A 72,089-nucleotide genomic window follows, 5' to 3' on the forward strand; every position below is an offset into this window, starting at 1 on the left:
CTGGTATTCACACACCCCTGCCTTGCCTCTGCCATCCCTCTGCTTGGATGCCCTTCCCTGTGGGGAGCCCAGGGTGGAGGGGGTATGTGGGGATTTAAAGTCAACTTCTGCCTCTCAATGGGCTCATTCCTCGGCCACTGCAGACACAGGAACGTCAGGTCAGGAACCTTGCTCAGGAAGCTAAATGCTGGCACGGGCTTACACCTTCAGGTCTTGGAACAGACGAAGCCTCTGGAGCAGGAGGCCACCATTTCTGCTGGAAAGACGGCTGCATTCGTGGAAGAAAACTACATATCTGCAGAATCTCTAAATATTGCATATAGGATAGTCCAGCAGGGCACTACCGATATTGTTAATTAAATTGACCACGAAGATGTTTGGTTTTTTCCCCCCAGTTCTTTTTGTCCTCAGAGTAGGTTCCACAAGGGATTTTCAGTCGAACCCTGCCTCCTTTGACATGCTCCTGTTCCGTGTGGTCATGGTACCAGCTGGGTTCACTGTTAGGCTCATTTGTTTCATTTTGCTTTTGATTTTCAGGGATCTGATTTACTCTGGCCAAGTATCAAAAAAAAAAAAATGCTGGACACAGCGTGGGCTTCTCCTGCTTGTCTCTGGTCTTTCCCGCTTTGGGGCCTCGGACCAGTTATTTCCTCCCCCTCCCTCATCACACCGACTGGGCCAAGGGGAAGGGGACTGGACTACAGAAACAATGCGGAAATGTGGTTGTGTACTGGGGACAACATGCTAGTTTCTCTTCCCTTTGAAAGAGCCCCCAGCAAAAATGAGGGCTGTTGAGCACAACCAGAACCAGGTTGGCATCCCTCACAGAACGTGGCGAGGTGCCTGGCCAGGCATGGGGTGCCACGGGTGGTTCTTGCTGGCCCTCTGTACCTTCCATTCCTCTAGGGAGCCCAGCATACTCCCCCGTGATCCTGCTTGCCCTTGGGCATCGTAGGGTGAATGTCCCCATGTTTTTCTCCAATTCTTCAGGGGTAGAATTGATTCCTCCTCTGGGGCTCTGCTCTGGGACCTGGAGCTCATGACTTACTCTCATTAAGCTGCACGTCTTGATGAATAAAATGGGGATGAAGCTACCATTTCTCTAGCGTGGACACAGCAGGGTACAATAACCAATTCTCTGGGTTCAAGTCCTAGCCTTGTCATTTGCAGCTGGGCAAATTGGGGCAGGTACACGAACCTCTCTGAGTTTCTCTTCCTGATCGGTGAAATGCAGATTAGAATAATACCCACCTTGCAGAGATGTGGTGAGGATTGCATCAGTCGATATATGCCATGCCCGGTGAGAGGAATAGAGCGAATGCCCCGTAAGAGTTAGCTATTGTCGTCATTGAGTTACTTTTATATCATGGGATTCTTGTTTCCACTGTGGTTGTCTCTTCTTTATCTTTTTGCCATTGATGCCTCAGGTATGCATTTCACATCCCCTCTACCCACTTTGGATTCCAGCCACAGCCACTGAAATTTATCCCCACTGAGCTATTTATCCTGACCTTGGCTGCCCTCCACCGAGGGGGCTGGAGCCATGGATAAGTCCCTCCTCCCTTCTGCCATGTGGCTGATGCGAGAAGACATTCTCTATACTTTTCAGGGTGTCATGGAGGAATCGAGCCTCTTTGCTCCCACCCTGACGGTGCTCCCTTGCATGGGCTCCCCTCCTGCCCCATCTTACCTTCCCACCCCGTCATTCCTGCTTTTCAGGACCACGTTCCAAACCCAGCTCTGTCCCCTGTGTGAGCTGAGGGAAGCCCAAACCAAGACACACCAAATTCAGAAAATAATATTTAAAAATCAACCAAATTTCACCTCTCTGGGACAAGAACCGGTTTCCTTTTGGCTTATTATCTCCTCTGAACAGGTATGCAGTTACCAGGCACAGTAAAAATAAATGGACCACCTTGCATACTGCAACTTTCATATTGTATTAGAGCAAACACAGTCCATTTCTTGTTACAGAACCCAGCCCAACCCACAACACCCTAGATCCTGACAGCGCTCCCTCCAGTCCCCTGTGCCTAGAGAAGAGTGTGCTGGGGCCTGCTGCTTGGACCTTCCTAGCTCTTCATGAGGCTCACACAGACTGGCACCTGTTGGGTTGGCAAGTAGCTGGCTGAGGGGAGAGGGAAAGCAGTCCAGAGGATCAGCCTCTTCCCCCTTGAAGATAAAGCCCTGCTCTCACTGACGCTAAGAAATCAGCTTCCAGGATGCCAAAACAAGGACTCCTGCCTGAGTGGCACTTTCAAGGGGGATCCAAGAAGCAGCTTCAGCCTGTGGGTGGGATGACTCCAGTCATGGTCCCACAGATCCCTTGCATGAGTCGTGATCCGATCCTGCTGCTTCTTTGTGCAAAACCCTCTCAAAGTCCCATGTCCTCCTGGGATAAGAGACTAATCTCTGCCTTTCAAAGCCTCCCCAGTCACCCTTCCTCATCCTCACTGCTCTGGGCTGAGCTACATCATCCTGGGCACATGCTCCAGTGTTGCAAATGCTGGCAGCACTTTGCTCTTCATTTTCCTCCATCTCTCCCTATTATCTGCTGTTCTCTCTGGAGCCCCAAATTTTCTAGGCACTCACTCTACCAAGCACTATCCTAGGAGCTTTATGTATGTGTCCCCATTGAATTCTCACCACAGCTCCAGGAGGTGAGCGGCTAGGCCTTACAGGTGAGGCAGACAAGGCTCAGAAAGCGCCTACAGCTTGACCACACAACTGTCCTCCTGCCTGCTGGGGCAAAGCACAGTGGACATCTGTTCCCCCACACCAACCCTGGTCTCATGCCTAAGCCAGGGTGACATACTCTGTCCCGGCTCTCCATGCACATGCCCAAGCCCCTTCTAAAGCTTACTTTTGAGTGGACAGTGGCTTCTCTGGGTATGTTTTAGCTCCCCTATGAGGGCAGATGGACAGATTCCAATGCAGCCCTGTTCATCTTAGCAAAAGACCCTCCCTTCTGTCTTTTCAAAAGATGTATGTGGGGAGGCCGGGGGTTGTAATGTCCCTCAGATGTCCTTCTGGAAATTTCTCTGTATCCACTCCCCCTCTGCTGGGCATAGGCTTTGGAGTTGACAAAAGTCAGGTCACATCCAGGCTTATCACCTGCCAGCTGTGCAGAGAGGTGCCAGGTGCTCAACTTGGACTCACGCCTCAGCCCCCTGTAAAAATACAGGTAACACATTGGGGGATTTTTTTGGGTGCATTTCTTTTTACTTCTGTTCCTTTTTAGTTGTAGAATGGAGAGCACAATGCTCAGAGCCAGGGCTGCTGGGAAGATTGAGCAGGAGTCAGCAGCGTGCTCACAACAGGGCTGGACATGTCAGAAGCCCCCTGCCCAGCTGAAAGATCTACCACAGAGGAAAAGAATGGCTATTGGGGGACACGTGACCATCTCTGCTCAGTCCTGCCAGGAGGCCACAGGAGCCCAAGCACCTGCCCTGGGAAGGCCCTGAACTGGGGAGAGCTTGGTGGGTTGGATGAACTGAAAGGAGGTTGTGTGGGGAGGGCAGTGGGGGATTCTTGCGGGATTCTTACTTTAGTTCAACTCTTGTTGAGTTTTAAGGACCTCCAAGGTACCAGGCACTGTGTGAGGAGCTTTCTCTATTTCATTGGATCCTTACAACTAGTTCGAGAGTTAAAGATGATTGCATCCTTTTTCTAGCAATCTTCGGAAAGTTGTGAACACCGCCCAGAAAGCTCCTTCATGTGGCAGGAGCATTTCTCAGACTCCCTGAAGTGTCCCGTGAGGCACGTTTTGAGGACTCTGGGGTGTATGGGCTCCCTGAGTACCATCTAGCTCTGACAGGGAAGGGGTGCAGGTAGAGAGCCCATGACCAGCTGCAAGTGTCTCCTCCCTGCTGTTTGTCTTTCCCCTTCCCCTGTCCTCATTTCCTGTGGCTGCCGTGACAAAGTGCCCCAGACAGGGTGACTTACAGCAATAGGAGTTTCCCATCTTCCGGTTCTGGAGGCCGGAAGTCTGAAGACAGGGTGTCGGCAGGCCAGGCTCCCGCTGAAGTCTCCAGGGAGGAGTCTGCTCTAAGGCGCTCTCCAGGCCTCTGTCATGTCTTGCCGGCAATCCATGGCTCCCTCCCTCGGTCAGTCTGTCTGTGTGCACATTTCCTCTTCCTAACAGGACAGCAGTCATACTGGATTAAGGGCCCCCTGGCTCCAGTATGACCCCATTTCAACGTCCCTAATTCCATCTGTAACGACCTGATTTCCAGTAAGGCCGCATGCTGAGGGACTGAGGGTTAGGACTTTAGCATATCTTTTGGGGGACACGATTTAATCTGCAATGCTACCCTTCTCCATTTTCCCCACTTCTTATGCCCTCTGCTGCAACTATGGAGTGAGGGGATGAGGTAAAAGCCAAAATTCCAGGGCAGAGGGTGGCCCAGCCTGGACTTTCCACCCACACACTTGCCCCTTTTCTGTTTGAGCTTTTCTCGGTTCCTTCCACCCCTCAGAGAAAGGCCTCCCTAGTGGTGGGGGTGCGGGGCACTTTGATGAGAAAAACAGTATAATCCTCATCACAGAAAGAGGGAACACAAGACACCCAGGGTGGGGGGGACGGCTCCCCCCTCCTCTGCTGCACCGGTGGCCAGCTGCCCGTGCCCCAGACCACCTCCCTCAGCCCATGGTGATGAGCAGGAGAGTCCAAGCCTACCCCACTGAGAGCAGGCGGGACTCGCCAAGGCGGGCCTGCACCTCAACGTGTGGCCCCACTGCCTCCGGCGGCCTGCAAGGTGGCCCGGCAAGCAAGCAAGGCTGTGCGTCGGGGCAGGCGGGAGGGGGGCGGCCGGCCCTCTGGGTGTGTTTTGTGCCCTCTCACGTCTGTCCCATAAATGGTCCCGCCGCTTGGCCGTCTGCTCTCGCCGTTTTTATTCGAGGTCATTCCCAAAGGCCGCGTGGCGAGCAGAGTGGGCCCTGGACACAATGGTGGCACAGTGACCTGGGGCTGGGCCCCTGGCTAATCACTGGAAACACCTGGAGGAACTCCTCGAAGGAAACAAGAAACAAAATCCCTGCGATTAGGGTTGCAGGCTTCTGGTGGTCCCGGCTAATCTCTTTCAGGTGGAGGGCCCAGTCGGGGGGCGGGGGGTGGGAGAGAGCCGGGCTGCCCCTTGGTCCCAGAGCTGGGGGACAGGGGTCAGAGGCAGGAGCGTGTCCACCTCTGAGGTCTGCAAGCCTGGCCTGACGTCTGTGGCAACAGGTGCCCAGCAAATGCCAGCGGACCGTTGACACAAGCCGAGGGGTGCACAGGAATCCTGTGAAAGAGCTCAAACTATTTAACAACCTCTCCCTGCCCGTGGAGAGCTGCTTCCAGCCGACCCCTCTCAAAGCAGCCCTGGACAGAGCACGGCCGAGGCCTAAACTGAGGTGAACAAATCCCCAACTTCTCAAAATAAGCAAACCCTTTGATCATTTGCGTTCATTGCAAAAGCAATATGTGTTTACGGTGGAAAATGAAGATGATGTGTAGATAAGGATAAAAAGGGGGGGTGCACGGGTGGTTCAGTGGTAGAATGCTCACCTTCCATGTGGGAGCACCTTCCCGGGTTCGATTCCCAGACTATGCACCCCTTAAAAAGAGGGGGAGACCCATCTCCCTCCTACACCCACTCATATTCCCTCACCCAGAAATAATCACCTTTAACACTGGGGGTTTATCTTTAATGCTATGCACAGTGAAAATGCATAAATGTTATATAAATGTTTTCTTCCTCCAAAGAGAATCATGTTATACGCACCATTTCAAAACTATTTCATCCACTCATCCGTCTCTCCTGGGCACCGTTCTGTGGTGTTAATTGCTCTGCTTCCTTTGCTGCTGATCCATGCTTTGGCATTGTGGGAAACCCTTCATTCATTTGCCTAATCCTGGGCTGAGGGCTTCTCCAGGTTTTCTACACTTGCATTTGTGATTCCTTTGACCCATTTTTTTTTCCCCAAAAAATATTTAGGAGGAAGTTTATTTTCTCTCAAGGACCCACAGTTACTTGGATGCAAAGCCTCTTCTACATTACTCGTCAAGGAAGTTTGGGTTCTCCAACCCACAGTTCTCAACTGTTTCTTTTTCCAATTGTGATCCTGGCTTTCCATTTGCAAACTGAAATTACTTCTTTGAGTGTTTTTTCCCAGTCTTTCCCAAAAGCGTAGAAAGTCTCCATTTACTACAAAATAGAAAACTCCTCACAGTTTTGAAATGACAGCTTCGTTTTTATTTCTACCACCTCATCCAGGTTTCAGACAACAATGCAAGCTACAGGTACCCAGTGATTCTTTCTGATCCACAACAATTTCTAGATGAAGAAAACTTCTCCCCATCTTAGATCTAAAGAATGGAAACTCTATTTTCAGGTGGTGCTGGCTTTTTTCTCAGTTTCAAGAATCATTCTCTTTCCTCTGAGGTGATTTTTTCATCGATTTAGATATTATATATTCACATACCATATAATCATCTGAAGTGTGCAATCAGTGGTTCACAGTATCATCACACAGTTGTGCATTCATCACAATCGATTTTTGAACACTTTCACTACGCTCTTCCAAAAAAAAAAAAAGTAAAAAAGAGCACCCAACACATCCCACGCCTCCCCCCCCATATTATTTATTTATTTTTTGTCTTTATTTTCTTATTCATCTGTCCATTCACTGGGTAAAATGAGTGTCAGTCACAAGGTTTTCACAAACACATGGTCATACCTTAAAAGCTCTTTGTTATATAATCATCTTCAAGAATCAAGGCTATTAGGTTGCAGCCCTTTGATCCATTTTTAATTTTGAAAATGTCACAAACTTCCACCTGGGTCACCAGTTGGGGGGAAAAGAGAGAGACAATGAAATGCATTAGAAAAACTTTAATTTGATAAGAATTTCATATGAATTTGAATATTCATAACTATATCATCATACTTTGCAGAAAGGGGGATACTGTGGGGAGGAAATTAGCATCTGGTGCACTCCTGGGATCTCCGCCACTGATTTTACACACGAGAACACTGAGCCTTAGAGAAGGAAGTAGTTTGTCCGAGATCACAGAGCAAAGAAAGTGCCTGAGTCAGGACTTGAACCCGGGGCACTGGCCAACAGAGAAGCAGCCTTCCTCCTGTAGAGATGCGTCTCAGGCTCATTCAGAAGGACTGGGGGAACATTTGGCCTCAGCAGGTTGCATCTTCACCTTTATTTTTTCTTTACCTAGTAAACAGTTTTGTTTTCCAAACAATTGAGGTCTAAAACCTCTGTCTTTTTTTTTGAATTTTGGTGTCAGAATAACTCAGCCTATCCCAGAAGGAGAAGAGGCGAAAAGGAAGGCTGACCTGCTGACAGTCGAGTCACACTGCCACTAAAAGGGCAGATCCAGGGGCCTTTCTGAGGACACACTGTCCTCGGGCAGAGCAGGCATCATGGCAGGATGAGCTGGGCAGTCACATGGGGCCTTGTGCTCTGAAGGCCCTGTGCTTGCTTGACACTCTGTTGTCACCTTCTTGAATTTCTGAATACGTTTTGAACAAGGGGCTCCACATTTTCGCTTTTCGTTTTTCTTGGGCCCTGCAAATTATGAAGTTGGCCTGGGTTTGTCTCCCAAACTTCTTCCCAGTTAGTTTCATCTCAGGTGTCACTCAGGGAGGTCTTTAGATACAAGCCTCCATGATACCAGGAAGTTAGCCGAGGTCCTCGGTGGAAAAATGACTCTTTTAGGGTCTCTGGACTGTCTTAACAAAGTAGGAACCCAAGCCCTGGATTTCCATGTCTCCACAAACAGCCTGATCCCAGTCCTCCTTTGGTGGACAATACTGTTGCACAAATGGGGCGGTGATCCTTTCACATCAGCAGACTGGGTCACTGAAGGGGCCTGGTTTTGAAGGCTCTGGTAAGGTTTTCTGCCTGCAGATACTGCCCTGGGGACATACCATGTGCCTGAAGCCCAGCAGTGGAGAGAACTTGGGCTTAAGGCACTGCATCTCCAAGCTACATCATTGGAAATTTCCATGGACCTTTATGCAGCCACGTGTGGATTCTCTAGCAACTAGGGGTAAGCCACAACCCTAACCATCATGGCTGCCATTGGCAAGGCAGAGCATTGGGCCGGGTTCTGTGTTCAGTGGGGGGGAGTTAGTGGTGAGCCAGGCAGACCTAGGTTCTCCCTTTGGGAAGCCCACGTTTTCTCAGGTGCACAACTCCTCAGATGTCCTTGGTGATTTGGCTTACTTGACCAATGCTTACGGTTCTGGGTCAACTTGGATAAATTAATTGCACTACTCTGAACCTCAATATCTTCTTCAGTGGTGTGGGATTAATTCCCAACTTGCAAAAATCGTTATGAAGTGGCTAGTACAGTGCCTGATAGGATAAATGATGCTTGTGGCAATATAGGCATCTAAAGATAAACACATTCCTTCGTGCCATTAAGTACACCACTTCAATACAGGACTTCCCTGATTACATAGTCTAAAGATATCCTCCCTCCCACACTATCATTTTCTCTTGGTCACCTGGTCAGATCTGCTCATAGCTCCTTTCCCTAGCTAATATTTCCTGTTGTGTCTAGTTATTTACTTTGCTCAGATGCCATCACTGGGTTTCACACTCCCTGAAGGTGGCACTCCTGCTTTCCCCACGTGCTGCTGTTTCCAGAGCCTAGACACGTGCCTGGCCTATGGTAGGCAGACATTGGCCCATCACGTCTTAAGCAGCCCCCTTGGCCCCCAGAGAAAAGCTGAGCCCCTTCACCTTATGTTCAGGGCCTTGGCATGACCCGGCTTCATCTGGCCCAGCTTCACAGGATATTTTGAGGTCCTGGCCAGAGCCCAGATTCTCCCTGAGTTCCCCTTTGCTTCTGCTGTTCCTCCCCACCACGTCCCATCTCCTTCTTTTTTGCCTGGCCAGGCGCCACTGGGAGCTTGTTCTCAGCTGAGCAAAGAGCAGGGCAAGTACCTGAGCCTGGACAAGCATTGAGATGGATGCAAGCGAAATGTAGGCAGGAAAGAGACACATCTAGAGGCCATGGGAGGTGAGAAGGAGGACTGGACGCCATGCCCTTTGTTGGCTGCAGTGACCTGGGTGGGTGTGGTGGTATTACCCTCACCCAAGAAAGAATGCAGGTGGGGACATCTAACTTGGAGTATGACCCCAATACCCATGAAATCCAGTCAGAATGGAGCCCTGGGCTTCTCCAGTCTCACTCCCATGAGCACGGATGCTTTTATTCAACTCACTCATCAGCATCCTGGAATTAACCCAGAACAAATAAAACTGGCCCTAGTGTGTCCCTGCTGACAGGGAGGAATGGGACACCCAGACCCCAAGCATGTAGGAAGAGGGCCCCCTGAGAAATGTTTTCCACTTCCCCAGACACTGATTCTGTGTTAGAATCCCCCACCTTGGTGCTTGAGGGACTGGGAATGGCCCCATCCATATCCCCCAGGTTTTTATCTGTGGCTCAGATTGCTGGACTGGCCTACCTGAGGTCACAGAGAAAGTATGTGGCCGGACCGGACTCAGAGCCATGTTTTCAGGTCAAAAGCTGGGACTCCATGCCACTGGCCATCCACATGGGTGTGGCTGTGTCATCTGGCTACAGAAAGACTCCCAAGCTCTCCCCCCAGCACCTCAATCCAGTACCACCATTAGCACCACCAATTTTCCCTTACATACAAATGTATGTAATGGACACGCTTATGTCACATGTACATGTACACACTGGCCCATAGGCACACACACACACACACACACTTACAAGTACACACATATACTTAGCCCCAGGCATGCACGCATACACACACATGGGCACACACACATTCATATATAACCACACATCAACCCACGCATCTAGTGACACATGTACGGGCACAACTATGCACGTACTCATCTACCTGCACATACTGACACATACACATATGTGCACATACAGCTACCCACTAGTGCACAGAATCACACATCTACCCATGGATGTGCACAGACTTACCCATGGGCACTCACAAACACACTTACCCATGGATGTACATACCCATTCACACATACAAAAAACTACCCATGTGCACACATGCACCTATGCATGCATACACATTTCATATGCACACACACCTACCTGCATGAACACATACCTACCCAGACACACACACATTCACATACACTGACACACAAATGTAAACCAATATAAAAAAGATAGATAGTGTGTACATTGAATTTCTTGAGAGAATTGGAATGTAATGGTGAGATGTACAGGCTCTGGGTTTGGATCTCAGCCCTTCACTTACTGGCTGGGTTGTCTTGAGCAAGTCACTTCTGCTCTCTGGGTCTCAGTTTCCTCCTCTAGTAACGGAGCTAATGAATGCACCCTCTGGAAAAGTGTTGTGAGGGTTTCTTGGTTCTAGAGTGTGGTACCTAAAAGATACCCTATAAGGTACAGCTATGGTGCTGTTTGGCAGCTCCACACTCTCAGCTGGGAAGATGTGCAGCTTCTTTTACAATTTGCAATCATTATGCTTCCTCAAAAATTCGTGCAGTTTGTTGTCCATGTTTATGGTGCATTTACAGGAGCCTGGCACTTCCAGGGAGCAGGAAACTCCCGTGGCCGCCTAGACCGAGTTCATCTGACTTCCAGGCAGAAGAAGACATCACCGCGTGTTTCTCCCAGTCCTCTGTGCTCGCTTGGTGATTTCACCGTTGGTCGACCCAAGAACAGTCATGGCATTGTTTCATCCTCAGCCCAATTCGACTCCCTTTACATTTTTACCGCTAAATTGAATCTACTGCCAGTAATCTAATTTACATTTGAAGGCACACACAATGCCAACATGAATAAATGCCAATAAAATTTCTAGTAAAACCCATAAATGGCTCAGTGCTCGTGTTTATGGAAATCTTAGCCTGCTCCTGCCCCAAGAACCCCGCAGCCCAGAGTCGCAAATCATTCCCATATGACAGTGCGAGATACTCTGCATGCCCCTAGCAATGGGTGACAAGGCCCTTCTCTGAGACCTGGGGCAGAGACCCCAGAGGTCTGTCCCATCCAGTGGAACAGGGTTGGGGGAGGCTGGCCAGGGTGGGGGGAAGGGGAGCTGGCCCTGTGTCAGGTGCATCTACCTGCAGAATTCAGGGAAGCACCTCCTGCTCTACCTTTCTGGCCCCATCTTTCTGCATCTGGCTTCTTGTAGAAGCCCTAACCATCTCTCAGGGATCTGGAATGGCAGATAAGAGAAAATGTACTCTCTCCTGTGGGGTCACACTGTTCCATGTACTGGACACATTACACACATTTCAAAGACCCATGAAAGCATAGGTTCTCAGGATGGAGGGAAATTTGAGGAGGGCTTGGTCATTTGAGAATGGGTTGAGTACTAATGAAAATTCAAACAAACACCTATTAAGCATTTAGTATGTGGTGGGCACTGTTCTAAGCATTTTTCATATATTTTCTCAGCTAATCATCACAACAAACCTCTCAGCGGGGGCTTTTGTTATACCCATATAGCTGATGATGAAATTGAGGCACAGAGGGGTCAATTCATGTGCCAAGATCACACAGCCCTTAAGAAGCAGAGTCAGGATTTGAACTCTGGCTGTTTGACTCCAGAATCCACAGCTTCACCACATGACATTCTGCCTGTTGCTTCTGCTGAAGAAGCATCTACTCTATGTTGCGTCATGGAACAAGTCATTTACAAATATATTTGATTGTGGCAAGATTCCCATATTGTAGTACAGAGAAGTGAATGGACTTTCCCTTGAAAATTTGCAGAGCCTGTTCTTGAAAGTTGCTGGACCTTAGGTTCAGAGGCTGCAAGTACTACCTTCCTTAGTTCATGGCTGACAGTCACCCAACATCCATGCCAAGTTCTTATCTCGATTGATTGGTCACTGTAGACCCTTTGCTTCCCCTTACCCACTTCCATCTCCATCATATGCAACCCTCAGTTTGTGTTGATGTGTATTCTTTCATTTTCATCTACTACTATTGATCAGTAATATAGAATTATCATTTTGTGCAGTTGTTGACTTTTACCATCACTAAATATTACTTTGCTTTTTGACACACAATCCTGTGCTGACAAACGTGTTCTGGATCCATTGGCCTTTCTTGAGTCAAGGTATCTTTCTCTGGATGCCTCAGTTTGGATATTTTTATAGCCTTAGAACTGTAAACTTGCGACTTAATAAATTCCCTTTTAAAAAGCCATTCCATTTCTAGTATATTGCATTCCAGCAGCTTTAGCTAAACAAATCCCAAGAGAAAAATGGGCAAAGGCATTTGTAATTTGTAATGCTCAGCTAAAGAAACCCTAAAGACTAACAAGCATTTAAAGAGATGCTCTTATTGATAGCTAAAGAGTTGCAAATTAAATCAGTGATGTATACATACATCACATACATCAGCAACTTGCTCACAATTTTCTGTGGTATATACATACCAAATGTTACTTATACATTCTCTCAGTGATGGACACCTAAGTTATCTCCAATGACCCTAAAATTTACCAGTGATGTGGTGACTCGCTATAAATGTTCCCAGATGGATTTGTGTGTGCTTTCTCTGGACCAAACACTCAGGAGTGGAATTGCTGGGTCATTAGAAGGAATATACAATTAATTTGATTGAGGATTGCCAGATAACCTTTGAGAGTGACACTCCCGCCCCACTGGCCAAGGCAGATGGTCCCTACCTCCCCAGGTTCATGCCAATGCTTTGCTCTTTCCCACTTTCTAATCCTTGCTAATCTGATGGATGCCAAGTGAGACCACATCACTGATTTAATTTGCAACTCTTTAGCTATCAATAAGAGCATCTCTTTAAATGCTTGTTAGTCTTTAGGGTTTCTTTAGCTGGGGATTACAAAATTACAAATGTCTTTGCCCATTTTTCTCCTGGGATTTGTTTAGCTAAAGCTGCTGGAATGCAATATACTAGAAATGGAATGGCTTTTTAAAAGGGAATTTATTAAGTTGCAAGTTTACAGTTCTAAGGCTATAAAAATACCCAAACTAAGGCACCCAGAGAAAGGTACCTTGACCCAAGAATGCCTAATGGATCTGAAATGCCTCTGTCAGCTGAGAAGGCACATGGCTGTCATCTGTTGGTCCTTTGGCTTTTCATTTCAAACAACTTCCCTGGGGATATTTTCTTTTTGCAACTCCAAATATCTGGGTCTTATGTTGGCTCTCTCACTTTTAAAGCTTTTTCCAAAACAGTTCCCTCATAAAGGACTGTGGCAAGTGACCCACCTTGAATATATGGAGACACATCTCCATGGAAACTACCTAATCAAAAGGTCCCACCCAACAATATTGAACATGGCTTTTCTGGAGTACACAAGTTTCAAACCAGCACAGGATTCCTTTATTTTTCTTGCAGATCTACATGTTTATTATATATTTTAGGATATGTGTCCCTTATTAATTTTGAATATTGTAAATATGTTCTCCCTTTCGTTCACTTCTCTATTAGCTTTTCTATGTGACCCTTCAGTGAACAGAGATCCTTAATTTTTATGCACTTAAATCTATCAGTTCTTTTTCCCATATGGGGGTACTGTTTAAGAAGCCCTTCCTTCTCCCTAGAGAGTCCCCTATAATTTCTTTAATTATATTTATGGTTTGTCTTTCACATGTAGATCTTTAATCTATCAGCAATTCAATTTTGTTTATACCACTATACCAATTTTGTTTGGTATTAGTTTTATTTTTCTCATATAGTGAAACAGCTTTCCCAGCACCATCTCTGAAGTAGCTCTTCCCCTCATTTGTACCCTTAGTCCCCATACATACATGCCTCTTTCTCTGAGCTCTTGCTGTTCATTAGCATATCACCCCAGCACCCACACTGTTGTGATAAAATGGCTTTGCAGTATGTACCCTCCTACCTGATAGGGTGAGGTGCCTCTGTTTACTCCTCTTGTTCTCAGTTAAGTTTGCTATTCACAGATCTTAATTCTTCAGAACATATTTTACAATAACATCATTGAGTTCCTCAAAAATCCAACTGGTATCTAGATTGGGATTGAATTGGATTTATGGATTAATTTGGAGAAATTTAACATCTTTTTAATAAGAAGTCACACCCACACAAAAGCACAGAATAGCTAAATTTTTCAGGTCTTATTTTAAATCTTGTAATAGAGTTAATTTTTTTTCCCCATTGAGGTCATGACTGTCTTCTTCAATTATTTCCTAGATACTTTATGGCTTTATTGGGCTTGTGAACAATATATCTGTTTTTATCATTATTATTATTATATTTTCTGCTTCTTTATTATTTATGTTGAGAAATCTGTTGGTGTTTTTGAAGCTGGCTTTTTATTCATCAACTTTACTAAACTTTCTTACTAGTTCCAAAGATTTGTTGATTCAATTGGTTTTTCTATAAGTTTATAATATTCTTTTCTTGTAAGTTTATAATATTCTTTTTTGGTTTTGCCCTTAACTGGTTTGGACATGAACATTACATTAGTCTGATAAAATGGTTTCTTTTGTTCTTTTTTGAATAACTTGCATAGGATATGAATTTTCTACATCTTGAGAGTTTTCTAGAACTCAACTGTATAATCATCTGGGCCTGAAACTCTTTGTGCTAAGAGCACTTAGGTTTCTATTTTGACTTTCTAAAAAACATTTACCTCTCTATTAAAGATTATTGGTACTCTTGAGGCAATTTTTACTCTTTCAATTTTTCCAAAAGTTTATTCACTTTTTCTTGCTTTAAAAATGCATTAGCATATAGTTTTGCATAATATTCTTTTATTATGTTTTAATTTCTTCTATATTGATAGACATTTCCCCAATTTCATTTTGTATTTTGTTGCTTGCATTTTTTCAAAATCTATCTTGATTAATCTTTTTGGAGAACCAGCTTTTGGTTTCCTTAATCTTTTCTTTCTCTTATTGTTGATGTTTTTGTTTCCTCTATTTCACTGATTTGTGTCACTGTCTTTATTATCGTCTAACCAAAGCCAGCTTGCTAACCTAGGCCTTTCTGAGCTTTAAGTTGATGCTCTTTTTGTTCTGCCCAATGACCTCTGCAGCAGTTCTTACAATGGACATCTCACCTCTATCTGTTCTCTTATGACCCCAACTCATGCATTAGGAAAATAGATTCTCCCGTTTTCAGACAACTTTGCTGAAAGGACGTTCTTCCTCGCATTTCCTCTAAAAACGACTCCCTGTAGCTTTCCTATAACCTTTTAGCCACAAAGAGTATGCCCAGTCCAACCTCCTCAGCTCTACTCTTTAAATACTTCAAACACAGCTTTTGAGTGCCCTGAATTTTCTCAGAGTTAATCACCCCCAAGAGATTCCTTCAGCTGTCATCATGTGGATCCCGTGTCTCCTCTCCTCCAGACTTTTCCAGGTTGCCAGTGTTTCTCTTAAAATAGCAGGGTACAGGATGGCAGAAATTTCTTCAAGTTATTAGAACCAAGTTGAGAATGAGAAAATCACCTCCTATATTTTGAATGTCATACATCTCTTAATGCAACCTGGGTAGACATCAATTCAATTAGCAAACGCTCACAGTGGGGCTCACCTTAAACTCACTCCTTTCTCTACACACAAGTTATGCTAAATTCTGACTCCCCATCCTCTCCTAGAATAGTTGAAATGACTTGCTCCTTCATATCAGCTGGGAGACAATCTTTCCCCCATTTCTAGATTCAACACATAGTTATTAAGCTCCTACTAGGCACCAGATCTTAAAGATATATTAGAGGACAAAGTCCCTCATATCAATTCCCAGGACAGTCTCCACAGCAAGGATTCATGGATTTAGCTTTCAGAAGATCGAACAAACCCAAATCCATTCATTAATTCACCCATTTTAAAAAACATGTTCTTAACCCCTATTATATACCAGATACTCTCCCTATTCCCCTTTTGCCCGCCCCGTATTCCTTACTCTACCCTATGTGTGGGAAGCAGTATAGGAGAGAGGAGAGGTAGCCAGGACCCGGGACTTTGGTGAAAACCAAATTCTCTCACCAGAAGCAGAGCCACTATACCAGCTTTAGTGTCTCCCTGCAAGACCTCTCCTCCTCCTCCTTCTTTTTTTTTCCCTTTGAATTGAAAATTGCTTATTTTTCAGTACCTCTCTGCCAAATATTGAAATTTTCCATTGAGATATTAGCAACATATAGTTTGTAAAGAGGACTATAAAACCTTAGGAATAAAGGGCAGGCTATTAGTAAGTCTTCATAAAGTTAATGAAACACTGTAAAGATAATAAACGATTCAAGTAACCTCATACTTACCCAGAGTAAATGTCATAAAAAGTCACAAGTCTTATTTTCCATATTTAATGCCAGAGACCCAGCCCCCGCGCACACACCCGAGAATGAAATCGGTCTGCTTGCCTCCTTGCAGTAGTTGAAATCAAGACCCCTCCTTCTTCGGTCCCAAGAGTAAGACACGTGAGATCTGCTCTAGCCCTACAGCCACATCAAAGGGAATTGTTAGCTCCTCGGGAAGCAGGGAAAGTCTTGTCAGTGAGAGACAGTGAACGTAGAACCTGAGCCTTCTACCTCGTCCCTCTGCCACATAGCAAAGAAGGTGAGAGCAAGAAGGGCCACCCTCCTGTTTTATCAGTGTGGAAACCAAGGCCTAGGAAAACCATGCAGTGACGCTGGGCAGAGCTTAGCTTATGTCACACTCAGCTCCCCGCCCCCTTTACCCAAGCCATGGAGCCCTTGGTCAGGGTCAGGGGTTGGGTGGGGCTGATGGCCTACTTTCTTGGACTGAGGAAACCTTGAAGAGCCAGAGCTGTCCAGGAAGTGGGGGGTGACTGCAGGGTGCAGTGGGCATGGCAGGGGAGAGCATCAAGCAGAAGAAAGAGAACAGGTAGCTGAAGAGGCCAGGAGAGAGAGGCGAGCGTCAGGTCAGGGGCCCTGGGAGAGCACAGGGAGGGAAAGGGTGTGAGGCGCGTGCCAGGCAGGATCAGGTAGTCAGGCGCACTCCACACTTGGGTTGGCAATTAAACACCTCAGCACTCTAGCAGAGCCTGGATGCTTCCTGTCCAGCAGGGGCTCAGCTCGGACTCAACGCCTTTCTGCTCAGCTCTATGACCCCTTTCTGGCCCAGGTCTCCCATATCTGGCTTTCTAAGAAGCCCCTTTTCTTAGGACGTAAGTATAGCATCTTACTTCTGAAGGTACAGTCCATGGGCCAGCAGCACTGGCTTGGGGCTTGTTAGAAATGCAGGATCTCAGGGCTCACATCAAATTTACTGAACCAGAATTTGCATTTTAATAGGATCCCGGGTGTGTGTTAAAGGCTGAAAAGCTCTTCCCTAAATCTCAAGTTCTGTGAGTGTTGGAAGTGTGTCTTCTTTCCAGTTTGCACATTCACATTTGAGAAGCGTTGTTCTATAGCCTCTCTACCCGTGTGACTTTAGGCATAGCACTTAATCTCTCTGTGCCTCCGTGGCCTCATCTGTAAATTGGGGGAGATGATAATAGTTCATGCCTCAGTGGCATTGTCGGGAGGGCTAAATGAGTTGATACATAAAGAGAGCCTGGTCAGCGGGCATTATCTTAGAAAGACTATTATCTTTAGCTCTAGCCTGCCTTGGACCATTTTTCCCTCCTACCGAGAGTAATAGACCCATGGTCTCACTTTATATTTAGGTGCCTGTTCTGTTTGTGGCATGCATTGTTTCTCTTTATTTGTTATTTGTTATTCATATCTATAGCTGTGATATGAAGTCCATCTAGTAAAATGTAGGCTGTGGATGCAGAAGACTTAGCATTTTCCCACCATTACAAAAGCACCATCCCTTTCCATGGATGCCCACATGAATTTTCAGTTACCACAGCCACCAAATATTTATTGAGCAGCTACTTCATGTCAAGCATCTGAGGTGGCAGACTTACAGCAATGAGCAAAACAGACAGAATCCCTGTTCTCCTGAACCTTACAGCTAATAAAGTGAGACAGAATCTAAGGGAAATAGCCAAGATAATTGAGTGCAGGTTCACAGTTGTAAGCTACCATTTTTACTCATTGTCTATCATAAGCATTTTGCGTCTTTACTTCACCACCTTTGAAAATACCTTCAGGGTACTAGGCTGATAAGTGCGATAGGAATGTACAGAGCCCCGTGAGTGGCCATGGGAGCTGCATATCAGTCACCTGCTGACATGTCTGTTGGCCTCCCAGACATTTGGGGCCCTCCATCCCTCCCACAGCACATGGGCCCCTCCTGAAGGGACATACAAGATTAAAGTCTGGTCAGTGGGAGCATCACCTTCACTGGCCACAACCATGGTGGAGGGGGGTGGACGTGTGACTCACTCCAGGTGGATCAGGCCCAGCCAGAGTCTCCCCAACCATTGCCTGAGGGACCAGGAAGGTGCGTTCTCTCTTGCTCGCTGAACTTTAACCTGGAGGATGGCTGGCTAGATTTGGGGCTGCCATCTTGCCACCAGGAGGGGAGAGCCCTCTAAGAACATGTCAAGAAGAGAGGAAAGAGCTTGGAGACAGGAAAGAGAAACTAAATCAAAGAGACAGCATGGAAGTCCCCAGAAGCTACCCCTTGATTGCCCACCTTTCCATTTAAGATACCTGGGGCTCGTTGCCTCATTCTTCCCAAGAAGACACGGAGGTATCTTTGTTCTCACTGAAAAAAATAATGAAGATCCTATTTTGGAATATGGAAGCCAGACCTAATGACCTAATTCTCTTCCGAGTAGCACTCAACCAATGACAGTGATTGATGTTTCAATACCAATCAATCAACCAGTGATGGGTGTATGAGCACCCCAGCCCCCTCGCCCCCTGGGTGGGATAGTCCTGAGGGCAAGTGCCACACTGTCACCCAGAGTTCACCAGCAGGACCGCGTTCCAGTCACCACCGTGCTAATTGACTGACATCACACATGCAGAGGTTGCCTTCCCTTCCCTGGTTTCCTCCCCTGCTCCCCTAAGGTGAGCCCAGAAAACAGGAGCGGGGGGTCGGGGGTGGGGGGTGGGGGAGGACCACCTCCAGATGAAAAGTGCTCACCTGATTTCTCGTCTCAGGGTCTGCTTCCAAGGGAACCCCAGTCCCACCTCATGGGTCACTGGGCGGATTCAGTGACTGGCACAGATCTGCCCAGAGGAACCTCGCCAAGGCAGAGCCTACAATGACTCCTCGGATGGGCTTTGAAGCTCTTACCCTGCTGCCTTCACCTTATGTCTTGAGGGAGAAAGAGGGATGCCCAACAGCCTTTCCCAAGGAGCCAAGCAGGCAGTGGTGTGCAGAGAAGTATTTAACAACCAGCTCTGGAGAAAAAAAGGTACGCCTATATCGACAGGTATGAGTTTATTATAAGTTTTACTGATAGAAAGGATGCATAATACATAATTTACAAACAATAAAATATGTAATGCTCTTTACTGTAAATTCCATGCACTTGGATGATTTTCACAGTGTGTTTTCACTGATTTTTGTTTAACTCTTATGTCCAAAGGCAACTTAGCGTTGAAAGTGAAAATGCGAGCAGTTCTGACGGGAATGTTGACTGATGCTTTAGTTTATGTTAACAAGACTAAAGATGTCAATTGGAATTCATTCATGAATGCATTCGTGCTGGAAGAAAATTTCCTCGATTTGTTTTGGCTGTTATAAATGTAACAGCAATATACGTGATACGCTCTATTTTTTTTAACTAGAGAAGTTGCTAAGATTATGGAAAAATCATGCATAAAATAGAGACTTCCCACATCCTACCCTATTGTTAACACCTTGCGTTAGTGTCGTACATTTGTTGAAATTCTTGAAAGAACATTTTTATAATTGTACTACGAACTTTCAGGCTTTAGGTTCCATAGGCATTAGTAATATTTTCTCCATCACGTTTAAATCTAAACAATCAACAAAACAAGCTAAGCTCTGATTTGAAGTGTTTGCCAATTTCCACGTAAATATTCCCATCCATGATCAATGTCAGGCTGTTAATATGACGTCATCTGCACAGCCAGGAAGAGCTGGCATATCATTATGTCGCATTTCCACTGTGTAGACAAAATAGATGTAAATAACCTCGAAGGCTTAGGTAAGAGTACAGTTCAGTAAAATAATTAGGAAGTGATGAATTTTGAGTATTTATTACCGTGGTTTTTCATATTTGTTATTTAATTGTAAGTTTATATAATTTAATTTGTAACAATAACCCTGTTTAGCAACCTGCTAGCAAAACCGCTGAAAATTTAATCAGCTCTCAGGGTCCGGTTTGTCTTCATAGGCTGCTGTCAGGTTCCCGGAACTCACCCCTAAAGCAGCCTAATGTCTTTGTTAGACCTTGCTCCCGACATGCTCTGGGGAGCTCCAAACTCAGATGCCGAAGCCTTGATGGGGTGGGGCCTGAATCCTCTCTCTCTCTCCTCCCTCCCCAGGCCAGGTGGGGCCTGAAATCCATGGCCAGAGCGCAGAACCTCTGAGCACCCATCAGATGGGCTTGGCTTAGGTGAAGACAGAGACTGGGAGCAATGCACCCCCCACATCCAACTCCATGGCTTTGCCAGATGTGCCAGCAGGGAGGGTATCTCCCCTGCTTTCCTCCAGGGTACAGCTGTTTGGGGAAGTGCAATCATGTTCTTGGATGGGAAGCCCGAGAAGTTTACAATAAACATCAAAAGCAATTTTACGTTGAGGAGGGATCATTTAATCAGAGAGGCAGGACCTAAAGTTTCTCTGTTCACTGGCTTAGACTCACACAGCTATTATTTTTATTGCCCTCCAGAGATGTATGCAGGGTACCCTGCCTTAAAGAAAAGCCACACGGAGCTAAAGCTGGCTGGATCCGGAGGGAAGTTCCAGAAGGCCCTCAGGTCTGGACCCCACTGTGCTGGGGCTGGGATTCAAAGGCTCTGTGGAGATGGAGAGTTCCAAAATAAGATCTCCATTTCATCATGGAGGGAAGCATGACCCGTTACGGAAGCATAGAGGAGACACTGGCTAAATCCAACTTTGAAATCGGGAAAATTTCTTGGAGAGAGAAACTTCTTTATTTAACAGATACTCAGACACCAAGTGTTGAGGACACTGTAGGACATCGAGGCCCTGTTCTATAACACTGGGCAAATACGCATACATGGAACCTTACATATTAGTTGGGTGATAGTAAACCTATTTTATGGATGGATAAATTGAGACACAGGAAGGGCAGGTGACAGGATTTGATCCCAAGCGGTTTGGTTCCAACTACTGTGCTATCCAGGAAGGTAACTGGGCCTGTAAGGTATTCTGGAATGTGCCACCATTTTAGCCCAGGAAGTGGGTAGATGATGAGAAATCCAGCTGGAGAGGTGAGAGCAATTGGGAGTTCACACACACCCACATGCACACGCACATGCAGCACACACACACACACACACAACCACACATGCAATGTGTGCACACACACGCACATGTGTGCACACACGTGTGTGCACGTACATGCACCACACATGCACATACAGCACTGTGACACGACAAACACACATGCACACACACAACACAGGCACATGTACACATATGCACATGTGTGCACACATGCACACAAACACAACCACACTTACCTCTGAGGGAAGCCACTGAATCCTTGAAGCCAGGGTGTTACCCACACAGAGGTGCCTTAGAAATCTCATTCTAGTAGGGTCAGGGGAACTTGGGGGAGTCATTTCTCCTTTCTGGACATCAGCTCCCTCATTGAAAAAACTGGGGACTCACTTTTCCAATGATAGATGGGAAAGTTCTTTCTATCTACAAAACTAAAAGCCTGGGAGCCATGTTGGCAAAAACCCATGTCTTGGTCAAGAAAGTCACATGTGGAGGTCACCACTACAGCTTTTAACACCCTGTGTTGGCATGGAGATGGTGGAGGTGGTGTTTGTGGGTGCTTGTGTGTGTTGAGCAAAGGAAGAAACCAGGACCCAGAAAGGGTACGAAAGATACACGAGGTCACCCATGAGTCTGTGACAGAGCTGAGATTTGAATGTTCTTCTGACAGAAATTCACATGGGACTTCCCTGATGTTTACAGAAATACCCAGGACTCCAGGTTAGGGGCTGTTTCCCCCAGCTGTATGGTCCCACCGACTGTTCAGCCTCCGTGCCCAACGCCAGCTCTCCTGGGCAGGACTCAAGGGTCAACAACTAGCAGAAACCACAAATTACCTTTGTCCACGGAAACAAGTGATGGCATCGTTTGTATCCTGAGAGCTGCAAACTGCCCTCTTTCTGTTCCCTTCCCTGTCTTTTCTACTCCTACCAGCAGGGGTGCTTTACGCCCAGAGAAATCTGTCAACCTGGAATAAACGCGGCAGTTTGGCAGAGGCTTGAACATTGGGATGAGGGCTCCGGGTTCAATGCCTGGCCTCGCCACTTGCTCACTGTAAAATAGGCAAAGATAATAGTTAACCCTCCGGCAACCTATGAAAATTACCAAGTCTAGTGCCACAGAAGACAGCATGCTTAATAAGTGCTGAAGAATGGAAAGCCTTGTTGGGAGTGTGGGTCTGATGCTTCCCACTCGGTGCCCCCAGGAGAAAAGGGGGCGATGTCACCAGGTTCGTTCAACTTCTAAGAAACTGTGTCAGCTGTCAGTAAAGGAGGGAGACAGAACCCACGGAGCCCACACATGCCGGCACGTGGATGGCAAGGGAGAACGGCCAGGGCGTGGGCTGTCACACAAAGCAATGATGAAGTCAGACAGACCTGGGCTAGGGTCCCAGCTCAGCCGCACCTTGGCTGGGGTGGCCTCCCCAAGGTTACAGAGCCTCTCTGAGCCTCAGTTCCTCCTCTCCAGGTGCAGGGATGGTTACATCTAACTCAGAGCTACTGTGGGGGCTCCAGACTATGTGGAAAAGTCCAGGTACAGAGTAGATGCCCAGTAAAAAGCCATTCCCTGAGATCATTACCATGGTTGGGACATTTTCCCTCACTGAGGCCGGCAATCCACTGGGCAAGGCCTTGGGGAAACTCCTGAGCGCCTGCAGGGCAGAAAAGCTCCCAGCACCTCCCCTGCAGCCGGCACTCGGCACTTGGGGGCTTTGCTTACCTTTCTGAAAATCAAATTAAAACCCAACAGTAGGGCCATTGTGGCTTACACACGGCGAGGCCTGCCAGTAAATAGGCTTTAATATCCACCGCTGACAGGATGGAATTAGCTGCATTATTTTTTTCTTTGTTGTCCGGGTTTTTTGGTTTTTTTTCTCCTCTTGCTCAAATGTTCCTTGTCCCCCACAGGGGTGCAAACTGGTGTTTAATCCCATCCTGAGAGTATCGGCCTCGATTCAGTAGGACAGTCAGGCCGCCTTGGGCCCCGGGGCCTAGCAAGGTAAGTGCAGAGGGCATCTTCTGTTGAGACGCCCCCAGCATCCGGGTTGGCCTGCGCAGGTTCTGCAGGCACGAGGGAATCAGCGCAGAATTATCGTTAAGCCTCCTGGTCATTACCCTCATTAGAAGTAACCGGAGCACAGCTGGCTCGGCCGCAGCTCTCCACCCCGCTAAGACGGGACGCGCTCAGGAAGAATACGCCGCATGAAATTTAATCATCTTGGAAACAAGTCCACATTCTTTTTTGTCTTTGGCCCAAAGGAGAGGTGATTCCCGATGCCGCCAGAGAAGTGGAGCCGTGCTGACTGGAGAGAAAGGCCTGGAATGGGTGGAGGAGAAGGGCCTGGATGGATTGGGAGGCCGAGCACTGCTTCTCCTAGATGGAATCATTTCCTGCTCACCATCGCAGCCACTGATTGCCCATCCAGAACCTTCCTGGGCATTAGACAAAGGAGCCCCTTCCTCCAGGTCGAAGCAGCCTGCACCAGCCTGTGTGTGGGGCAAGGAGTAGGGGGCTGGATTTCAAGCCTGGTACACCCCCCCCTTAGCACAGCGCATTGTATGATGCTCGCCTGCCACGCTTCACTCCCCACCAAAGCCTCATCAGGCAGACTCCTGACCTCTGAACTGCCACCATCCCTAACCTCATCTCCAGGCATTGCCCTGCACGCTGAGGTGTGAAAGCTTAGCCTGATGCCCAGGCCTCCCCGTGTACCAACTCGCCTCCCCACCTGAACTTCTCTGACTCACTCCTACCTTCACTCTTTCTCTGCTTCGGCCAGCCCAGGGCCCTGCCTCCCCCCTCCCCCCACCCCCACTAGGCTGCTCCAGCATGGGGATCATTTCAGGGCCCATTTGGGCAGCACCTTGTGGTTTACAAAGCACTTTTGCATCTTTGATCTCTTTTGATTCTCTCAGCAATTGCACCAAAGAGGAAGGGTGGGATTCAGACTGCTGGTTCAGGTGGGGAGGTGTACATAGAGATGTGAAATGTCTCCCTCAAACCCCTAGACCACTCAGGACTGGGCCTGACACTTGGGCCTTCCATCTCAGAAAGCAGGTGCCCATAGCCATGCACCCCTCCTGGGTCCCCAGGGGCTCTGTTCCCTCCTTGGAGCGTGGAACAGCCCTGCCAGCCCGGCCCACCTGCTGTTGCTAGCTCTCAGCCTCCCCTTGCTACCCCGTGGCCACCTGCCACCCTCCCAGGGAACAGAGATTTTCCCTGATTGTGGAGGTGGGTGGCAGGCACTAGGCTCCAACTTCTCAGTTATCCAATGAGGCATATGCAATAGAACTTGAGGCTTCTTAAGCTACTTGGAATTTTAAGAGATTCTTTCTTATTAACTTGCATTTTCATTATAATTTTTTGCTATGATATCAACTTCATGTGTTTTAGGAATTCTAGAAATCCTTGCATCTGGGAACACAGCATTTGGAAGAACTTCTTGTATATATCATACTTATCATATTTCTGTGTATAGAGATTATTTGCGCAAATATGCGTGGGAACAAGCTTCATGATTATGTATAAGGTGACCTGTTGAAAATTGCATGTATGCCCTGACACACATGTGATGGCATTTTCAGCACATGTATAAACTTCTAGTTTTTTAGTCAACTTATATTCATCATCGGCAAATGAACATACTAAGAAACAAACAAAGGGTATTTTTCTTCCTTGTTTTATAGGAACCTGTTGAGATGCCATCAGAAGAGTTCCAATTACTATGATACTTGCCACATTTTGATCTTGACACTTTCAACATTCTTCTTTAAAATGTTTTGAGGCTTGTACGTTAGACCCTTGATGTGGGCAGATCTTCAGCACCAACAAACCAACTCTTGTATGTGCTCTTCTCACATCTGGCCCTCTTCTGCTGCTGTATTGCTTGGGCACCGGGTGGAGAGTATACAACAGGTGCTCAATAAAGGCTGGTGCCTTTTTGCAGGCCTAGGTCCAGCCCACTCGGTCAGCAGTGAGTCCTGCGTGTGGAAGGGTGCCCTGGCTTCACCCCCAAACTTGCTCTTCCCTTCAACTCCCCATTCCTGCCTGGCAGAGTGGACACCCCTTGTGGGGAGCAGTTCTGACCTCAACCACAGCTAGTCCCAGAGCTGACCAGCCTCTGGCCCGAGTGGGAGCATCTTGGGCCAGTCAGGGACCTGCCACGTGGGCACGTGGCCCATGGAGATAAACAGCCTCAAGAGAAGTAGACTGCGCCTCCGTTGAGACGTTTAGGGTCTGGTGCTCGGGTGGCAGGGCAGAACGGAGGAGACCCAGGACAGCAGGGGGCTCCACTTTGCCTGTTGGGATCAGGAAGGCTTGCAGAGGGTCCCCATCCTCAGATGAAACTTGAAGAGGACCAGGAGCCCTCTAGATGGGGAATCGGCTGTGTGCTCCACGCTGCGTCAGAGGCTCCACTGGCCAGAGGACAGGGGCTTGGACCTGGCTCTTGGTAGACTCTGGACCACAGGACCTTGGCCAGGTCTCCATGTGAGGTGGGAAAAACCCAGCAATTACCCCATCAGCCTCGTTGGGCTTGCGGGTCCTGATGCTGCGAATAAATTGTCGGGGCTTTGTGGGGAGGCACTGGGGAGCCAGGAGGACATGGCCCTCCCCAGCCCCCAGAGCCTTCCTAAGCTACCGCTGGGATCCCTAGTTCCAGTGTACCAAGGCCCGGCCTCACCGTCTCTATAATTCGAATGGCCTCTCTCTTGGGGAGCAGAGCGTCCTTCCTGCCAGTGTGGACCTCGATGGCACCTGAGCTGTGTAAACAACACCCGAGCCCCAGACTATTGAATTAGGCCACAGCCAGCGCTGCTATCGTTGGCAGAGGGGTCCTGCGTGATGGCTATCAGCTATAATCAAATCTACAAAGTGGCTGGAATGCTAAGGCCTTTCCCAGCGTGCGTCCTCCTATGCAAACGCAGAAAAGAAGTTTTCCTCCTTGTCTTAGCTGCAGCAGCCCCTAGGCACGAGGGCCTCGTGGGTGTCAGCAAAGAAGGCTCCCCCAGCGCCCACTGCCAGGTGCTGCGGGCCAGGCGGTGTGGTTTTTTCCTAGGAGAGACCCTCCTCCCCTGGCACGAGTCTCTGTGCCTGGTGGGACACTGGGAAGGTGACAGTGATGGGATGCGTCCCTGCTGGAGACTCTGCTGAGAAGGTGCACAGGTGAGCACCAGGTGGGCTCATAATTGCAGCCGGTCTGTGCCCCAACACAGCTCATTTCACTTATTCATTCATCAAGCAAAAGTGGATTGCAGACCTTATTATAAGTACAGCCAAGAACAAGAGGAGCCCCTGCCCCCCAAGAGGCCACAGTTCAAAGCAGGTGACTCCCCAGCCAATGGTGGTATGTAAATTCCCAGTTGTGTGGCACAAACATTCTGAGTGACAGAGACTGTAGGAGCCCAGCCAGGGTGCCCAAACTCACCTGGAGGCCATTCTGGGTGGGCTTTCTGGAAGAAGCTGAGTGCTACATGAAGCAGTCAGGGTTGGCCAGGATGGATTATCAGGGCACGAGACCTGATATAGACCTTTGGGTTCAAATTGGCCCCAGAGGCCTGGGGCAAGCATGAAGTGAAAGTTGTGGCCTCGGATGTGGGGTGGAAGGGAGGACAGGGAAACATATGATCCCTAGTTCCAGCCTTTGGGAAAAGAAGAGTGCTCCCCTCTTGCCAGGAATGGAGTTGCAGGGAGGAGGAGGAGGAGAAAGAGGAGGAGAAGTGGGACAGCCAAAGGGGAATGCTCAGGCAGCCGCAGCTGCCTGAGGGTGGAAGTCTCAGTGCTAACTGGCTGGACACTTCATAGGACTGGCGTGGCGTGGCCAATGCTGATGCACAGGGCATGGCAGGCGCTGTGCTCACACATGTCAGGGACCTGAGTTCTTTCCAGGCACGTGTCCTTGGTCCAGGGCTCAGCCATGAACCAGACAGATGGTTGGAGACCCAAATATAGCCTGCAAAGCTATTCATGTTTTTCTCTGTGGGAAAACAAAATCACAAAACCCAATGAGTGAATGAGATCATTTCAGAGCCTACCATGCTCTGAAGTCAATGAAGCAAGGTGAAGAGGTTGGATGAATGAATGAATGAATGGACACATGAACAAATGAATGAGCGAACATTATCTATCAAATCCAAGTTTGATCAATATACTTCATGTCACCTGCTTATTGTGGTTGGGGTCACCTGGTGACATGGCAAGGACACTAGACCCTGGAGCCCCTCCCTCTGTGTTTGTGCCCCAGCCCTGACCCCAGGCTTCAGGTCACACTGGACAGACTTCTTCCTGTCCTGTGCCTCCCTTTCCTTGTCTATGAAATGGGAATAATCTTATCTCACAGGCTAAGTGCATGTGTATATTTGTTACTTAAATTGCTCGAAATAGTGCCTGGTATATACTAAGAGACTCAGAAGTGCTGTGTTATGCTGTTGATTCCCTGGGTTAAGAAGGATTCTGAGGCCATATCTGGCTCGCAGGAAGAGGGCTGGGGCAGAGTGGAGGATGTGCTCTGTGTGGGCCATCCTGTCTCACCTGCCTCCAGTGAGCCTCATGCTCAGGAAGCCCTCAAGCCCCTGTGCCATGGCTATGACTCCCATCTCCCAGCTTCCAAACCTCTCAGACCTTTTCTCTCTGTCATCTCCTTCATGTATTCATGCATCCTTCAGACACCGTGGGGCAGGGTGGTGTTCCAGACAAAGGACCCTTCCCTTCGTAGAATGGGATGGCAACGGTAGTGCCACCTCCATGCAGTGTGATGAGGATTTGCCACAATAAAGGACTTGGCTCAGGATCTTCCTTCTCGGGCCGGGAGGTGCAGGACAGCCAGTCTGTTCTCACTTCCTCCCGCTGACCTGGGAGTCATGTGACCTTCCTGCCAGCTCTGCCACACTGAGGGTCCGCGGGCCGGTCAGGTCCCCTCTCTGGGGCACAGGTCCTCTAGCCGAGCAATGAAGGGGAGGCGTGTCTTCAGTAACAAGACAGGGAGAAGCAGTCTTCCTTCGCTGGCTGGGGCTCGGGGTGTGGGGCCAATCCACCCGTCCATCCTTGTCCTCCCTGACGCCGGGGGCCCCTTTGGGGACCTCTAAGGCAGAAGAGCCCTGTTTTAAACTATCGGTGGAGGGGACTTCTTGAGGGCCCTCTACCAGGAACTGTCTAAGATTGGGGTTCCAAATGTCCTGGGGGAGGCATTCCTTACCTGGTTGGGGCAGTTGGGGGGACAGAACCCCTGGTGCACAGGTGGTCCTGTCCGGGGAGGGGAGATGGCTGGGCAGCTCAAGGTCAGCCCAGCACAGTGGAGGGAGAATGACCCAGGCTTGACCATCTTAGCTTTCAACCCAGAGCTTCTCCTCAGTCCTCCTTGTCTCTAAAGTGGGGATAAGGAACACAGTGGCCAGTGGCACTGCTGGTCAGTACAGGAGGAGCAGGGGCTTATCGGTGGGGTAGCAGAGGGGGTGGGAGGCTCCAGCTCCTGTTCTCCTACCTGGAGGTCCCTGGTGAGCTCCTCAGAGCTTCCCAGGCAGCCCAGGTTGACCCTAATTTCCTTTGCCTTCAGCACTCTCCCCAGTCCCCCCATTATCGCCTGTAAGGCATTTTCTCTGCCTGCTGCTGGAGTGCTTCTCCTCTTTGGCCAAATCCTGCCTGCCCTCTAAGCCTGTTTTGGGCTGGCTTTCTAATCACTGCACTATGTGTCTCCCCTTCATGAGCATGCCCATAACCCTGCACTCCAAATATCTGTCACCACCTTTCTTATGCACTCAACTGTCATCCTTCTTTCAAGACCCAGTTCAAAGTTTGCCTGCCAGTGACACCCAGGACCCCATCAACCAGGCTTTTTCTTGCCTGCACTCTGGGCCTCATAGCTCTGTGATAGTTTATGTCATAGGCACCAGCCTGACTCTGCTGTTTCCCAATCTTGTGACTGCCAAAGCCTCAGTGGCCTGGTCTGTAGAATGGGCTGGCAACGGTAGTAGCTCCTTTGTACAACGTAATGATGATTTGCCACAATAAAGGACTTTGCCTAAGGCCTGACCTATAATAAATGTTTCGTGACAACACTACCAGTTACCATGTTGGGTTATTTATAATTTATTCTTTAATAACTCCCCCATGTCAAGTACAGCATTGCGGGCTCCCAGAAGGACTGTTAAGGAACTGGAGCTCTGGATGAACCTATGTAGCATTGTTTTAAGTATTCTCACTTCTGTTAGTACAGTTTATTCCTCTAACCTGGCCCTGCAAGACAGGAGGGACAGGGAGCACATGTCTTCCCATTTTCGAAATAAAGAGAAGAATATATGAGTACTTACCTGAGATCCAGGGCTCTTTGCTTGCCCCCAACACTCCAACTCTCAGATCTGTTTCTAATTATGCGAGAGGCAGTATGGTAGTACTTCAACGCACAGAAGTGTGGAAGCCAAATGTCACTGGGGGCACCTGAGATTAAAACCCAGTTTCCCACCTGTATCAGTCAGAGTTCTTCAAAGAAACAGAACCAATAGGATATATGTAGATAGATGGATAGATATGTTAAGAGATATTTTAAGGAATTGCCTTGTGCGATTATCGGGGCTTGTGAGTCGAAAACTGTAAGGCAGGCTGGTGATGCAGACAAGAGCTAATGCTGTAGCCTTGCAGCAGGATGTCTTCTCCCAAAACCTCAGTTTTTGTCTTTAGGCCTTCAATTGACTGGAGAGGCCCCCCACCTTATGGAGATTTACCTCATTTACTAAAGTCAGTGGATCATCAATGCTAACCACGTCTACAAAATACCTTCAAACAACACCCAGACCAGTGCTGACCAAGCAACAAGGCAGATAGCTAGCCCAGTGGGCTCACAAAATTAGCCACCACACTGTCCCAAAGCTGAATCCTCTGAGGACAAATGATCAGGCAGTGCGTGGTCTGGGTGGGCTCTGTGTGTGAGTGGTAGGGGGAGACTGGAGAGAAACCAGCCCAAATGACAGCCCAGGCAGTTTAGACCAGAACTCCCACTGGACAAGCAGGCTGGGAGCAGGTGTCCCATAGGCAGGGCCTTCGATAGAACAGAGGCCCTTCTCACACATTTTCTCATTGAGAACCCAGGCTCCACCTGAGCCTAGCACCATTCTTATCCCCAACTTACAGGTGAGGAAACTGAGGTTTGAGGATGTTTCAGTTTGCTCATGCTGCCAGAATGCAATAAACCAGAGATGGACCAACTTTTATAAAGGGGATTTATTTAGTTACAAATTTACACTTCCTTGGAGGAAAGGCAACTGGCTTTCATCTGGGTTTCTCTGTCACATCAGAAAGCACACAGTAACATCTGCTGTCCTTCCCTCCCAGCTTCTGGGTTCAAATGGCTTTCCCTGGGGTGATTCCTTTCCGTATCTCCAAACATCTGGGTCTATGATGGCTCTGAGCTCTGAGTTGAGTTGTATTAGACAGCTGAGCTGCTGAGCTCTCTTCTCACAGCTCTGTGTTAAGCCTCCAGCTAATTAAATTAAATATCACTCATTGTAGAAGGCACTTCCTTTAGCCAATCACAGATGTAATCAGCCCTAGATGAATTTCACAGGCTGATGATTTAAGTCCACAGCAACAGAACAGCTCAGTACCATTACTTGGCCAATTTGATATCTGAACCTAACTACTACAGAGGGAGTGAGCAGTCTGCCCAAATCACACAGTTCCTAAGGGACACAGCAGGGATCAAACCTGGACTTGCTTTTCTCCATATTTCCTTTCACCGTGCATCCTTCCAGAAGGCTAATAGAACAAGCCCAGAAGGTATTTGATGAGCCTGTGTTCAGCCTTCCGTTGTGCTTGGAATGGGATTCTAAACATTCATTAAAATGGCACTTCATATGTCATGAAGCACTTTGACATGAAAGAAATGCTGCCCCCACCCCCAGCAGTGAGGACTTCTTTCCTAGAATCTAGTAAATTACCAAGAAGTGACCTATCTTTAGAATAGAGACTTGAAAGTTTGCAAGCTCATTGCAACTATAAAATCCCCAAAGAACTCAAGACTGCCAATGGTAGATGACCAAGAAGTACTACATTTGCTATAAATACAGTACCCTTCTGATTATATTTCCATGGGCAAGCAACTGTGACATCACTTCAGCATATTATAGTTTAAAAAGAAAGTTCAGATCCACTCATTTACTCATTCATCAAACATCTGTGGAAGTCTCCCATATTCCAGCAAGAGGAGTAGGTGCTAGGTACTAAGTGGGGAGCCCCTGAAGTTTCCACCTTCCTGGGGCTCCCATTTGGGAATCAAGGGGACACATCCAGCAAGAGGCTACCAAGAACATATACTCAGACTGTGTGAAGGAGACAAGGAGAGGGCTTTCCTAAGAGAGTCAGGGCCTGGGTTGATCAGGGCAGGCCACTCTGACCTGGGGGCAATTCAGCTGACCACTTAAGGACCATGGTGGAGCCTCATTTTATCATTTGGAGGCAGGTAGACCAGGGGTTTTTATTTCCATTTTGCAGAAAGGAAACCTAAGCTCAGAGATGTTAAGCAACTTGCCTAAAGCTGCCCAGTTAAAAGTCAACAAATTCAGAGTTCAAATATGGGCTCCCTGGACCCCAAATCTAGGATGCTGTCCCCTATCCCCTCACTGCCTCATGTATTTCCCCCATGAAGATTTTCCAGCGATGCAGTTGACATTTGAAAACATGATGCCGAATAGGCTGCCCGGAGTTGAAAAGATATTCTTGTTTGATTTTGTACATATACTTGATTATTGTGCAAGTGAAACAAGAGACATTTAGGAAAGTTCTAAGAGTCACATGACACAGTCCTGGCCAAACTTGCCTCCTGCCAATATGTTTTTAAGAATGTCCTCACACCTGGGTTTTTAAAGCCACTGATAGTAAAAATAAGGTTCAGCAAAGACAACAGGGGTGTGTGTGTGTGTGTGTGTGTGTGTGTGTGTGTATGTGTACGTGTGTGTGTGTGCTTGCATGTGGCTCCACACCCACTGCTTGGTTCTTTCCTGCTAACAGTGACAGGGCCAGGGAAGAATTTTCTGTGACTAATTAGGTTTTAACTTGCCAGGGAGAAAGTGGACATTGACAGCCTATTGTATAAGAGTGAAACAAAGTTTGAACTAGAGTGAACTTAATTTCCTTTGCACTGAAAGGAAAGAAAGATTAATGAAATATCCCCAAATCCATCCTGTTAGTTTTTATTAAATCAGCAAATGAAATTTAACCTCCAATTCTGTTATAACGTCTTTTCCTGTAGATTGGGTTTCAGCGAGCCTAAGTGAAATAGACACACTCCCACTAGAACAACATTTCGATATGAAAATTGCATTATTGCAGTCAACATCAGGTTACCCGAGGAACAAACCACTTGGAAAACAATTATTTCCAATGAAGAGCAGAATGACACAGAATGTCTCAAATTCACAAGCGCTGCTGTGTTCCAATTATATTTCTGAAAGGCACTTCTTGCTGCTTTGCTAAATACTAATTAAAAAAAAATCAGTTGTAGTTTATGCCGCTGCTTTAACTGCTTGCTTTGCTAAGTCCTAATAAAAGAAATCAATAAATCAGTTGAATCGCATGTCACAGCAGCAGTAAGTCTTTTCTCTTTAAATAGGGGTGAGAAAAGGGAGGGGAGGCAGACAGCATCTGCGCAGGGTCTGTGGCATGGCAGGCTTGGTAATAAATACTCTCACCTCTGTTGTTCTCATGCTCCTTTGCGGTAACCATACTTACCCATTGAACAGATGAGGAAACTGAGCCTTAGGAAGATGAAGTGTATTTCCTAAGGTCTCAGGGCTGGTGTTGAGCCCATTTAACTAGCCTGCCATTGTTCCCTCGCTTCTAGTATAGAGGCATATACATCACTTCATTCATTCATAGGACAACATTGACAAGCTGAGCGTTGGCTGTGCACCTTGCACTCTGATGGACTCGGGAACCCCATGGCTCCCCATCCATATCCTGACCACGACAACCCCCCTACAACTTCTCTGCTGGCCTTGGAGGTCATGGTTTATTTTATTTGCATTCCCACTGGGAGAAGGTCACACCCAATCCATGCCATTTTATAGAAAAAGAAGCTGAGGTTCAGAAGGAGAAGTAGCCTGCCCAGAGTCACAGAAGGTAAGTGGCAGAGCTGGGACTAAGAGCCTGGGCTGCAGTTTCTAAGTCAAGGGCAAATCGCATCATCACAGGGCACCCCAAAGCCAGGCCACCAAACCTCCCGGTACTCTTGTGTCTCACGGGTCCCATGTCAAAATGGTGAGCAGAGAACCCTCTAGAATTGCTTCAAAAATGCTCTCAGATGCACAGAAAAGTCTGCTTTCTTCTCTGCTGACTGCTGTTGCTGGATTGAAGGAAAAACACACAGCGATTTAGTTCACAAGAAAAGGTGGTTTAGGGAGGCTGCAGAACTGCCTTTTTACTTCTGCAAGACTGAGACAAACAGGCAACCGTCTCTGTGGGCTGAGGGGTCAGCGGTTGGGGGAATGTTCTGCGAACCGAAGCCAACCTCAGATGCATGCCCTGTCCTAGGGAGAGGTTGAAGTGCTTGTCGCAGGGATGCAGCTCAGGTCTCTGGCATTCTAGGACTCTGCACCTTAGGAAAGGTCACATCGGCGTCTTTTCTGGGGGGCAGTTCGGTGACCTGGAGGACCCCAGCATGGGGCCACAGAGAGCTCACTCAGGAAACACGCCCACAGAGAGGTGTGTCTTTTTACCAGTGATGCTACTTACTGCGGCGGTGGGGGCGGGGGGGGTGGTGCAGGGTGCAGCCCTGCACATTCCTGAACCTCCGGTCATGGGAATTTGGGGATGGCGGTGGGACCTCCTTTGCTGTGCTATGGTCAGGGTTAAGAGAGAGTGAGAATGCATGAGCGCTTAGCACAGGGTCCGGCACACATCAGATCCTCAGGACACGTTAGCTATGATTTTCAGCCAGTCTTCAAGTTTGTTTGTTTTTTATTCCCTTCCTGCCATGCATAAAATTCGTGCAAAACTCCTGGCTTAGAATCCTGAACATTAACGCTTTGCTGAAGGGTTCCCCTGAGAACTGCTTTTGAGGGGGAAATGGTGACATACATACATCCAGAAACTCAGATGGGACACACAGGCCTCCAAGTGCCCGCGTTTTGGACCCAGTCACAATTCTATTGAATGCATAAACTATTCGAAGCAATAGCCAAAAAGGAGGCCCCTTTGCCAAGGCTCCCTCAGTCCGTCCTCTGGAATTGATTACTTGGAGCCTTCCAGAAAGCTCAGAAATAAAGTGATGCCAGGATGGATGGACAAGCCGAGGACCAGCTCATGTTTCTAATCCAGGGCCCCCTTCTCTCTCCCCCCACCCCCACCCTGGAACAAAGTCTTCTCCAGATTTTGGTAAACTTAAATTGACAATCGTCAAAGGGAATCAAACAGCACAGAAACGGAGCCTCTAAAAGATGTCAGAGGAAGTCAGAACCGGTAGAAATCTACTACGCCTCCCACCCTCCTCCCCCCTGCAAATGAGTATTTAAGGCTTCTAGAAACGAGCTGGAGGGACTGGGTTATTTAACTCACCGGCAAGAATGCACTTAGGAGGGGCGCTCGGTGTTTATTTTGGGCATTCCCTCCTCACTGCTTTAGTGTAATCTCCCCAGACTTAATCTGAGAGTTATTGGGAAGACACCAATTAGCAGCAACAGCTTTCTCCTCCCCCACCTCGCCCCAAATCCTCAAATCGGATGGGGGAATCCCCTCGTAGGTAGATAATTAGCAGAAGGTGCCGCTCTATTCTCTGCAGGTCTAGGGGTGGGAGCTGGCCCAGCCCACCCACAGATGGAGGAGGCTCTGAACAGATTACCCTCTCCTCACACATCCTTGCTGTATCTGAAGGGCCCCCAAGGCTAAATGGATTTTCTCTGCCTCCTCTGCTCATTAATAAGTCCAGCTGGGGGCTTCTCTCCACACAATGCCTCGTTACATCCCAGGGATTTAGCACAGGATAGGTCGGGGTGGCTCCAAAACATCTGGGTTCAGCTGGCTCTCTGGGGCAGCAGCCCTCAGCAGGTGGTGACTTCTCAGATCCCACATGCTGTGACCTGATTCTGAGGCCAACTCCCACTGGAGTTGAGGGGGTGAAAGTCATCTCCCTGGGGCCAAGTCCCGGCTGGGCAATTTATAAAGGCTAATGAATTTAATTCCACCTAAAGACCCCACCCACCTCGCTGTAGCTCCAGCCTGCCCAGCTCCTTTGTGCGTGGGCACCCTGAGAAGGAGAGGCCACCTCATGGGATGAGAACTCCCAGTTGGGATGGGGAAAGGTGAGTATCAAGTGCAGTATTTGAGCATCCAGACGTCTTCTGTTCCTTCCCAGCCACTGCCTCTGAACGTACCTCTGTGAAGGGCATTAGCCATGGCCCCAAAGCTGTGGATAGACTGTGCGCTCTGGCCTCCAGCTGCCAGCTCCAGCCCTTAGAAATGCTTGTGGGCTCCACAGCCACGCATGGAAGGAACAATTTGGAGATGACCCTTCTACTGTTGTTGCCTTCTGCTGACCAAACAGAATGTTTCTAGTCAACTTGGATGGGGGATGTTCCTATCAGGTCAAGATTGGATTAAAAGAGCATGGCTTTTCTGGAATACATACAGATCAGCACAGGGAGCCTACCTCAAGGTCCCCTTGTCTTATAACCTTGGGTGAGTCACAAGCCCCAGGCTAATGTCACCCACTTCCGACAGGATCTCTTTATTGTTGCCTCTGCCCTGGGGGAGCTCTGGTTTCTCCAGTGTCTTTCCCTTTTGGGGGACCCCTCCCTGACTCTGCCTGTCCATTCCCTGTCTTTTGCTCCCATTTTTGCCATTTTTGGGGGGTCTGGGGTTCCCCCTTGGTGGCCCTGAGAGCTTTGGTTAGGTGTGTGACAAGATAACCCACACATAGGGTGAAACCACCAAGGTCATAAGGAACAATGACATAATATAGATGGAGTGTTAGTTTGCAAGCTGCCGGAATGCGATATACTAGAATTGGAGCAGCTTTTAAAAAGGGAAATTTAATAAGCTACAAGTTTATAGTTCTAAGCCTATAAAAATGACCAAACTAAGGCATCCAAGGAAAGACACTTTAATTCAGCGAAGACCAATGGGTCAGGAACACCTCTGTCAGCTGGGTAGTCACATGGCTGACGTCTGCTGGTCCCTTACTCCTGGGCTCTGTTGCTTTCAGCCTCTGTTCCTGTGGGGGTTCCTCACTTTGCTTCTCCAGGTCTGGCTTTCATCTCCTGGCTTCCCTTGGCTCTCTTCAGGTTCTGGCTTGCTTAACATCTCATTGCAACATCTGTTGGGCTCCAAGCATCTCCAAACATCCATGTCTGTGTTCCCCAAGTGTCAGTACCTGTGTCAGCTGTGCTCTGAAATTTCTGTCTGCTCTGTAGTTTCTGGTTCTCTCTCCAATATGTTTCCTCTTTTAAAGGATTCGAGACCTCCACCCCCACCGCCTCCCTGGCATGGATGCAGTCACATCCCCACCTTATCAAAGGTCACATCCAGAATTGGGTGTGGCATATCTCTGTCGAGATAATCTAATCAAAAGTTTCTGCCTCCATAAGATTCAATCAGAATTAAAATGTGTCTTTTCAGGGGTACATAGTATTTTCAAACCAACACAAATGGTCAGTCCATCCCAAGAGAGAAACTCCTGGTGTGGTGATGGTCATTGGTATCGAGCACACAAGGGGCTGTCAAACATCTAGAGTGACAGACCTAAATCTGCAGTGGAGCCTCTCTCTGATCTCAGGCATGTCACCCTCTCTGATCCTATATCTTCTCATCTATGAGATGAGTGAACTGGATGGGACATTCTAGTTCCAAGAATCTCTCTTGCAAAAGGCCCAGACTGCACCTGGGAGATCCCAGGACAAGCATTCCTGAGTTCATGGAATAATTCTGTAGGTCTTGTTGGCCTTTCTGTCTATCTTGGTCTTGTTCATGGACTTTCTCCTTAGAATATATGACAAGAACATAATCATAAAGGAGTTTCTCCAGGAAGCAGGTTCTGGCCTTGGTCTCCAGGCCAGCAACCAGGGTGAGATGGGTTTCCAGGAGTCACCTGGACCAGCTAATCTCATGATGTGTCCACAATTGTGTGGCAATCACCCCCAGGAAGCGACCACTTCCATGGGGAGTGCTCAGACACCCCTCTGCAGGAAAGCAGCATGGAAAAGTAGAGGCAGCCAGGACTTTGCAGTCTGACAGCCTCACTTTAGAGCCCAGCTGCCCATCTTGTTCGTTGCTTTGGGCCTGGGGCCAGATCTCTGGCCTCTTTGAGCCTCTGTTTTCTCATCTATACCTTGGGGAACATGATCCCTCTCTCTTTGAAGGGCAGAAAGTGTGCAGCAAGGCATAACCACAGGGAGTAGGAGAACAGAGCTCCAGCATCAAACATCCTCTTCTCAGTCTGGGCATCCTGAGAGTCCCAGGGATTCTCCTTGGGCACTGTGGGGGCTGGTGTGGGCTGTCACTTCATTCATCCACTCTTCTGTTCATTGAGTGGCTATTATTGAGCACTAACTATGTACTCTGTCTAGTGCCAGGTCTTTGGGAGACCTTGCTGCCAAGATGCATGTTATCTGGAGAGGAAAGACATGCAAGCAATTTCAAGTAGATAAGGCAGAGTTGGGGACATGCAACAAAGGGCCATGTAAGTGCAAGAAGGGTAAACCAGCTTGCCTTTCCAGGGAGCAGAAAGTGCGGCTACCATGATCCCAAGCAAGTTTTCTACCTGCCCTGGGGAGAGGGGTGGTCTAGTGGAATTCTCACAAGCCCTGTGTTTTGAGGTCTTTTCCTAAGTTAATGGTCTGTCCAAATGGGCATGTCCTTTCCACGCTCCCCCTGTCACATTTTTGCAGAGTGCCTCACCTTCCCAGTAGGGTCCCAAGGTACCAGCCACATACTCATTCCCAAATGATGCTCTAACCACCTGCACTCATTATTTGAAGGCTGGTCCCCCTGCACCAACTCCAACCACAGCCCTTTTGTTAATACTTAGTGGGCACCCACAGTGGGCACCCTCAGGAGGCCCCTCAACATACTGAACTCCTAAAGGTAAACACCACCTTGGGGTCCCCTGCAAACCCCCCTCTCCAACTGCCGTCCAGCTTTTCTCCTTGCCTCTCTCATGCACACACACACACACACACACACACACACAGTCTCTTACACTTGCACCACACTCACATCAAAACACACACATATCTTTTAGCAGTCTTTCTTTCACGAAAATGGAGATCTCACAGAAAAGGGGAAATTCTGCAAGAATCGGCTAACTGGCCGCTCATTGCTGGGTAACTCCTGAGGGATTTACTGAGCCTGGAAGGACCTCAGAGCCAGAAGAGGTTTGCAGACAGGAGGAAAGCCAGCCCCACAGGTCATACGATCCCTTTCCTCCCTCCTCTACAGGCTGTTTTGGAGCAAAATATTGGGGAAAGGAGCTGGGGGAGAATTATGTGAATAGATGTGGTATTCTATGAAATGCAAGAAGAAAAATGGCCTAAAACCCATAATCATAAACACAGCACATGGAAAAAAAGGAAAAAGCTAGTTTAGAGTAACAAGCATCATTTATCTACTCCTACCCCCCTTTTCTGGTCAATATTAGATACATAATCAGAGAAATGCTTAGATTTCACCAAAGCCTTGCTTGAGTTGGAACTTGGGTTTTGTTTTTTGTTTTTTTTTTTTAAAGAAATTCCCAACATCTCTTCTATTGCAAAAAGGGATTTTCTTTCTCAAATGCTTTCACCTGTCAAAATCTCTCTGTCCAGAAACTTAACAGATCATGCTACTCTCTCATTCTGCAAAGCAGAGAGGAAGGGAGGCCACGTTCACTGCAGGTCTGCTGGGAGACAGGCGCAGACACCTCCCTTGGTACTCAAGGGCTCAGGAGCCCTGCAAAGGGCATCAGCTAGGAATGGGCAGAGCCAGGATGCTGCAGGGCCCCGGGGTGCCCCACCTCCGTGCACAATACTCCCCATTTGATCAAGTCCCCTGTTAAAATTCAGACCACACTCATCTCAGTGAAGCTCCTCGTTCCCTCACTCTTCTCTATGCGTCTCCTCTAGGAATATCCTTGCAAATTGACTGTTCAGGCACTTTTTCCTATTGATATGTTCCTTCCCTCCCTCCTTCCCTTCCTTCCTTCCTCTCTCCCTGCCTCCCTCTCTCCATTCCTTCCTTCCTCCCTCCTTCCCTCTTTTCTTTCCCTTCCTTCCTCCCTCCCTCCCTCTTTTCTTTCCCTTCCTTCCTTCTTCTCTCCCTTTCTCCCTCCTCATATCCTCCCTCCCTACCACTCTTCTCTCTTCTCTTGAGTATTACATTTTTCTATATTTGTTTAGATCTGACCTGTACAGTAAAGCACGTAAACCTTTCAGCTTGTGATGTGCATACCTCCATGGAGCACAACTTGGCTCAAATTATAGGACCTTTCCAGGCTCCCTCTTGCCCCTTCCCAGTCAATAACCCCACTCCTCTGCCCTGTCCCCCCCCCATAGGCTGGGTGAGGCCTCTCATGAGCTCTAATAGTGCAGTGTAGTTCTACCAGTTCTTGAACGTCACATAAATAGAGTCAGATCTTGGGTCTGGGTTCTCTTGCTGATCATTACGCCTGTGAGATTTGCCTCTGTTGTTGCACGCACTGGTAGTTTGTTCTTTTGCACTGTCATATAGTATCCCAGTGGATGACGGTGCTACTCACTATTAACTCTTTCTGCTGTTAGTGGACAGGTGGGCTGTTTGCGGGTTTTAGCAAATGTGTAAAATGTTGCCATGACCATCTCTGTGCCTGTCTTTTAGTGACTATAAGGCCACATATCTCTTGGGCATATAAACAAGAGTGAAATTACTGGATCATGATGTACATTATGCTTTTCTTGTTTTTCTTTAAATTTCATAATTGATACATATTATTGTGAAAAGTTAAACAGACACCCTCCCTGGGTATATTCCAATAGACTTTTCTCCATGCTCAAACATACACATGTATTCCCACACATATAACGCTCTCTATATTGTTTTCTTTTATTTCTTTTCTTTTTCTTTTTAAACAAAAATAAGATCACTCTATCACATTACTTGTGACTTGCCTTTTTTTTTTCGCTTCAACTTCACTGTTTTTGGCCACTGATGCATATAAATCTACTCATTCTATTTAATAGCTGCCTAATATCCCAGCAAATGGGTATATAATCATTTCTTCAACAAGTCTCCTCTTTTGATGGATGTGATTTCCAGTTTTTTCACCTTTACATATAGTGACACAATGAAAATGTTGGAAAATATATCACTTTAGTACTGCTGCTTTTTTTTTTTATCTTACAGATTGTCAAAATTGGGATGTCTGGGTCAAAGGATATGTGCATTTTTAAATTTAATACTTCCAGCATTGACTTTCTAAAGTCAATTACTTTCCAAGTGTGGCATGTGCTGTGGCATCCATCATATCTCTTTGGTACTCTTGGTTCCAGTATGTTCCATCTGTGTCCTCAGCAAATGCTGATAACCTCCCCAAGGGCTTTTTTTTGTGGCCGCCACAGTGGAGCTGATGGAAGTACAAGGGACATAATGCTCCCTGGAGTAGCCCTCAGCTAACAGTGGGAAGAAAAATGCCTCATCCCCTTGCCTCTTGAGTGGGGCAACCCTGAGGCATAGTCTACACTCTCCAGAGGTCCCAGCAGGACAGAGCCTCAGGAGCCCACAATAAAACTGGCTCAGCAATGCACGGTTTATCAGCTTCATTTCCCCCCACTGCCTTAGCTATGCTTCCTGGGATCATCTCCCAACTAATCTATAGCACTCACATTCTTGTCTCAGGGTTTGCCTCTGGGGGACCCAACCCAAGAGAAGGTGAATCAAGCACACTCTACAACCAAGTGTAGAAAAGCTATTCCCACAGGTTGGGGGAAAGACTCTCCACCATGTCAGGCAGCAAGACCAGGCCAAAATTGTCCAGAGAAGAGAACAACCTCCAAGGCTGCCCATCTGGGGAGACATCCAGGAAGATACCTGCTCAGAATGGCGGGTATGACTGGGGATGGAGGGAGGAAGGTGAGAGGGTGCACTGTCAGCTTGTCTGACACAGGACAAAGGGCTGAAAGCTGGAATCTGCAAGCCCTGTGCAGTGTCAGGGATTCCCTGGATGCTGATGTGCGTCTGTGGTTCACCTCTGCCCAATTGTAGCTAGGAGGGCTGGGGCAAATCACTCTGATTCTTGGAGCCTTTATGTCCTCCTCTATAAAACTGAGGCAAAGCTTATCTCTATCACCAGAGTCTCCGCGAGGATCAAATGAGTCAGTGTGTGCAGACATGCTTAGCAAAATGTGGGGCAGATGGTAGTCATTTGGGTACATGCTTCCTTAAGAGGGTGGGCATCTGTGCCTGGGGGCTCAAAAGACTGCCAGGGCCTCCTTCTACCCTCCATTCCTCAGAGCTATTTGGAGCTGTGCGATACTGGAAATAGGGGGAACAAAAAAAGCTGCCATTTCCAGTAGTCCTGATATTCTAATTAATAGTAACAATGTGTTTTTAGTGTCCTTACCAACACATTTGAGGGTTCCCCCTAGCCACAGAGTAAAAGGACTTTTTACCAATTCCATTCCCCTTGTCTTATTGACTAGCACTGTGCACAGGCTATAGGAGATATCAAGGAGCCATGTGCCTAACCCATGAGCAGCTCACATTCTGGTGGGGATGCAGATCCATGAGCATCTGGGCAGCTCTGAGCAAGTCATCTCGCCTCCATGTGTCTCAGTTTTCTCATCTGTGAAATGGGAGCACACCACCAACCTCACATGGCTGATCAAAACATTCATCAGGCATGTAGATGTGAAAGAACCCATCAGGCCCTTGCCCAGGGATTATGGTTCAGGAATTAGGATTTATTAGGGTTTATGGATTGTGATCATCTATAATTCAGATTAGCTCCCTCTGTACTCACAGCCCCCCGCCCCAGACCCAGGAAACACAGGATAAGCACACACCAAACATTGTGGCCCATGAAACACCATGGCATTCAAGTCGGCAAAAGGTGGCCAAGAATTTCCAAGACCATCTTGAAGAAGAATGCAATTAGAGGTCATGTAATATTGGATATCAAGACTGACTTGCACCTGCCGCTATTAAGTCAGCTGTGGTATTGGCACAGGATTGACACACCAGCTCAGTGGATCAGAATAGAATCCAGAAACAGACCCATGCTTCTAGGGCACCTGATTAATGACAAAGGAGGCCGTGCACAGTGAGGGAGGGAGAACAGTCTTCTTAATGCCAATTGGATACTCAAATGGAAAAAAATATAATTGTGACCCTTAGCTCACACAATACAAAAACTCAATTTTATGTAGGTTGCAGATCTAAATATGAAAGGCAATTATCTAAATAAAATTTATCTAAATAAAACATTAGATAAAACTATAGGAAAGTACCTTTATGATCTTAAGATAGGCAAAGATTTCTTATATAGGACATGAAAAGCAAAACCATAAAAGAAACAATCAATAATCAAATTAAAATTAAGAATGTCTGCTAAAGGGGGGAGATACATTAGGAGAATGAAATGGCCTCAGAGGGAAAAGATACTGATAGTGCATAAATTGCCACAGGACTGACAGCCAGAATATATAAAGAATGCCTACAAATCAATAAGAAAAAACAGACACCCAATAGGAAAGTAGGCAAAAGATTTGAAAAGGTATTTCACCAATGAATATACCCCAATGGCCATTAAACAGGTGAAAAGAGAGGTGGGAGGAATTCATTCTGCCTAGGATGCTCTGGGCTGGCGTTTTGCAGGAGCTGGGTGCAGCAGGTCACTGAAGGATAGGCAGAGAGGACCTCAGCAGGCTGCCAAGGAAGTGGGTGGCACCAGAAAAGGGACCCAGGTAAGCAGACACAGAGCAAAGGATAGGGGGTGAGACTAGGTTTGTGAATGTGGTTGGAAAGGGAGGGCAGATGGAGCAGAGGGAAGAGGGAAAGCTAGAACAAGAGGTCAAGGTCAAATTGGTTAAGGAGATTGAATTTAGTTCTTTTGAGTCTGGGGCATCTACAAAAGTTGCAGAACTGGGGGTGGAGAGGGAAGTGACGTGGTCTGGCTTCTGGGGCAGGGAGATCAACTGGGATCTCCATCCCTTCTTCCCAACCCAGTCCCTGAAACAGACAGGATGGAGTGGGGGAAGAGAGGGTGGTTGACGTTGGGTGTTAGATGTTGGGTGGTTCACAGTAGGAGTGATGTTCAAAATATTCACCAATATTCAGCACTGGCCAATCTGAATCAACACCAGCTGTAAGCAACAGGCAGAGCTGTACTGATGCCCACCACCTGGCCCCCAGCTCTGATTTATCCTGGAGGCTGCAGTTGGTTCAACATGCCCAAAGGGCTCCCCAAGATCTTAGCACTTTTTCCCTGTGCAATTAACCTGAAAGAGTCCAGCTGTCTTAGACATTTTCTCTCTGTCCCAGGTGGACAATGCCCTCTTCATAACCACCATCAGGTGGGCTCCCCAGTGGCACACTGCTTGAGAAGGTGCTAGAAGGTTGGGGGGAGAGGAAGGGAATGGCTGCTCATACCTGGAAATGCATTGCCCTAAACAGCCAGGAGCAAACCAGACCAGGGGCTGCCCGATGATAAATATGAAACATGTTGGGTGACTAATCTTTTTTTAATGTCTGAGAATCCATCAAAGGTTTTTAATTAAAGATAAGAAGGTCCCTGTGCCTCCCCATCCTATTACTATGAGATTAGTTCTGGCTGACTGATGGGCAGTGGGTGGTGGATTTGAGACCCTGTTCAGAAGATTGTCTTTGGGAACCCAACACGTTGACTCTTTCTGGACTCAGTTTCAATAAGGATTTTTAACCATCCCACCCACCAGTCACCCCCGGGGGCTTATCTTTGCTATTTACTTTGCTTTGAAAACTCAAAGTCATCAATTCTGGTTCTTTTTATTTATTTTTTGTCCTCAGAACCCAGGTTTCCTGACCCCCAGTCCAGGGGTCTTTCCATTACCTGCTAAGTTCTCCTCTTATTTTTAAAGAAAATGGTCAATGATCTTTGGCATGGTTGATATTTTTCTAACATTTGCTTACATTTCTTTCATATTCTTATTCTGCCTTTACTTCTAGCGCCAATAGGAGGCTGAATTCCCCTGCTTTTATCAGATTGGCCTGGTAGCAACCCGATTTAATAGAGAGGCCCCATTTTGACAAAACCCAACACAGAGAAAGGAAGAAATTGGAATTTAGTTAATGCAACCCTTGAGGGCTGAGAGAGAACAACAAATCACATTATAAAAGGATTCTCTGATTCAGCAAAGTTTTTTCCCTGGTTTTGCGATTCTTCTCTGCTGCATCAAGGGTCAGGTCAGCTACTGTCCATATTTTGCACCCATTATGTGTCAAAAACTAGACAAGGCATTAGGGACAACGAAATGAAGATAATGTGGCGGGAAACCACCTATGACAGGATCAAGGCCATGGATAGTAGAGAGAAGTTAATCACCTACTGCTTTGTAATACCTGATTCCCCTCCTTATTCTGCACACCTTGTGTCTGTGTGGTATAGATCTCATCACTGCTGTCTTACATCTTACTAGCTGTCCCAGGGGTACTGCTGGCAGCAGGGACTGCACACCAGTTGCACGGACCTGCTGCCTGGAAAATGAGTGAATTCCAGTCAAGTGTTTTCATCCTTGAGTCCACTCACCCCTGGTCAATATGTTTCTCTCTGGTCCCCTAGTCCTTATATACTGATATAAGGACTTATATACTGATTGGCACACAGTAGGTGTTCAATAGATGCCTAGGGGATCAATAAATCAGTGGGTGAGTGATATAGCTAGGGCAAATGATGGGTCAGAGTCTAACAGTCCTGCCTTTGGGGTCTCAGAGGGGACTAGCGCAGCACATGCCCACTGGAAAACAAGATTCAATTTCTTGAATTATGTAGAGTATTTTCAGGCATCAACTGTTTCAAGATTGGAAATATTGGTGTTAGATGGAGGAGGCAGCTGTTACAATTGGTCCCGGTGTGTCCAGGGGACAGGAGATTAGGGTGAAGGGCCACTTGTAAAATGATTGAGGGGTTGGCTGATTCAACCAGGAGTTTGTTGGAAGAGCTCTGATGTTCTCCCGATGGGGGCTGCAGACTAAATAGAGCAGGGTTCAGCAGCAATTGAAGGTGGCATCTGAAACCCCATTTGGGTTTTGCTTTTACTCTGAGGTTTGAAAACCATTAACATGTACTCCTTGGTTTCCAGTGTTTCTCCTGTGTTTCTAAATTCTGTGCTGTTCCAGGACCCCAGAGCACTCGGGATGGAGGGTTTTTGCAGGATGACCAACTGTCCCAGTTTGCCTGGGACTGTCCTGGGCTTAGTCATGAAAGTCCCATGTCCTGGGAGTGCCCTTGGTCCTGGGTACACCAGGAAAATCAGTCACCCTGGTCCTTGGAGATCACTGGAGGAAGGGCCCAGAGAGTCCTGGGTTCAGGCCCCCATTCCGTAAGTTCCTGGCAATGAGACCTCAGATGCAGGTTTCCTCATCTCTACAGCAGGGTGCATCGCAGTGTCTTGTTTCAAGGGTTGCTGTGGGGACCGAATGAGCCGATGCATGGTCAGTACTCAGCACAGAGCCCGGCCACTATACAAAAACAACCCCAGAATATAGCTGTTATTGTTACCATCATATTCTCAACTCCTCTTCTTATAGATGAAGGCTGGAAAGGAAAGTAACTGATCAAGATCTCCCAGTGGGGCGCAGTGGAAAAGCCAGCACTCCAGGCAGTACCCCTGAATCCTAAAGCAGTGCTCCTCCCCTAAACCAGAAACAGTCGCAGGTTCTTCTCAAGAGGCTCCCAGGTCTCTGTTGCCTACATGGCAGGACCCATACTTACCCACATTTAGTATAGAAGCTATTGTAACAGTTGAAGCTCTTTGGTAGCAAGCAATAGAAATGGACTGTGGCTACCCAAGAAGAAAGAGAATTTTGGGGGACCCACAAGAGCACAAGGAAAACCGAGGAACTAGCTTGGAACAGACACGTTGGGCTGTCCCGGGCGTACTGCTGGCAGAGGGGACTGCACAACAGTTGCGCAGAGCTGCTGACTGGAGAATGAGTGCATTCCAGTCAGGTTTTTCCATCCTTGAGTCCACCCACAAGTCCATGAGCCAGGAGAGAGTCCACCTTGGCAGTGATGGACCTGGAGAGAAAGGATAGATAGAAGGGGTCTCTATGGACTCATCTGGGCAGATGCAAGGACTCAAGCCCCTCCGCCATCAAGACTGCACTCCAAGGGGGTGTCCCCAAAGGAAATCAGCGTGCTATTAGGTAGAGGAAATGGTTGCGAGGTGTGTGGCCCCAACAACAACCGTTTCCTGACCTCCACCCAGTTTCTAGAAGGAACCTGCTGTGGTTATAGAATATGCTCATGCCAGATATGGACCGGTCTGGGGGGCTTCCTATCCCTGCCCCATTTTCTTTCCATGTCACCAGTTTCCCCTTGAACTTGACCCTTTTTCTCTTGGAGGATGACTTCCTTTTCTCTCCGGTCTGACTCGACTTCATCAGACAAGGACCCGTGCAAAGGAAACTCAATTCTGGCTACACAAGGATCACAGCCGGCTACAACCTTTGAATCCACATGAAACTCAAGCCAAATGCGCTCCTTGGAGTGAAGTTGCTGTAATTTTGGTAAAACCACTGTAATGGAATAGTAGTAAATGTCCCAGAAACTCTCAGTGTGAACTGGGAGCAGAAGCCAGTTTGCTTCCAAATGGATCCATTTTTTCACTTTCTATTTTTCCAAACCGTTCAGAGAGTAATGACTTGCTGAAAACCTGGAATAGACCATGTTGTTTTGAAGTTCAGGCTTGTCTTCAAGGTTTTTACCTCCAATTTAACTTGCTGGGCGCCTCTGGAGTCTGGAATTAATAATAAATATTATCACCGTGCATCCTTATTTTTCCCTTAATTTAATTAGAGAAAATGTAATAGCCCTTATGAAAACAATATATGAGTTTTCAAACCTAATTAACATGATACAAAGTGCGCAGGTCACTAAAATTGTTGTTTTCTCTGGAAAGCTTCCATGCAAATAGATAAAAACAAAACTGCCTTTAATTCCACAACCCCAGCTAACAGGCAAATCAGAGATGACGGGCTTTCGCCTGAGGGCCCTGTCTGCCCGGTAATAAATACTTTCCTTTTGTCCTGATTCAAGGGAGAGTGAGAGCAATAGGCGAACCCTATCAAACATTCCGAGGTGGAGTCAAGTCAGCCGTGACTGCGCCCTTCGATACCCCTCCTTCCTCCCCAGGCAGGGCTGGCCTGGCTCGGGCGCCGAGCCCTTCTGCATCTCCTCCAGTGGGTGTCCCTCAGTGCATACTGGGTTCTAGCCTGTCACCAGGCAGAGGGCAGACGCTGGTCCTTCTTCTCTGCAGGCAGATCCTGAGCTGGGAGCAGACTCATCTGGGCTTCCTCCAACGCCGAGCAGAGGAGGCGCCGAGTTTATCTCTCCAAGAGGAGGGTAGCACCTCAGAAGTTCAGGAACCCATCATTAGCCCTCAGGCTCACTTCTCAGGGCACCCTTCTTCTTCCTTCCTTTCTGCCCTCTGCAAAAACTTACCCCACTCTCTTCTCTCAAGTCTCATACCTCTGTGGGGCTCACCTGTAAAATGGAGAAAATGCGAGTATCTGTGGTATTTGGGGAAAGATGCCTTATAGTACCTACTGCGGGCTTAGCCCATAGTAGGTGCTTTATAAAGGCCACTTTCATTTCCCTTTTCTAGAGCCGACAACTCCCATACATTTTAATCCAAGCCTGAATATGAAGTGGGACAAGACCCCCCACCCCAAGCAGCTCCTCTTTTGTACTCTCATAAAGTATCACCCCACAGGCCCTTTACCTCGCAAACACTTTTCACTCCATGCTTTTAGAGAAATAGCTGGAGGTTCAGAGGGACAGCAGGGACATGGAAACAGGGTCCAGCCCTAAAGACAGAAGATTCAGGGTGCAGGGCAGGGCCAGGGCTCCCATCACACATGGCTGTGTTCAGGGTCCTGCTGGGTCTCACCGGAACCACAGACTGATGCAGCAGGCTGGGTGGACACCCCCCTCCAAGGAGACAGTGCAGCCCCCCACAGGGTTGGGGGACCCTCCCAAGACAGCAGGCTCCCAAGAACCAAGGTGAGAGTCTAACCCAAGTGGGCTGATTCCAAACACAATGTTCCTTCCGTTGCTCCATGTTGTTCTCCTGCAAACGACTGATAGTCAATTATAAGACAATAAATCAGAAAGATTTGTTTATAGTCAAATATGCTAATTATTTGTGCTGGGTTAAAAGGAAGTACACCCAAGAAAAGCCATGTTCTAATATAAATCCCATTTCATAAAGGTAGAATAATCTCTATTCAATACTGTATGTCTGAAACTGTAATGAGATCATCTCCCTGGATGATGTGCTTTAGTCAAGAATGGTTGTTAAACTGGATTAGGGGACGACATGTCTCCACCCATTTGGGTGGGTCTTTATTGGTTTATTGGAGTCCTATAAAAGAGGAAATATTTTGGAGAATGAGAGATTCAGAGAGAGCAGAGAATGCTGCAGCACCATGAAGCAGAGAGTCCACCAGCCAGTGACCTTTGGAGATGAAGAAGGAAAACACCTCCCAGGGAGCTTCATGAAACAGGAAGCCAGGAGAAGAAACTAGCAGATGACTCCATGTTCACCATGTGCCCTTCCAGCTGAGAGAGAAGCCCTGACTGTTTGCTACATGCCTTCTCACTTGAGAGAAAAACCCTGAACTTCCTTGGCCTTCTTGAACCAAGGTATCTTTTCCTGGATGCCTGTGACTGGACATTTCTATAGACTTGTTGTAATTGGGACATTTTCTTGGCCTTTGAACTATAAACTAGCAACTCATTAAATTCCCCTTGTTAAAAGCCATTTCGTTTCTGGTATATTGCATTCCAGCAGCTAGCAAACTAGAACATTATTATTATCATTATTTTTATTCATTAAAACCTGCTTGCCAAATGTATGCATTACAAACACTTCAATGCACGATGAAGGTACCAGGTGCTGTGACTGCTTGCTGATTCCAATTTTCACTAATTTGCCTGGCCGAGTGGTCTCTGTTAGCAAGTTTGACACTTCCTTTAACTGTGTGAATTGTGGATGTGTGTGTGTACATGTGTTGTATAGGGACACACATGAACTGACTTTTAATACACATGGAGGACCAAATATACATATTTATCTTCTCTCCCTCCCAGACACCCTCTAAAGTGACAGTAAGGAATAACAAAGGTGTATGGATCCACAAAGATAAAGAGAATTGATGCGGGGTGGAGAAGCAGGTAGGTGCCAGAAGACAAGAACTGACCAAAAAAAAAAGGGGGGGGGGTGGTAGACAATAGTGACTTATTTAGCAGGGCAGTGCCTGCAGTGGGGGAAGCCAGCCTCAAGAAGCAAGTTGTTCCAGGAACCAGACTCCCCCAAAGATTCAGCTGGAGGCTTACATGTATCTGAAAGGACTGGGGAGTAAGGTGTGATTTGGAATAAGAAACTTGGCCTGGAAACCATGTAAAGAGCAGTTAGCCCCCCAGTTCCCCTTCCTTATCACGTTCTACCATGTGGTACCCCTCCCCAGTGCTGGAGGGAGAACAGAGGCTTGTCTCTGAGGCGATAACCGATTACACCAGTCACAGCTAAGGGTAGGGTGGGCACCATATTGGAAATAGAAGATTAGGAGTCAGCCTCCTAAATGCTGGGGGCCCTGACCCTATCCATGAGGCTTCTAGAATGCAAGCAGCCAGGTTTATCATCTATAGACACAAGCCTGGGGAGACTCATCTGCAGAAACTGACTAGTCTGAGAAACAAAGAACAAACTACTCATACTTGGGCATCTTTCAATGAAACAGCTGTTAGCTCTGTAAAGAGAATTCATCAATCAATAAACCCCACCCCTGCATTCCAGAGTTGTCAATCAGCTTTTTAGTGCCCTGTTCTTAAATGTGAACAGACAGCAAAGAATCACCAGACATTTGCAGAAAGCATTGAAACCGGTCAACAAACCCATGTACAGAACAAAGGAACACATAGGAAATGGAAACTTCAAAGACACTAATTGATATCCCCAGAGAGATAAGAAAAAATATAGCATCTGCAAACAGGATGTCATTTATAGAGCTCTTAGAAACTAAAACTTTCTTCAGATAAAAATTCAGCAAAAGGCTTGGAAGATATAATGAGGAAATCTTCCAGAAATACAATGGAAGGGCAAAGAGTTTAAAAATAAGAAAGAAAGGTAGGAAAATTAGAGGATCAATACAGGGGTCCAATATCAAATTATTGGGATTTCAAGAGTATGAGAGAATTGAGAAAGGAAAAAGAAAAAATATTTAAAAATACAATTGAGTTTTGCAGAATATAATCAAGTGAGTTTCCAGATTGAAAGGGCCCATGACAGCCTAGCTCAAGTTTGGGAAAAAACCCTCACAAAGGACATGATGAGGACATTTTAGAAAACCAGAGATAAAGAGATATGAAATGCTTCCAGGCAAGGGGGAAAAAGACCATTTAAAAAGAATCATGAATCACGATGGCACTGGATTTCTCAACAAGTAGGAGTAAAAGATGATGAAGAAATGCCTTCAACATCCCAAGGGAAGTTATTCGCAACCAAAAATTGTATACCCACCAAAGTATCATCTGAATGTAAGGGTAGAATAAAGACAATTTTAGAATTGGCAAGTATCAAAAAATATAATTCTATTAACCATGTCTGAGTAAGCTACTAGAGCATGTGCTCCACCAAAATAAGGAAGTAAATCACAAAAAGAGGAAGTCATGAGATCCATGAAATGGAGTCTTTAACACAGGAAAGATGCTAAGGAAATTGCCAGAATGATAGGACCAGAGAACAACCAGCCCTGGTATAGAAGGATGGGAGATCCCAGGAATAATCCTAACACAGTAAATATGGGATACTGACTTTGGGGGGAACAACATTGCGGATAGTGGGAAAAGCTAGACCCAAGACCCCAAGGCCAGAGGAGGCCAATGAACCTGGAGTTGGGAGGGGGAGCACAAGGGCACAGAGATGACAGAGATGAGATCATGGAGGATCCTTTGGGCTGTGGTAAGGACTGTGACCCTAATTCAGAGGGACATCGTGAGCCACTGAAGGTTTTGAGCAGAGGATGGCCTGATCTGATTCATGTTTGCAGGAGCACCAGTTAGGTGCTAATTGGTCAGGGGAATTTTGGCCAAGAAAGAAGATGAGGTGACTTTGGCAAGGGTGGCAGCAGAAGACTGGAAAGAAAGTTGGATTCTGAATATATTTTGAAAGAACAAGTGAATAAAACCAAACCATATGCAATTCTATTGAGCTCGTAAACAGCCTGCAGGGCAAGTGAAGGAAGGGAGAAGAACTACCATTTGCTGAGCACCTTGCCCTGGCAAGGCCCATTGCCTGCATCACCTCCTTCCATTTGAGCATTGACTCCATTTCCCAGGTGAAGAAACTCAGGCTGATGGAAATAAAATGACTTGCCTAAGGTTACCCACATGTAGAAAAGTTTGAGCTGGAAACAAACGCGGGGTCTGCTGATTTCAAAGTTCATGTCTTGTCCAGAGAGCTGAAGGTAAGCCTGCGTCTCAAGAAGCTAGTCGAGGTTCTCCCCTCCAGGCCACAGAGACAACTGCACTTGACTGCCAGGAATCTAATATGTAGCACAGCCTTGGTGTATACGAACTGGACAGCACTGAACAGCAGACAACAAATGCTGCATGATTCCTGTCGCTCAGTCCTACTCACTTCTCAGCTTGTCTTCCTGGGGTTTCAAAATGAGGGGTCCTGGGAAGCAGGGGAAACATCCAGACGCCCCTTCCTGGGGAGGGATGCTTGTCTTCTGCTTCCCCACAGGCTCCTCTTGGTTTCAAACATCCCATATTTCATAACCCCCGCCCATCCCCCGTAGCCCATGCCAGCCATGTGTGTTTATGCAGCCACCAAACACAGCTTCTCCAAAGGCGGCCATATGGGCAGCAGCTGGACTCACAAGCTCCTTGCCACAGGATCTGAAAAGGAGCAAGCCTCACGCCTGCCCTGCTTCCCCCACCCTCTCCTTCAATGGTTAGAAGACAGGAACCAGTAGATCCAAGTTAAATTACTCCTTTAAAGATAAAGCATGGAGGTCTGGAGCCAGACAGGCTAGAGTGCGAGTCTCAGCTCTTCCACTTGCCCAGGTGGGAGTTGCACAAGTCACTTGTGGTCTCAGGATGTCAGGTTTCTCCCCTGTAGAAAGGGGAGCCTTGGGGGACTGTTGCCAAGGCTCTCAAGGACGTGTGTGAGGTCCCAGCATGGTGCCTGGCACACGGGTGCTCGCCGACAAGGCAGGGTATGTTGAGGCCTTAGGTGAAGAATGAAAAAATCTCACCACGGAAGGACAAGAGTTTCTCAGTTTCATGCCACCTGAAATCTTTCTACATGTTTTGTGTTGGGAAATCTATTTTATTAGCATGTATTTTATTTTATTTAGTCTTTCCTGCAATCCTGTGAATGAGTCATCATCATTTTTATTTTAAAGAAGAAGATGCCATGGCACAGTGAGGTTCAAGGTCACACAAGCAGGTGGCAGGGGTGGGAACACAAATCTCGCCCTGGAAGAGCCACCTCCACTTTCTGAGCAACATCTATCTGCCAGGCTGGGATCATGAGGACAGTGGCGAGATGGAGGGGGTGAAGGGGAAGGCAATAGCAGTAGGCACAATTCACTGAGCAGTTAACACATGCGAAGGCTCCCTGTACATTGCCTCAGTTTAGTCCTCCTAGCCACACTATGCAACAGGTGGCACGGGTACAAGCAGGGGTGAGAATCTCATGTGCCTGGCTGATCTTTGCACCTTTCTATGCATCAGTTTCCTGATCTCACAGTCGGATCCACTTTCTGAGGTTATTGCAGGAATTGAGTGAGAAGACCCACAAAAGCGCACCTGGTGTTCTGCAGGTGAGTGAGTGCTCCATAAACATCAGCTCACATTTCTTCACTTTACAAGCCATTTGCCCAAGGTCACAGAGCTCATCAGTGGCAATTGTCATTAAATTAATAAGTAATAAGTCTCACAAACAATGTCTGAACACTTATTGTAGACCAGGCAGAGGAACAGGTAGGAAATGCAAAAAAGATGCTTTCTAAGGAAAACGATAATATTGGAAGAAACAAGTCCAGAAAGTAATCATAAGAAGAATTCCTTATGTGGATGGTTCCCTGTCAATTGATATATCAGTAACTTCTTTCTTCCAATGTCCCTTAACAGGGAATAGTATCTATTTTAGTTTGTTAAAGCTGCTGGAATGCAATATACCAGAAACAAAATGGCTTCTAAAAAGAGAATTTATTAAGTTGCAAGTTTACAGTTCTAAGGCCATGAAAATGTCTAAATTAAGGCAACAACAAGAGGTTATCTTTTCTCAAGAAAGGCTGATGCCATCTGGAAAACCTCTGTCATCTGGGAAGGCATATGGCTGGCGTATACTGGGGTCTCTGGTTTCTGGGCACGTCTCTCAGCTGGGAAGGCACATGGTGACATCTGCTTGCTTTCTCTCCTCATTTTGTAAGGCTTCCACAGGGGCATTTTCCTTCTGCATCTCCAAAGATCTCTGGCTGTGTGGGCTCTGTCGCACCAAAACGGTTCCCTCTTAAAGAACTCCAGTAAGCAGTCCCACCTTGAATGGGTGGAGATACATCTTCACGGAAACTACCTAATCAAAAATACCACCCACAATATTGAATGAAGATTAAATAACATGGTTTTTCTGGTGTACATGAGTTTCAAACCAGCACAGTGTCCTTATTTTACTGAGATGGAAACTGAAGCTTGGAAATTAGAAGAGGTTAGGCCAAGGACAAATAGATTTGGAGAGACAAACTCAGATTCAAATCTAAGAAGCTTCTGACTTCTCAGGATTTGCCAAGTGTCAACTGGGTATTTGATTTGCCTTGCTAAAACTGTTTGTATAACTACATGGAGCACTCTTGAAAATTTGTTTGGGAAAAGCTAAATAAACTTATAATCCCACCTATCTGTTAAGAGTGCTCAGTGATGAAATTGATAGCCCACCTCTTCCATCTTTCTGCCCTGCCATCCTCAGTGTGTTGGCTTATCACCACGTATTCATGAGATAACCGCTGCAGCTGCAGACATCACATCCATATTCAAGACACAAACAATGGAGAAGAGCCATCTAGCCACATCTGACCATTTAATCAGGAAAGCAAAGTCTCCCAGGAGCTCCTTGGCTACTTCTGCTCATGTCTCATTGGCCTAAACTGGATCACATGGTGTGATGAATTAAGAATGGCACAAATTCTTTGGCATTTCTCCCATTCAGAGAGGGTCTGATTCACTGCACCACTGTTAGTGATTTCGTTACCAATAGAATGTGGTAAAACGTCATTCTGGAATTTCAAGCCTTGGTCCTTAGATGTCTTGCAGCTTTCAACTAATTGCTTGGAGCACTTGGACTCCTGAGTTGCCATAGAAGCATCCAAAAACCCTACTGAAGATTCCATGTGGATTCTTCCTACAATAATTGGAAAAGGAGAGGGGCTCAGTGGAGCTCAGCCTCCCAGCTGTCTCCATCGGGGCACCAGCTGCATGCATACAGCCATAGTGGGTGCTCCACAGACCTGGCTTTGGCTGAACACCGATTAAGTGACTTAGCTCTATGTGGAGCACAAGGCTCACCCTGCAGAGCCCTACCGAATTCCTGACCTACAAAGTCGTGGTATAAAATACAATGACTACTAGTTTAAGCCATTATGTTTGGAAATTCTCTGTAATCCATCAATTGATAATTGAAATACATGGTCACCCATAGCTACAAAGGAGTCTGGGAAATTGGAAATCTGGGGAAATAAGATAGGACTGTCATATCTAACTTCAAATCATCTCAATTTATCACCTGGGACTGGCAACTTGCCACTCCAACATAATCAAACTCTGTTAGCAAAGCAGATATTGCAGAGGCAACTAGCAGTGCATGCCACTCAAAACCCTGCAATCTGCCCCCATTCCCACCTCCTTAATCTGAGTAGCCAATGGCAAGCTTTGTGTAATTAGATAGTTTAAAATCTAATTTAAAAAAAAGCCTGCAATGCTCAGTAGCAATTAAAAAGATAAAACACAACTGTAAGGGTGGGTGTGGGAATAAACTTAAGGCAAAATGCTGAATGAAGAAAGCAATGGATAATATTCCATTCATTATACATTAATAAAATATAATCCATTTATGAAAGGAGGAAATGATGGCCAACTAGAGTTGCTCGAGATTAGCCCTGCTCCATGGAAAAGTTAGAGAAGGGACAGAAGGGCAACTGAAGTGGCGATTCGGGAGTGCAGCTGACCTGGGAGAGCCTTCTGCACCACATGGGGCAGCCCTGGTTGCAGATGCCGAGGAACTGAGAGGCAGAAAGCTGGAACCTGGTGCAGAGGTGCGGAGCTGCGGAACCCCACAGGAGGGCATGGACGGGAACCCTGGACTAGGAAGTAAGCCAGGCAGCCTTCCCTGGGCGCGCTACCCTCAGCAGGGCAGCCCTGTGACCGGCGACTCACCCCACACCCCACGTACCTGAACCCCCTCACCCTCTCCCATTCCCCACACTCTAGGCACTCCCACCCCACCAGCCCCAAATGCATGTACCTGCCCCCCACCCCCACCCCAAGTGCAGCCATACCCACCTCTCCTGCACCCCTCCCGAGCACTACCTCCCCCTTCCTGTTCCCTGCAGACTGTTGCCAGTGCATAAAGGTTGTGGGCACTGACTTCCATACCTAGGCTACCCCTGCCTCCTTCTCATAGTGTTGCACTGCTTCACCCTGCCCTCCCTGAGCTCAGTGCCTCTGTTTACAGATCTCCCAGGCCCACGCATGTACATGGGCTCCCAATCATGTCATTCAGCTCTGGGAATCACACTTTACAGCAGTCCTAGAACCACACATGCGCACAGCCCTCAGCCTCACTTCCCAGCTCTGAGAAAGTGCTGACCTGCGCAGCTGGGTCACATCTGCCCCCAATCCACTAAGAAATAATGCCGACCTGCTGCCACAGCTCTACACATGCGCACAAAGGGCCCTGTGTCTTAGACCAGTGCACACCAAGGTTATGCCCCCCAGACTGCTGCACCCACACAGCCACATCTTCCCTGGCTGCTGGGCACCCATGTTCACAATATCAGCGTAACATCCCCAACTTGTGCTCATACCTGACCTGAAACAAACCACCGTACTGAGAGCGCCAACCCGTGCCCTGCTCCCTGCTGTACAACCACCCTGCCAAAAGAAGGCTTTAGACAACTGAAAGAAATCAACTCCCAAAGTAAATCAGTTAAGATATTTACATGCCATGAAGACAGTAGAATATCACTAAGCATATCACAGTGCAGATATAGCCCTGCCTAATGATCAAATTAAAACACCAGAAGAGACACAGACATTGGAAAAACTAATCAAAGATGTTCATGCAACACTATGTAATAAAATAAATTGGATAGCAAATGACATAAAGGAGATAAAGAAGACAATAAAAGAGTACAAAGAGGAATTTGAAAGAATAAATAGAAAAATGGTGGAAATCACAGAGATTAAAGACTCTGTTGACCAAATAAAAAACATACCAGAGGCATATAACACCAGATTTGTATAGTCAGAAGAAAGAATAAGTAATATAGAGGACAGGATAATTGACTTCGAGGACTTAAAAAAGCAAATGGCAAAAAAGGTGGAAAAAATTGAGTGGGAACCCAAGGAAATGATAAACAAAACAAAGCGCACAAATATAAGAATCACTGGTGTCCCAGAGGAGAAGAAAAGAGTAAAGGGCTAGGAAGAGTAGTTGAGGATATAATGGAGGAAAACTTCCCAGCCCTCATAAAGGATATAAATATACAAGTCAAAGACCCAAATAACTCCAAACAGAATAAATCCAAATAGGCCTTCCCCAAGGCACATACTAATTAGTCTGTGAAATGTTGAAGAGAAGTAGAAAATCCTGAAAGCAGCAAGAGAAAAACAATTTACTACATATAAGGGAAATCAAATAAGACTGAGTTCAGACTACTCAACTGCACCCTGGAGGCAAGAAGGCAGAGGTATGATATATTCAAGATCCTGAAAGAGAAAGAGTTCCAGCCAAGAATTCCGTACCCAGCCAAATTGTCCTTCAAAATTGAGGGAGAGATTAAAATTTTCACAGACAAAGGAGTCCTGAAAGAATTTGTCAACAAGAGACTGGTCCTACAAGAAATACTAAAAGTCTGACAGCTGAAAAACAAAACAAAACAAAAACTGGAGAAGGGGGTCTGGAAGAGGGCACAAAATTGAAGAGTACCACTAAGGGTAATTTAAAGAATACAGAGAGAAAGAGGGAAAAGGATATATAGATCTGACAATTAAAATTAAAAAGATAAGATGGTAGAATCAAGAAATGCATTTTCAGCAATAACTTTGAATGTTAGTGGACTAAACTTGCCAATTAAAGATTCAGATTGGCAGAATGCATTAAGAAACATAATCCAGCTATATGCTGCTTACAAGAGACTCATCTTAGACACAAGGATACAGATAGGTTGAAAGTGAAAGGATGGAAAAAGATTTTCCACGCAAGTTGTAACCAAAAGAAAGCAGGAGTAGCTGTACTAATATTGGACAAAATAGACTTTAAATGTAAAGGCATCATAAGAGACAAAGAAGGACACTATATACTAATTAAAGGGTCAGTTCACCAAGAAGATATAACAATCATAAATGTTTATGCTCCCAATCAAGGAGATCCAAAGTACATGAGACAGACATTGGCAAAACTGAAGGGAGCAATAGATGTTTCAACAATAATGGTAGAAGACTTCAACACGCCACTCTCTTCTATAGATAGAACAACCAGACAGAACATCAACAAGGAAATAGAAAAGTTAAATAACTCCATAAATGAATTAGATCTAACAAACATATATAGGTCATTACACCCCAAAGAACAAGGTTGGGCATTCTTCTGTAGTGCTCATGGAACATTCTCCAGAATAGATCATATGCGTGGGCACAAAACAGCTCTTTATAAATTTAAAAATATTGAAATTATTCAAAGTACTTTCTCTGATCACAATGGGATAAAGCTGGATATCAATAACCACCAAAGAATGAGAACATTCACAAATATATGGAGATTAAATAATGCACTCTTGAACAACCAGTGGGTCAAAGAAGAAATTGCTAGAGAAATTGGTAGCTATCTGGAGATGAATGAAAATGAGAACACAACCTATCAGAACTTATGGGATGCAGAAAAGGCTATACTGAGAGGGAAACTTATTGCCCTAAATCCTATATTAAAAAACAAGAAAGAGCAAAAATCAAAGACTTAATAGCACCCCTGGAGGAACTTGAGAAAGAATAGCAAACTAACCCCAAAGCAAATAGGAGAAGATAAATAACAAAGATTAAAGCAGAGATAAATGAATCAGAGAACAAAAGAACAGTAGAAAGAATCAATAAAACTAAAAGTTGGTACTTTGAGAAAATCAATAAAATTGATGGGCCACCAGCAAGACTGACAAAGAAAAAAGAGAAAGGATACAAATAAACAAAATCAGAAATGAGAAGGGGTTCACTACTACAGACCCTGAAGAAATTATAAGAGGATACTATGAACAACTATACACCAACAAACTAGACAACTTAGATGAAATGGACAAATTCCTGGAGACACATAAACAATCTGCACTGACTCAGGAAGAAATAGAAGATCTCAACAAAACAATCACAAGCAAAGAGATTCAATCAGTCATTACAAATCTTCCTACAAAGAAAAGCCCAGGGCCAGATAGTTTCACAGGGGAATTTTTTTTTTATAGTTAGTCTTCTTTTTAAATTATTTTTTTCTTAAAATATAACAACAAACAAACAAAAAATTCTTAACATATGATCATTCCGTTTTACATATATAATCAGTAATTCACAATATCGTCACATAGTTGCATATTCATCAGTATGATCATTTCTTAGAACATTTGCATCAATTCAGAAAAAGAAATAAAAAGACAACAGAAAAAAGATACATACCATGTCCCTTACCCCTCTGTTTCATTGATCACTAGCATTTCAATCTACTAAATTTATTTTAACATTTGTTCCCCCTATTATTTATTTATTTATTTTATTTATTTTATTTTTATTTTTTTAACTTTTTTTTTTTCAAGTGATTGGAATCCTGGCCAGTTTATTCCTGCAGGTTTTTTTTGACTTTTTTTATTAATTAAAAAAATTAACAAACAAAACATTAAGATATCATTCCATTCTACATATACAATCAGTAATTCTTAATATCATCACATAGTTGCATATTCATCATTTCTTAGAACATTTGCATCGATTTAGAAAAAGAAATAAAAAGACAACAGAAAAAGAAATAAAATGATAACAGAGAAAAAAAAAGATTATACATACCATACCCCTTACCCCTCACTTTCATTTACCACTAGCATTTCAAACTAAGTTTAACATTTGTTCCCCCATTATTTATTTTTATTCCATATGTTCTACTCTTCTATTGATATAGTAGCTAAAAGGAGCATCAAACACAAGATTTTCACATTCACAGAGTCTCACTGTGAAAGCTATATCATTGTTTAATCATCATCAAGAAACATGGCTACTGGAACACAGCTCTACATTTTCAGGCAGTTCTCTCCAGCCTCTCCGCTATATCTTGAACAACGAGGTGATATCTACTTAATGCATAAGAATAACCCCCAGGATAACCTCTCAACTCTGTTTGGAATCTCTCAGCCATTGACACTTAGTCTCATTTCACTCTTCCCCCTTTGGTCGAGAAGGTTCTCTCAATCCCTTGATGTTAATTCTCAGCTCATTCTAGGGTTTTTCTCAGTCCCTTGATGCTGAGTCTCAGCTCATTCCCGGATCACTGTCCCACGTTGCCAGGAAGGTCCACATCCCTGGGAGTCATGTCCCACGCAGAGAGGGGGAGGGTGGTGAGACTGCTTGCCATGTTGGCTGGAGAGAGAGGCCACATCTGAGCAACAAAAGATGCTCTCTTGGGGGTGACTCTTAGGCCTAAATTTTAAGTACACTTGACCTATCCTTTAAGTTTCATATGAACAACCCCCAAGCCTGGGGGCTCAGCCTATAGCTTTGGTTGTCCACACTGCTTGTGAGAATATCAAGAATTCAACTTGGGGAAGTTGAATTTCTTCCCACTCTCACCATTCCCTGAAGGGGGCTTGCAAATCTTTTCCAGTCACTAATAAAATCACCCTGGGATTCATCGGGGCATCACTCTGGACAAACCAACAAAATCTCATGTCCTACCTGAGATTCCAAGTACTTAGGACGTTCAATACCATCTATCTTTCTTTCTGATTTCATTTATGTCCCCAGCCCTCCTCCCTCTATCATTCTCACATGCAGCTTCATTCAGTGTTTTAACATAATTACATTACAGTTAGGTAGTATTGTGCTGTCCATTTCTGAGTTTTTGTATTCAGTCCTGTTGCACAGTCTGTATCCCTTCAACTCCAATTACCCAATATCTCACCCTATTTCTATCTCCTGATGGTCTCTGTTACCAAGGAAATATTCCAAGTTTATTCACTAATGTCAGTTCATATCGGTGAGACCATACAGTATTTGTCCTTTTGTTTCTGGCTAATCACACTCAGCATAATGTCCTTAAGGTCCATTCATGTTGTTACATACTTCATAACTTTATTCTGTCTTACAGCTGCATAATATTCCATCTTATGTAAATGTCACAGCTTGTTTAGTCAACTGTCTGTTGATGGACATTTTGGCTGTTTCCATCTCTTGGTGATTGTTAATAATGCTGCTATAAACATTGGTGTGTAAATGTCCATTTGTGTCCTTGGCCTCGTGTCCTTTGAGTAGAGATAGCATATAGATGGGTCCTGTTTTTTAATCCATTCTGCCAGACTATGTCTTTTGATTGGAGAGTTTAATCCATTAACATTCAGTGTTATTACTGCATGGGTAGTACTTTCTTCTACTATTTTGTCTTCTGGATTTTATATGTCATATCTAATTTTCCTTCTTTTTACCTTTACTCATAGTCTTCCTTTCTACACTCTTCTCCATACCTCTCTCTTCTGTCTTCGTATCTGTCTCTAGTGTTCCCTTTAGTATTTCTTGCAGAGCTGGTCTCTTGGTCACAAATTCTCTCAGTGATTTTTTGTCTGAAAATGTTTTAATTTCTCCCTCATTTTTGAAGAACAGTTTTGCTGGATATAGAATTCTTGGTTGGCAGTTTTTCTCTTTTAATAATTTAAATATATTATCCCACTGTCTTCTCGCCTCCATGGTTTCTGCTGAGAGATCTGCGCATAGTCTTATTGGGCTTCCCTTGTATGTGATGGATTGCTTTTCTCTTGCTGCTTTCAAGATCCTCTTTTTCTCTTTGACCTCTAACATTCTGATTATTAAATGTCTTGGAGTATGTCTATTTGGATCTATTCTCTTTGGGGTATGCTACACTTCTTGGATCTGTAATTTAAAGTCTTTCATAAGAGTTGGGAAATTTTCAGTGATAATTTCCTCCATTAGTTTTTCTCCTCCTTTTCCCTTCTTTTCTCCTTCTGGGACACCCACAACACATATATTCGTGTGCTTCATATTGTCATCCAATTCCCTGAGTCCCTGCTCATATTTTTCCATTTTTTTCCCTATAGTTTCTGTTTCTTGTCGGCTTTCAGATGTTCTGTCCTCCAGTTTTGAAATGCTATGTTCTGTCTCTCGAAATCTACCATTGTAGGTTTCCATTGTTTTTTTCATCTCTTCTACTGTGTCTTTCATTCCCATAAGTTCTGTGATTTGTTTTTTCAGACTTTCAGTTTCTTCTTTTTGTTCTTTCCTTGCCTTCTTATATCCTCCCTCAAGTCATTGATTTGGTTTTTGATGAGGTTTTCCATGTCTGTTCGTACATTCTGAATTAATTGTTTCAGCTGCTGTATGTCATTTGAATTGTTGGTTTGTTCCTTTGACTGGGCCATATCTTCAATTTTCCTAGTGTGATTTGTTATTTTTTGCTGGCATCTAGGCATTTAATTACCTTAATTAGTTTATTCTGGAGATTGCTTTCACTTCTTTTATCTAGGGTTTTCTTGCTGGATGAATTTGTTGTCTATCTGTTCTTTGACATTCTGTTCAGCTTTATCTGGACCTTTAGCTTAAGTTTTGTTAACAGAGGAGAATTTTTCAGTTCCTGTTTTCTTGTTTCTTGCCCTGCTTGTGTGGTGCCTCCCCCCACACATACACGCACACTTAGGAGGGTCTACTTAGATATTATACACCCCAGCCAGATTTTCCCAGACCAAACTGGCCTCCTGTCAGGAGGAAAGAGTCACCTGCATCGGTTTTCCCTGAGGGTGAGGCCCAGCAGGTTGAAAGACTTTCCTGTGAAGTCTCTGGACTCTGTTTTTCTTATCCTGCCCTGTGTGTGGTGCTTGTCTGACTGCAGGTCCCACCAGCATAAGATGATGCAGTACGTTTAACTTTGGCAGACTCTCCCTGCTGGGGGCATGGTAGAGACAGAGGAGAGGTTGTAGACTGGTTTTAATGGCTTCAAATTACCAAGCCCTGGTGTCTGAATTCCTTGATGGGGGGATTCCACCTGGGTGGGGCTTCATCCCTCCCCTGGGGAAGGCACAGGCTCCAGACAAGCCCCCAAAAGAGCTCACTTCTGCCTATGCTTGGGGCAGTTGCAGCCTGAAAAGGCCTGCCACTGGATCCAGAGGCAGTCAAGCCTTTGTAGATACACAGCCACAAAAACTTCTGTTTCCTTCTTTTTCCCCCCCCCCCCCTTTTTTCTGTCAGTCCTGCCCCCTTGGCGCCGGGGCAAAAACGAGCAACCTCCACTTTGATCAGGTTCACCTAAGCTGGGGGCCTATTTTTAGTAGTCAGAATTTGTTAATTAGTTCCACAATTGGCGTTTGATTGTGCCCAGTCCCTGCTGCTGGTAAAGTCCTTTCCTTTCCCCTCTGGGAAGTGGCCTGTGGGGGAGGGGCGCTGGCCACTGCAGCAGCTTTGGGAACTCACGGTTCGGGGGGGTGCTCGCAGCCCATCCAGCTGGTCCAGACTGGGGTACGCTGTGTGTCTGGTCACTGACGTGGCCCCAGGAGCTGTTCTGTGTTGTTTCTGGTTATTTAGTAGTTGTTCTGGAGGATGAACTAAAACACACATGTTGTTAAGCCGCCATCTTGACCCGGAAGTGTATTATTTATTTTTATTCCATATGTTTTACTTGTCTGTTGATAAGGTAGATAAAAGGATCATCAGACACAAGTTTTTCACAATCTCACAATCACACTGTGAAAGCTATATCATTATACAATCATCTTCAAGAAACATGGTTACTGGAACACAGCCCTACATTTTCAGGCAGTTGCCTCCAGCCTCTCCATTACATCTTGACTAACAAGGTGATATCCATTTAATGCACAAAAATAATCTCCAGGATAACCTCTCAACTCTGTTTGGAATCTCTCAGCCATTGACACTTTATTTTATCTCATTTCACTCTTCCCCCTTTTGGTCGAGAAGGTTTTCTCAATCCCTTGGTGCTGAGTCTCAGCTCATTCTAGGATTTCTGTCCCATGTTGCCAGGAAGGTCCACACCCTGGGGAGTCATGTTCCATGTAGACAGGGGGAGGGTGGTGAGTTTGCTTGTTGTTTTGGCTGAGAGACAGGCCACATTGGAGCAACGAAAGAGGTTCTCTTGGGGGTGACTCTGAGGCTTAATTTTAAGTAGGCTTGACCTATCCTTTGTGGGTTAAGTTTCATATGAACAAACCCCAAGATTGGGGTCTCAGCCTATTGCTTCTGTTGTCCCCACTGCTTGTGAGAATATCAAGAATTATCCACTTGGGAAAGCTGAATTTTCCCCTTTTCTCACCATTCCTCTAGGTCAGAACTATTTGCAAATAGTTCAAATCACTCTGGGACTTATTGGGGCATCACTCTGGACAAACATACAAAATCTCATGCCCTACTCAAAGTTCCATGTACTTATGGTGTTCAGTTAAGCTGCCCACATAAGTTATATTAGGAACTGCACTAGTCAAAATATAAATTTTGTACCAAATAAACATTTTTTGCTTTAGTCTCACACATAAGTTAAAATTTTTAAATATTAATTACCGTCTATTTTCAATACCCTACAGTAATGACATTCCTTTGTTCTTCTTCATGTAAAAAGATTTTAAATTTGTACATTTAGTCACTATCATTATACACTCTAGGTATTCCCAAATTATACCATCTCAGTCTTTATCATCTATCTTTCTGATTTCATTTGTGCCCCCAACCCTTCTCCCTCTATCATTCTCACATTCAGCTTCATTCAGTGTTCTAACATAATTGTATTACAGTTAGGTAGTATTGTGCTGTCCATTTCTGAGTTTTTATAATCAGTCCTGTTGTACAATCTGTATCCCTTCAGCTCCAATTACCCAATATCTTACCCTATTTCTATCTCCTGATGGTCTCTGTTACCAGTGAAATTCTCCAAGTTTATTCACTAATGTCAGTTCATATCAGTGAGATCATACAGTATTTGTCCTTTTGTTTCTAGCTAGTCTCAGTCAGCATAATGTTCGTAAGGTCCATCCATGTTGTTACATACTTCATAACTTTATTCTGTCTTACAGCTGCATAATATTCTATCATATGTATATACCACATTTTGTTTAGCCACTTGTCTGTTGATGGACATTTTAGCTGTTTCCATCTCTTTGCAATTGTAAACAATGCTGCTATAAACATTGGTGTGCAAATGTTCTTTTATATCCTTGCCCTCATGTCCTCTGAGTAGATACCTAGCAATGTTATTGCTGGGTCATATGGCAATTCTATACTTAGCTTCCTAAGGAACCACCAGACTGCCTTCCACAGCAGTTGTACCATTTGACATTCCACCAACAGTGGATGTGTACCTCTTTCTCCATATCCTCTCCAGCACTTGTCATTTTCTGTTTTATTGATAATTGCTATTCTGGTGGGTGTGAGATGATATCTCATTGTGGTTTTGATTTGCATTACCCTAATAGCCAGGGAAGTTGAGCATCTTTACATGTGCCTTTTGGCCATTTGTATTTCCTCTTCTGAGAAGTGTCTGTTCAAGTCTTTTGCCCATTTTGTAATTGGGTGGTCTGTCTTTTTATTGCTGAGCTGAACAATCTATATATTCTGGATACTAGACCTTTATCTGATATATCATTTCCAAATATTTTCTCCCATTGTATAAGCTGTCTTTTTATTTTCTTGACAAAGTTCTTTGATGCACAAAAGTGTTTAATTTTTGAGGAGTTTCCATTTCTTTCTTTCTTTCTTCAATGCTCGTGCTTTGGGTGTAAGGTCTAGGAAACCACCTAGTATAAGATTTATAAGATGCTTTCTGACATTTTCTTCTAGCAGTTTTATGGTCTTAGATCTAATGTTTAGGTCTTTGATTGATTTTGAGTTATTTTTTTAATAACTTGTGAGATATGGATCCTCTTTCATTCTTTTGCATGTGGATATCCAGTTCTTTAGGCCCCATTTATTGATGAGACTGTTCCATCCTAGATGAGTTGGCTTGACTGCCTTATCAAAGATCAATTGTCCATAGACAAGAGGGTCTATATCTGAACACTCTATTCAATTCCACTGGTCAGTGTATCTATCTTTATGACAGTACCATGCTGTTTTGACCACTGTAGCTTCATAATATGCCTTAAAGTCAAGTAGCATGAGACCCCTGACTTCATTTTTTTCTTTCTTAGGATACTTTTAGCTATTTGGAGCACACTGCCCTTCCAGGTAAATTTGGTTATTGGTTTTTCTATTTCTGAAAAGTAAGTTTTCAGGATTTTAATTGGTATTGCATTGAATCTGTAAATCAATTTAGGTAGAATTAACATCTTAACTATATTCAGTCTTCCAATTCATGAACACAGTATGCCCTTCCATTTATTTAGGTCTTCTTCCACAGGGGAATTTTATCAAACATTCTAGAAAGAACTAGCAGCAATCCTGTTCAAATTTTTCCAAAAAATTGAGGAAAAAAAAACTCTACCTAACTCCTTTAATGAAGCTAATATTATCTTAATACCAAAACTGGGTAAAGATGCTATAAGAAAGGAAAACTACAGGCCAATCTCCCTAATGAACACAGATGCAAAAATTCTCAATAAAATATTAGCAAATCAAATCCAACAACACATTAAAAGACTTATACACCATGATCAAGTGGGGTTTATACCAGGAATGCAAGGATGGTTCAACGCAAGAAAATCAATTAATGTAATACAGCCCATTAACAAATCAAAAGGGAAAAATCACATGATCATCTCAATTGATGCTAAAAAAGCATTTGACAAAATTCAGCATTCTTTTCTGATGAAAACACTCCAAGAGATAGGAATCAAAGGTAACTACCTCAATACGATAAAGGGAATATATGAAAAACCAATAGCATAATATGCAATGGAGAGAGACTGAAAGCCTTCCTCCTAAGATCAGGTACAAGACAAGGATGCCCACTGTCACCACTGTTATTCAACATTGTGTAGAAGTTCTAGCCAGAGCAATCAGGTGGGACAAAGAAATAAAAGGCATCCAAATTGGAAAGGAAGAAGTAAAACTCTTATTATTTACAAATGACATAATACTATACTTGGAAGATCTTGAGACATCTACAGCAAAGTTACTGGAGCTAATAAACAAATTCAGCAAAGTGGCAGGATATAAAATTAATGTGCAAAAATCAGTAACATTTCTATATACAAGCAATGACCTAGCAAGGAGTCAGTTAAGGAAAAAAATCCATTCAAAATAGCAACTAAAAGAATCAAATACTTAGTGATGAACTTAACTAGGGACATAAATGACTTGTACACAGAAAACTACATAACATCACTAAAAGAAATCAAAGGAGACCTAAATATGTGGAAAGACATTCCCTGCTCATGGATAAGAATGCTAAATGTAGTTAAGATGTCAATTCTCCCCAAATTGATCAACAGATTCAACACCATACCAATCAAAATTCCAACAACCTACTTTGAAGATTTGGAAAAGCTAACTACTAAATTCATTTGGAAGAGAAAGAGAACCTGAATAATAAAAAGCATCCTAAAAAAGAAGAACAAAGTGGGAGGATTAACACTCCCTGACTTTAAAATCTATTATAAAGCCACAGTGTCAAAACAGCATGATACTGGCACAAAGACAGAAGCATTGACCAATGAAATTGAATCAAGAGTGCAGAAATAGACCACCAAATCTATTGTCAACTGATTTTTGACAAGGCCCCCAAATCCATTGAACTGGGACAAAATAGTCTTTTCAATAATTGGACATGGAAGAACTGGATATCAATAGCCAAGAGAATGAGAGAGGACCCTTATCTTTTCTTGTGTAGAGAGGACTCTACACAAAAATTAACTCAAAGTGTATCAAACACCTAAATACAAGAATTAGCACCATAAAGCTTCTAGAAGAAAATGTAGAGAAACATCTTCAAGATCCAGTAATAGGAGGTAGCTTCCCAAACTTTACACCCAAAGCACAAGTGAGAAAAGAAAAAATAGATAAATGAGAACTTGTCAAAATCAAATGCTTATACACCTCAAAAGACTTAGTCAAAAAGGCGAAGAGACAGCCAACTCAATGGGAGAATATATTTGGAAGTCACATATCAGACAAAAGTTTGATTTCCTGTATATACAAAGAAATCATACAGCTCAACAACAAAAAAGTAACTACCCAATTATAAAATGGGCTAAAGATATGAATAGGCATTTTTCTGAAGAGCGAATGCAGATGGCTCAAAAGCACATGAAGAGATGCTCATTTTCATTGGTTATAAGAGAAATGCAGATCAAGACTACAACGAGATACCATCTCACACCTATAAGAATGGCTATTATTAAACAAACAGGAAACTGCAAATGTTGGAGAGGATGTGGAGAAACTAGGACACATGCACTGCTGGTGGGAATTTATAACGGTGAAGCCACTTATGGAAGACTGTTTGTCAGTTCCTTAGGAAACTAAATATCAAGTTGCCCTATGATCCAACAACAGCACTACTTGGTATATACCCAGAAGAATTGAAAGCAGTGGTACAAACAGACATTTGCACACCGATGTTCATAGCAACATTGTTCACAATCACCAAAAGATGGAAACAAACCAAATACTCATTAACAGACAAATGGATCAACAAAATGTGGTATATACATACAATGGAATATTATGCAGCAGTAAGGCAAGATGACCTCCTGAAGCACATGACAAGATGGATGAGCCTTGAGGACATAATGCTGAATGAAATTAGCTAGACACAAAAGGATAGATACTGTATGATTCCACTTTTATTACCTCTCCAGCATAAAGGTATAATCAGAGGCCTATAATACAGATTATAGGGGACTTAGAGATACATAGAAGCTAGAGATGGGTGAACCATTAGCTAATGAGGTTGAACTCCGATGTAAGGGGATGGGAGCGAAGGTGATTCTCTAGTGCATCTAGAAGTTTATTACCATATTGAAGATGAACAAGATTGAAAGGAGTTGTATAAACTTATGTGTCCCACTGACTCATATTAGAAATATGAATGAGTTCTCATAAGAATTACTTCAAAGATATGATTCTTGTATAAAGAGTGTATAAGTCCAGGGTACAAAGGGAAAACTGCTATTGCATGCTGTGAGCTATGCTCAAAAGGAAACCATCAGCACTACCACAGCAAAAGCAGAGGTAAATAATGGGGTAAGGGACAAGAGTTAAAAGGAGGTTTAGATTCCCTGTTTGGCAAGGGTGTGTTCATTGGTTTTCTGTCTCTTGGGAACAATGAAATTATCTAAAATTGAGGATGTTGGTGGACTGTGGACTTTGGGCCTTCCACATGATGTCAATGAATGTAGGTGGCTGAATGACGCACTTCGGAGAAGTAGAATGGCGAACGATGGTGTATACTTATGAACAAAGGCTGTGCTGTTACAAGAAGGAACAATGTCATGAGGCATGCAACGATGTGAATGAACATGGGGGACATTTGGTGAGACAAAATAAGTCAGAAACAAAAAAACAATAATGGTATGGTACACTTTAGAAAATGCTTCTAAGAAAACAGGGGCCTAGATTCTAAGCTTTTAGAGCAGAAATATTAAGTCAGGAGTGGTGATTAGTATTTCTGGATTTTGAGAGGCTCTTCTATATATATAACCTGATATGCAGAGATAAGAGCAAAGCAGAACAGGTTGTGGTTAAAAAAATTCAGAATATAGGGGTAAGGAAGACAGTGTCTCTACTTTAGAACCACACATATTCTTTGAGACCAATGGAAGAAAGATTTATTTGATCTGGAACTGAAATTTTCTGTAGTGCATAATCTAATTCAACCTATCTGTATAGCTCATTTGAACAACTGAAACACAGAGAGCACAGAATGAGAAAGAGGTCCTTTAATCCTGTATAGATTATTGTAAGGCCCGGATACATCCTTGAGTGTATTAAGTAGATAATCAAAAAGTATTGGAAAAGTCCCCTGAGAGGGGGGACAAAGAATATGAAACTATTAAACCTTACCATCAGGGAATCCCCTGATACTGTGTCAAACTTTAGGGACACCCAAGTCAATAGGCCATGCCCTCCATCACGAGGCTTACTCTTGGGAAGCTTATGTAAGTTGCAGAGAAGCTTAGACTACCTATAGGCATGCCTAAGAGTTTCTTCTGGAGACAGAAGCTTTTGTTGCTCAGCTGTGACCTCAGTCTCTCTAAGCCCAATTCTGCAAGTGAAATCATTGCCCTCCCCCTCTACATGGGACATGACATGCAGGGGTGAAAGTCTCCCTGGTGACATAGGAGATGACTCCCAAGTATGAATCCAGACCTGGCACCATGGGATCAACAATTCCATCCTGACCAAAAGGGGAAAAAGAATAAAGTATCAGTGGCAAAGAGAATTCAAATAGAGTTGAGAGGCTACTCTGGATGTTGCTCTTATGCAAGCTTCAGTTAGACCTATCATAACCTGCCAACCTCCAACCAGGACCATTCCAGCCAATCCTAAAGAATACCTAAGGCAATATATAAGATTCCACAAGGGTTCCATGCACTAGAGTAACCTTCCAGAAACCTACAACCTCCAGATGAGTCCCTGGTCCAGGTAAGTCCTGAAACCTAGCCCAGTCTCTCCAGAACATCAGATAGTTCCATCTCCCTATCTCATATTAGTGACAGACCCTTCCCATATGAAAAACTTAGAATTGCCAGAGCCCAAACACTCCTAAAAAGAGGGATGGAAAGATCAAAGGTGATGGTGGAGTTACACAGAGAAGATAGGACTTAACAAATGAATAATGAATGCTAAATCACCAAATTATTTTAGTCTCCAGAATTTTAGAGAAGCTAGAAGTAAAACCTAAAATTGTGAAATTGTAACCCACATCAAAGTCTGAAATATGTTCTACAACTAATTGTGGTGCTGTGCTTGGAAATTTATGGCTTTTTTGTATAGATGTTATTTTTCACAAAAAAAAAAAAAAGAAGGAAAAGAAGTCAATTGTGATGATAGAAAATCATTTAAGCCCTCTAGCCTCCTATATTCTGGAGCCGCTAGAAGGAAAAATCTGAGAGGATCATATGGCAGCCCATGACAAACTCTGGGATCTGTGCTGTAACTACTTGTTGAAGAGTGCTTTGAAAACGATTGCATTTTTATTCCTTTGCTTGGTATATATGTTATATTATACAATAAAAAAGTTTAAAAAATGTAATCCATTTATGAAAAACAAACAAATATAACACCTCCCATGACCTCCTCCCACACGAACACAAAACAATGCTACACATAGTTCTACTATGGGATCTTATTTAAGTATGCAAATGTTGCAAATGTAGAGAAGAAGATCAGGAAAACAGGACTTGGCAAATTGATTTCCTTGATTACTTCTGAGGAGAAGAATACAATAGGGAGGGTAAAGAAATTCCTCAGACTTATATGCAATATTTAACTTTCTAGATTGAGACAATATTCATGAATTTTATTTCTTGCCTACTAAAAATGTAAGAACATTTAGTCAAAAAAGAAAGGGCAATCTGCTCTGGGATGAGCTGTGCCTCCATCTGCACATAAAAGCAGCTGGCCCCGCTTTTAAAATTTCTTTAATTACTTTCATTAATTACACTCCTTTCCCGCTTTGGTCAGGATGTAATTGTAATTTTCACCTCCCACTTCATTACATCTCTTAAATGAAAGACTTTTTGAAAGGAGGAAGCCTCCAAAGCGGATGAGAGGGTAGTGAAATCCCTTAGGCAGTTTGAAGAGAAGAGAACAGTGTTGTGGAAAATGAACGAGAAAGATAAGGAAAGGAGAGCATTGATCCAAATACCACTGCGTCGATGGAAACGCTTGACACACACCTTCGCTGTCATTCCCACCGCAGCCTAGCAGAGCGGGAACCCATTTTATGGAGGATCTGGTCCCTTCGGCCCCTCCTCCACTGCGTCCTCCGCGCTGCTCCCAACAGCTCTTTCTGGAGAGTGGAGCTGCTCCCTACTTGCCCGCCCTGCGGGCTGCAGCCTGAGCTGTGGGGCCGGGCGCGGTGCTGCCCTGTTCAGGCCGGCATGCCTCTTCTGCAGAGTCACCCTGGCCCGCCGCGCCCCAAGCGTGGTCCTCCACCGCCCAGTGGCCATCCTCGGTTCCCGGC

The sequence above is a fragment of the Tamandua tetradactyla genome, chromosome 12 (genome assembly GCF_023851605.1).
Source record: "Tamandua tetradactyla isolate mTamTet1 chromosome 12, mTamTet1.pri, whole genome shotgun sequence".
NCBI classification, from domain to species: domain Eukaryota; kingdom Metazoa; phylum Chordata; class Mammalia; order Pilosa; family Myrmecophagidae; genus Tamandua; species Tamandua tetradactyla.